We start from the raw sequence: 69,851 nt of genomic DNA, 5'->3' as shown, positions 1-69,851 counted from the left end.
TTTTAGTCAGTTACATAGGTGTCACGCATGAAGTTTATAGTTATTTTAAATAATTATGATAGAGTTACAGGTTTAGGTTAGTGGGGTGCCTGTAAGCGGTGAAAACTTTGAGCGTCGGAGACGACGTTGTTACTCAAACAGCCCATATCTTTTAACAAAAACTATTGTATTGCGCGTTACTAAGACAAAATCTGCAACAGCGTTCATTAATATGTTGAAATGAAAATAAACATACAAACTTTATAATGACCGTGAGTTCAATATAGCCTAACACCGCATAGACAAATGTTTGTGCTAACGCTTTCGCCCAAAAATTGCGAGATTTCTTGACTTCGCCGTGTTTAACGGACGCTAGAGCGAACTGTAAACCACACACTTTCTCATCGCATTACGCTAAGAAATTGCACATGGTTAAAGCTATTACACCATAAACTGTCTAAAGTTGTTAATGTACAAACACCGTAAACTATTTCTACAAAAATATCATCGCACTACTGTTTTTGCGTATAATACATCGTTCAACAATACTTTTGCACACTCATTCGACCGTATTTATTACCGCCGTTCTCACGTTCCTCCTGCTCATAATGTACATACGATCCCTCTACATTGCATTCATATTTCATGAATATTTCATTGCATTCTGTATATACTCTGATCAATATTGTATAAGGCTACTACACTGTACTATCTGTATATCATAGCTTTACTTTACTCCGCACTTTTATGTATATAAAACACTATATTCTTGCGCTTCTGGTTAGATGCTAACCGCATTTCATTAGCTCTGTACTTGTACTCTGCATAATGACAATAAAGTTGAATCTAAACAAGTACAATCTTCCAGGACTTTGCTCATTCTTTTTGTTTCAATTTGTTTAAACGACTTTCGCATTCTTATCTTATTTTCACCAACTAAGTGTAATTCCTAGGCCTCGCGGATTGTTTTCTAGTTTTGGCCCTCAACCCTTTGTTCATTTCATAAAATATCTTTTACGTTATATCATTTATACTATCCTAGTTTATATCAGATACAAGTTTGTTTCTTCATATTTCTCAAGGTCAAACCCTAACCAGGCCCCCTTCACACGCCTCCAACCATTTCTGTTTTTTTGTTCGAATGTACAGAAGATCCACCGATACTTCCTCGTGACTACGGCTAGTTTTATCCCCTGTGAGCGGCTGACCTCATAAACTCTGCGGTTATCGCAGGTTTTCTTATGATCTGCGAACGAGGGTTACAGCCCAGTCGACGGAGCTACTGCAAGCATCTTGACGATCAAAACATCATCTACCTGACTGACAGAATCGGCTTTTCTGAAACTGACGCACTCTTCTATTTTTTATCTAAACCATTTTTAAAAACACTGGAATCGTCGTGGATTTAACAAAACACAGTATCGTCGTGGATTTTGTAAAACGCTCGGTTTCGTCTGGAACAAATTCTGAAAAAGGATGTCTGCCACTACCGGCGCTGCTGCGGCATGATCGAGTGGAGTGCGGCTGTGCCGAAGGAAAGATGTGTCCTGTAAAAGCCAACATAGACTCTAGTTTAAACAGTGTTACAGAGAGCAAATGATTGATCTGATGCGTAAAATCATAGACGATGCGTCTGATCCGAATCATGATTGTACGACGGATTCCAAGCGAGTTGACAAATCTCAAGACAGAAATGGACGTTGTAAGAAGACTGAAAAATAATCCGTGGCCCGATTTGACGAGCTTGTATACGACCGGCAAGGCGCCGATTTGTGTAACGACCAGAAAAATTCTGTATGTGACGGCCGAATGTTTAGCGGCGAGATGTACATTAACGGACTCTCTGTCTGTTGTACATGCATAACGGATTTGTGTGTGATGTTAGTCGCTAAACATTATTGGTTTCGCGATACGTGAAATTATTGAAACCGTCGTCAATTTCATAATAGAACAAAACTTGAGGGCCTTGCCGAGATTTTCTTTTCTGGCTAGATAACCTGTGATGTCATGTCATCCCTAATTCATTGTATGCATGTAAATTCAACACTGTTTTGTTGAAATAAAAGTTTGAATCCTTTCACCGGATATTCTTTCTCAGAGTTCATTTTTAATGATTTACCACATTGCAAATGAGTATACAGTTCGTGGATACTCTAACGGCGGGTAGAATGGACGGAAGTAGATGTAAGAGAAATATGAAGAAAACAAACTTGTATCTGATATAAACTTAGGATAGTATAATGATATAACGTAAAAGATATTTTATGAAATGAACAAAGAGGTTGAGGGCCAAAACTAGAAAACAATCCGCGAGGCCTAGGAATTACACTTAGTTGGTTGAAAATAAGATAAGAATTGCGAAAGTCGTTTTAAACAAATTGAAACAAAAAGAATGAGCAAAGTCCTGGAAGATTGTACTTGTTTAGATTCAACTTTATTGTCATTATGCAGAGTACAAGTACAGAGCTAATGAAATGCGGTTAGCATCTAACCAGAAGCGCAAGAATATAGTGTTTTATATACATAAAAGTGCGGAGTAAGTAAAGCTATGATATACAGATAGTACAGTTGTAGTAGCCTTATACAATATTGATCAGAGTATTACAGAATGCAATGAAATATTCATGAAATATGAATGCAATGTAGGGATCGTATGTACATTATGAGCAGGAGGAACGTGAGAACTGGCGGTAATAAATACGGTCGAATGAGTGTGCAAAAGTATTGTTGAACGATGTATTATACGCAAAAACAGTAGTGCGATGATATTTTTTGTTAGAAATAGTTTACGGTGTTTGTACATTAACAACTTTAGACAGTTTATGGTGTAATAGCTTTAACCATGTGCAATTTCTTAGCGTAATGCGATGAGAAAGTGTGTGGTTTACAGTTCGCTCTAGCGTCCGTTAAACACGGCGAAGTCAAGAAAATCTCGCAATTTTTGGGCGAAAGCGTTAGCACAAACATTTGTCTATGCGGTGTTAGGCTATATTTGAACTCACGGTCATTATAAAGTTTTGTATGTTTATTTTCATTTCAACATATTAATGAACGCTGTTGCAGATTTTGTCTTAGTAACGCGCATACAATAGTTTTTGTTAAAAGATATGGGCTGTTTGAGTAACAACGTCGTCTCCGACGCTCAAAGTTTTCACCGCTTACAGGCACCCCCACTAACCTAAACCTGTAACTCTATCATAATTATTTAAAATAACTATAAACTTCATGCGTGACACCTATGTAACTGACTAAAACTAATATGTATGCTAAACAAAACATTTGCGGTGGTGAAAAAATGAAGTGAATTAATAGATGTCAGAAAACTGCTCGCCTCTTGTTTCTTAAAGAAGAACAGTCATTTAGACGTGACAGCGCAGTTACAGTTGTAGTGCAGTTTCCCGGATCAGACCTTAAGCACAATGAATGACTAAAACGGTCAAAATCATCCCGCCTCTCACTTAAATGACTAAAACAGTCAAAATCATTCCACCTCTCACTTAAATGAACGACTTATCAACAGCGGTTTATTTATTGAAGTACTGTTTAGAGATGCATACGATGAAAATATGACATCCATGACTTTTAATGTCTAACTTTAGTGTTAGTAGATGGGTTTGTATTAAGTGTACACTCATAACAGAGATGGTAAGGCTCATTTTAAAAGGTCCAAGGTAGTGGCTATTATTTGTCTTTGCGACACTGGTAGACCAGAAAAAGCTCTAAGTGGCTCGCAATCTCAGTTTAAACACTTTCTTGACACACATTTAATCATCTTGTACTCTATTTTGTTCATGTGTACTCTATTTTGTTCTAGATGTAGGGGGGATATTTTTATGCCGTAAAATTCCTATGAAACAGGCAGTGTATGTTTGACCGCAGTCAGAGGAAACTCTTCCAACAGAAAAGTGCAAACAACGTGTCAACAGATCGGTCGACTATCTCTGGTAAAAATAAATAGATAAATAAAATTATACATGTTTACGAGTCACACGTTGACAATTTTTGTCTTATGTGCTCATTACTGCTAAAATCACTGAATTATGAAATGCAAAAGTGTGTACGGCATTTTTCTATAACCGTTACAAAAGTGAGAACGTCGTAGTTCTCAAACGGTAGCCCATCTAACAAATCTGGAGAGGTGGAGAAGCAAGATGTTTAGCACGTTACACCAGAGATGTTGCTTTATTTGAATCAAAGAAGATGGCCGTAGGAACTGATAACATTCTTTAATGTCGTCGTATCGTGTTTTGTCAAAATAATAAAAAAGTTCGGGGGAAATGTTTAATAATTTTTCTTAAATGAATAGAATAACGCTCACCCCGCTCTCTTTCCCACGCGAGAGTTAGCATGAACTTACAGGAGTCTTAAAAGAAAATGTGAATTGTGTCATCGGCTATCCGAACACGATGACTAAATCTAACGGTGTAATAAAAATATCATTTACAAATCAACATTTAACAAAAAAAAATTATACTTTAACAATTGTATTCTGAATCCTATATGCGTTGTAAACGTTAGTTTTCTTGCTATAACCCTCTTTCTTAGTGATTTGGTCACTCAAATACACGAAAGCCCGTCCGAAATCTTGATACGGCTAAATCTCGAGGTGTAAGAAAAAATGTCATTTACAAAACATTGGGATTCTTAGATGTGAAACACTCTTGACATGATCTGCTGGCCTGCGCTAAAATAGTCATAAATGTTTTAGCACGGCTATTTACACAAATAGTATGAGAACTGTATATTGTGTCACTCGCATAGAAAATTAATTACCGGTTTATCCGGGTCAAAAGGAAATGATGATAATAGTTGAAACATCCTTAGCTCGTACATTTCTTTCATTTTGAAAATCACAGCTGCCGGTGATTACAGTTTTTTAGTAAACCATTAAACATTACACGATGCCTACAAAATAGTCAAAGCGTATGTTTTCTGTTCTAGGTAAGAACATTTACACCGAATCTTATAGGCCGGGTAAATAATTTGAAAATAGTATTTCTGTCGAATGAGAAAAGTTCAGTTGTGCATTAAAAAAAAATCTGATGTAGAAATTATGTTTCTGCCAAACACATCCAAAGAGACAGAGTTTTCTACTCGGGTGGATAAATTATATGAAGAGACGATGCCGGTCATCGGGTTATTTAAAAAAAATAAGACGATAGACGGTGTGCCTTGCTTTAGTGACACACAATGTGTTTAAACACTTTTCAAATTGTAGGTGTAATTATTTGACTGACTTTAAGCAAGATGTATATTTGTTATTTTACAGTACGCATGCAATCTACAGGATAGAAGGATGGGGATACAGTAAAATACAACTATAAACTTTAAGAAAAGTTAACTTTCATTACACTATTGTAAAGGGATCTTACAGTAGGCTAAATGAAAAGCACTACGTAAAAAGGCTGAAGGCCAAACAGCTGATGGAAAACACACGTTGGGGGGGATACTGTCGGTTAAATATATTGTTTTAAATAAATAATATAATATAAAATATATAAAATAGAGCTACAGCCGTTAGATATACAGGCGATCATTTTTAAATTTTATTTTTGCTTTTAAATGGAGGTATTTTGGGACGGCTAAACAGAGGGCCTGCAAATGTCTTTCCTGTTCTGTGTCTGAAAGTACCGTAGATATGTGAAAGGTTTACGACCGTAGCAAACCACATAATTTACATCTCTAGGATGCGTGGGTCCGCAAAACCCCTTCTTTCCTGAACCATCTTTAATGGCTGAATACGATCGAGGGTCTTTCTTCTAAAAGCTAAAACAACTTCATCTAAACTTCACAGTCTATGCTGTGACAAACAAACGAGCTCCTCAGCATACATTTAAAGCAAAATCAATATTTTAAGTTTTATTTTAAAAAAACATACAGAAAGACTTTGGTTTCATGTTTCATTGTGTGTGTGCGTGTGTGAGAGAGAGAGGGAGAGATAGAGGGAGAGGGAGAGAGTGTGTGTGTGTGTGTGTGTGTGTGTGTGTGAGAGAGAGAGGGAGAGATAGAGGGAGAGGGAGAGAGATGGTATTAAAAACTTTGAAGATGGTACTAAAAATAAGAACTTTAAAGAATCTAAAGTGATTAATGCATGACGCATCTAATACAATATAATCATATATATATATATATATATATATATATATATATATATATATATATATATATATGATATGATATAATATGATAGAAATAATTATTTATTATATAATATTATATAATATATTTTAGGTAATATATATCATCATTTTGTTGAATTAAGAAACATTTAAACAGATGTAGTGGGGGTAATGATTATTAAAAAACATTACATTAATGTTAGCTTTGAAATAATGTACACCATTGACTTAGATCATGCGGACTGGAACTCCACCCTCGCCGCGCGGGGTGTGTGTGAAGCAGCCCCTCAGGTCTCACATACATTTCACTACGAGGACCTGTGAGATTCTGTTTATGATTTAATCATTTTATATTATTTTTTTAAGTCGTATTATTTTATTTTGGGGATATTTCATTCATGTTTGGACATCTCTCACCGGTCTAAAAAATGTAAGGGATATATTTTTTATATGTATCATCAGAAATGTTTATTTTATATACTATGCTATATATAATCACATTTAAAATAAGTTATCTTTTTTTTTTAAGTTATACTTTTTTTATTTTTTATTAATTGCTTTAGTAGCCTGATGTCATTATATAATTATTTATTTCCATATTCTTTAACCCCTGGAATCTGAGTGGGTTTTGGGGGGCTGGAGATATTTTGGCAGCCCCCAGACGTTGGTGTTTTTCATTATCCTAAAACGTATTAATGGCTAAAAGTCTGAATATCCCATAATATGTGATCAGCATGATTGTACATGTCTGTAATTTTGAGAAGGCTGCGTTTATTAGTTTTTGTTTAAAATATGTTTAAAATGTGTTTGTATATGTTGTATAAGTATTAGTTGAATACATGATTAAAAAATGAATGATAAATGATTTGCTTTGGTTTTAGTAACATGTCTGTTACTGCGATGTGTTTTATAAGTTTGATAAACACGTTTAAAATGTATGTTCCGGTTTAGTAACATGCCGTCATATATAATTTTATATTTTATTTATTGTTTAAAATAGATCGCTTAAAAACTAAATTTAATTAAAAATGTACGTCCATGCAGCATTTTATTGTGTGGTGGTACTGTAGGTGTACGTTTAAAATAAATAATTAAACAGCTTTTTGAAAAATCAGTTATACTTCCGTTTACTGCGTTGGAAGGGTTTAGGGCTGATACAATAATCATTAATATGCCGTGCGTATGAATTCCACCGGAGGAAGCCGTTTCACTAAGACCGGTAGACCCGTGCATTCCTAACCGGGAGCGCATACACCCCCGCGATGTCGTGTTCGTAGATGATAAACGGATAACGCGATGGCAAAACGTCGATTTAACGGAGCGGAATTGTTTTTTTTTTTTTTCTGAAATCATATACATAGCATTGTAGCAGGGAAAGCTAAGCGCGTGTTAACAGGACGTCGTCATATTTTCAAAATAAAAGTATTTTCAACAGGATGTCAAACTCTATGAATATAGTGTTAAAATATCTCTATCAGCGAATAAAATAAAACAGCATAACATGAAGAAAATTACAGGAATTAAATGTAATATGGTTTTAAAGGCTTCATAGACTAAAAAAATTAGACCATATTCTTTGTTCTGTTCAATTATATATTTCTTCCCCCGATCCTGGTAAAATGTATATTTTTAGTGATGAACAAAACTATTGTAAATGTTTTGTTTTATATTGTTTGTGAATGTATAATGTGTTTATATTCATTAAAAGAAGAAAATAAGACTTGGAGACGAATGAATGACTGAGAGGGAGAGAGAGGGGGTACAAGAGGTGCTAGCCGCTCGCCCACCGTAATTCATAGATGCACCCGTCAGAAAACTGTCAAAAACATGGTACTCCCGCGTGAGATACGGTGGTTTTGATTTAAAATGGCTTTGAAGATATTATGATTGGTTAGTAACTTCCGACGAGTGTGCGTTGAGACGTGCGTGCTAACGCAGACGCTGGATCAAAGGCATGTGAAGAGCTTTTTCTGCTCTTTTCTGGATCTTGTTTTGTCTGAAACAGTCGGCTTCAGTATATTTTTTATACAGTTTAATTTATAACCTTTTTTTAAAAGAACAGAATATTTTTTCAACCTTAGTTAAATTGCTTTACATTATATAAATTGTAGAATGTTTTATATATAAATGTGAAATAACTAAAATGTGTTTTAGATTATATAAATTATATAATGTTTTATATAAATGTGAAATAACTGAATGTCACATATTTTATAACTAAAATGTTTTCAACTTTAGCATGATAATTATTATATTATATAAATGATATAAATTATATAACTGAAATGTTTTTCAACCTTTAATTGTTTTATATATATATATATATATATATATATATATATATATATATATATAATGTAGAACACACCGACCCCATTTATACACCGCTCATATATGTAATGGGAGGGGGGAGAAGCCGTATAACCACACACACACACACACACACACACACACACACACATAACCGTATAACTGTGACTTCAAACAAGCTATCTGACACAGAGTTCAAACAACCTAACTGACACAAAGTTCAAACGGTTTCTGTCAAAACCACATGATCGATGCGTGAGGAGTCTTTCATGTACCATTATAATTTAAAACTAATTAGGTCAATAGGGTAAAACTTTCTGTCAAAACCACATGATCGATGGTTGGGGAGTCTTTCATATACCGTTTTAATTTAGAACTAACAGGTCAATAGGGTAAAACTTTCTGTCAAAACCGCATGATCGATGTGTGGGGAGTCTTTCATGTACCGGTTAAACTAGCCGTCAAAACCATGATTTAAAACTAACTAGGTCAATAGGGTAAAACTTTCTGTCAAAACCGCATGATCGATGCTTGGAAAGGTCATAGGTTAACCCTTGATCTCATTTGTTCCGCCCATCCATCATAAGGTTACCGGAAGTTCAACCTGTCAAAAGGTCAAAGGTCAAAGTCATAAATCATCATGACAGAAGCTGCATTATATATACTACTCAAAGTTTTAAAACTTACAGGGTTTAAATCAAGGCAATCTGTTTACTCAAACGGTTTGAGTTAAGTTTACTGGTCGGGTTTTACAGTGTAGCATATTAAAACGTATTTAAATATTAAATGTATGTTTATTTGCAACGGTTATGCTAACAACAATAATATATATATATATATATATATATATATATATATATATATATATATATATATATATATATATATATATATATATAACACATTTATAACAGTAAAACAGCGACATCTGCTGACGGACACATGCTGCGCTGTCACAGGAACATCCCAGCTGAAGATAATGAGGAAATTATGTCGTTCCTTTAGCAAAGTGCATTCCTAACGACTACTTAATGGCACGCACATGCCCTACTCACTCCAAAGTCCCCGCTCCAAGGGGATAGGGATGATCACTTCCATTTGGAATTTGCCCAGGAACCGTTCGGTACCGGTACTAGTACCGGAACATCCCTAGTTTCTAGTGTTAGTTATATATCAGACACACTTTCACACTAATGACTGTCTCTGTTTATCATTACAGAACCAGGTCTGTCTCCAGCAGCTGTAGCTGGGATTGTTGTTGCAGGGATTGCTGTTGTTGTTCTCCTGGTGATTGTTTTGATTTACCATCGCCAAATGATTGCAGAAATACGTAAGTATTACAGCTGATAAAGCAACAGAAAAAAATAATAATAAACTTTATTTCCAGACCCAGAGGGATCCATAGTACAATACAAAAACACATACATAGTAGAAAAAACTAAACAAAAAACAAATAATAAATATACAAGAAGTAAAAATAGACCCTCCACAGTGTTCAGTGTCTAACATACAGACATGTACACCAATGGTTCCACAGTCTGGACGAAAATCTTACACAACTTCGTCTAGGGTTAGCCAACACAGCAATTAGGTCATTTTTTGACTCAGACACCCTACCCATAAATCTAAACATTAAGTTACGCAAGAGTGCAGCACAGGTAGGTACCCCAGCACTAACAAACATATGGCTTGCACTGGAGTCTCTTGGGACTCTTAGCAGCAGCCTCATGCTGTCATTATAAGCCACTGTAAGCTTTCTAATGCTATCTTGCTTATAACGGCACCAAAGATAGGCAGTATACAACGGTGTACAGTATGTTCTAAAGAGTGAAATCTTCACAGGGACAGAGCACATACTAAACTTACGACACAGCATGTTCGCTTGCACATACAGCTTACGACGCTGCCTATAAATATCCTTGTCATCAGACAGGTCATTTGCAATAATATGGCCAAGATATGTAATATCTGTGCATACATCAAGTACAGTACCAGATAGATAAAAATCAGGAAAATGTGAATGTTTATCATCTCTACTTCTTATAGTCATAATTTTACTCTTTTTGGATTATACTTTATATCAAAATCTACACCATATTGTGTGCATAGTCTCAAAAGCTGTTGTATACCAGCACTATATGGGCTAAAAATGACCAAGTCATCAGCGTACATAAGGTGATTAATTAGTGAGTCACCAACCCTACAACCTGTACCACAAGCATTTAAAATCATAGACAAATCATTCATATACACATTAAAAAGAAAAGGAGACAGAATTCCACCCTGTCGAACCCCATTGGTCACTTTAAAGGGAGCCGTTGTTACACTCCCCCATTTAACTCTCATTGTCTGATGAGAATACCAATAGACCAAGATTCTAATAAAAAAACCAGGGACCCCACTTTCAATCAATTTTAAAAACAATTTTTGATGATTAACACGGTCAAATGCTTTAGAGGCATCAATGAAGCACAAGAACATTGTGGAATTTTTTTTATTATATCTATCTAAAATTTCCTTTAGTGCAAAAATACATAAATCAGTACCATGCTTTCGTTTAAAACCAAATTGATTATCCGCAGACAGGACGTACCTCTCAAGTCTACACAGAACAACTGTCTCCAGCACTTTTGACATAACACTGGCCAAAGCTATTGGCCTATAGTTATCTGAGCTATTCAGCTTCCCCACTTTATCCTTGATAACAGGTACCAGCTCAACAGACAGCATAGAATCAGGTAACTCCCCATGAACAAAAAACCCTGTGTAGCACATAGCCACCAGAGGACACAGTTTCTTACTGGCAAGTTTAAGATGTTCAGCTGTAATATGGTCCAGACCACATGCCTTATTATCCCTTAGCTTCAATATTGCTTCATGGATTTCAGAAGAAGTAATAACAACATCATCATTATACTCCACATTATCCACCACAAACAGATTACTTTTTACACAGTTTAGTAGTTCACAATAATGTGTCCGCCATAACTGTGAGATTTCATCAGGACCACTCACACCATCTATATTAGACGGAAGAGATATTTTGCAATTATTAATAGTTTTAATTTCTTTCCAGAAATCATTAACATTATTATTTTGCAGCTTCCATGCCAGTGAATCAGACCTCATAATGTTTTCATTTCTTTTAATATAGCGAAGTGCACATTTAAATCTGGCATTAGTGCTTTTTTTTTTTTTAAATAGTTCTACTGTGTGAAAGAATGACATTTAAAAGCTGTAGCAAAGTGGAATATTTTAAGCAAATAACCACTTAAAATCCAAATAAAGCTGTTGAATAACAGAAGACTTATAGCGCACAAGTCATGTGGAAAACATTTATTCTGCATTTCTGGTGTCCTACACGTTTTTTTATCTTTGAGATGGTCATGACAATATGTCGTTGTATGGAACAGAGCTGCATGAAGATTTTAAGATAAAGACTGATTTATTTAGTAGTAGGTATGATATGTGTAATGGTTTTTAGACAGATTTTCTCCTTGCATACATTAATGTGTTTTTCTATGCCATGTCTAATGAAGGGCTTGGGCCCGAAACGTTACACGTGGTGAGCAATCATTAAAATTGCTAAGGAGCATTTTCTGGTGTGCGGACTCATTGTTTTCCTATGCTAACATTATTGTAAATTGCTATTAAAGAAAAGAGATGACAAACTGATTATTGGAAGCACATGTGAAGAATCACACAGCATCTTTTCAGTGTTTCTGTCATGTCACTCACTTATAATCTCCTCGTTGTTTCTATGTGCTGTTGTGTCATGAAGCGGAGACAGTGTCAGGAGTGGAGGGAGAAGATGTCGAATTAAAAACTGGTGTTACTAAAATACACACAAGTGATCTGATAGAGTGGAAGGGAAATAAAGACAATCTCATTGCTCAAATCAAAGAAGGGACTATCACTTCATATGAGGATGTTCTTTATGGGGTATTCAGAGACAGACTAAAGCTGGACATGAAGACTGGATCTCTGACCATCAAAAACCCCAGAATTGAACACACTGGACCCTATAAGTTTCTGATCAACGAGAAATGCAAGAAGAGATTTATTGTTTATATCAGAGGTGAGTATCTCCAGACTTTCTTCATTATGTTGGTCTGTTTCTGTGGTTAGTTCAGCTCGCAGGCCCTATAGGCCTATAAGTCTTCAGTGTGCTGTCTCTTGTTAGATTAAACTTTATTCTATAAAAAAGTAATAATAAAAAATAGAAATAGATTGTGACATATCATGTTTCCAGCATGTCAAAACACAAGAGATACAGGTTCAGTTCTTGTATATCGTGCTCCTTCTCTCTTCTATGATTTCTTTAAATATAGAATGTGACAGAATTGTTGTAACTTGACACATTGTTGTAGGATGTCTGATGTTAATTGTATCCAGCACTGCTATATGAACAAGAACTTCATCTCCAGAAGTGCAATAAGAGTTCACATCATGAGCATGAACTCTCATAGTATCATATACACCCTGAAACTCAAACGTCTTCACATCACAACAACCCCAAAATAAAGAAATTATAACAGAAAAATATTCATTATTATACAGTGGAATGTGCTTCTTAAAGTTATAATAATTAATTATATCTTTGTAAGCTAACCGTTTGTAAACGTAATAACTGAAAAAAATACTGATATACATTATCAATAACCATATTACATTAATCACATATTTAAAGTGCATGTGTAGTTCATTCTTACCAAGGCATAAATGCTCTCATATATGTAACACACACACACACACACACACACACACACCTTTAATGAAGCTTTATTCATTATCAGTGCTCCTCGTTTCTCCTCGTTTCTCTTCTTTCTGTGTGCTGCTGTGACATCTAGTGAGGACACTGACAGTGAAGGAGAATGATTCTGACACTCTAGAGACTAAAACTGAAATACAGACCGGTGATGAGATACGGTGGATGTTTGGAGATAAAGATGCTCTCATAGCTGAAATCAAAGGAGAGACCAGAGAGATGACTACATATGATGGTCCTGATGGGAGATTCAGAGACAGACTGGAGCTGGACATGGCGAATGGATCACTGACCATCAAAAACATCACAGCTGATCATGCTGGACTCTATAAACTACTGATCCTCAGCTCAGGAAGTACCTTGTGCAGTAAATTCTTCATTTATGTCAAAGGTGAGTATCTCAAGTCTTTGAATGTAACAACGATCACAGTTCTTCCTCATGCATTCTGTTGTTCCGTTTCTGCTGTTAATTCAGCACAAACTTATAATGTAAATAATATAAAGCGTAGAAATCAAGAAGAGAGTAGAGACAGCAGTGAGTCAATGAACTGGTGATGGTTGAGGAGAGACACTCTCATGAATGTAAAGCACTTTGGGTGTTTACATCAATACAAAATAAAAGCACTATATAACTGCATCGTTCATTCATTCATTCATTCATTCATTCAGTAAACAACCAGAGAGCAAAGGAAAATTTAAATGAAAACACTATAGAGCAGAGAAGAGAGGGACGTGTCTATTATATATTTCAATGCTTATTGTGGACTTTTCAGCAAATGTGCTATACTGAAAATATGTAATTGGAATTATTTCACACACTGTATTTCTAATGGTAGTTTGATAGTAAGTTGTTGGCATTAGACTGACCTCTAGATCTTGTTGCTTTTTTTCTCTTAATTCTTTATTGTCTCTGCATTTTCTTCCAGAATCCACAGAGAGTGAGTGAATAAATCAGCGAGTGTAGTGAAGCCACTGATGAATGGAGAGAATGTGGATGAAGTGAATGAGGAGGAGGGGAGGAGTTCACTTTAATAATATAAATATAAATAATTAATTTAATCAGGTCTGGATGTCAGATTGTATATGCAACCCAAATTTATAGTGCCTTTGTTTGCATGCTAATGTATGAATGTGTTGGTTTTATTGATTTCCACTAAAGCGTCTGATTATCTCCTGATAATTATCCCCATGAACTTCAAGACTGCTTCAGTGTTGTGTTTTAACACGAGTTTGGTTAAACACTGAGCAGTATTCATCAGGTTTTGTTCACATAAATGCTGAATCCTCAGAAAAATCTAAATTATTGTTGTATTACCTGTGGTTGTCTTGCTGAAAAGCTTTTCATTTGGTGATTCAAAAATCCCTTGACTGTTCCTGGAAAAGAGTCAAATCTTCGTAGAAAACAGCGCGACATCTGGTGGCTAGCAAAAAAATAAATACAAATAAAACAAAAATAACTTTTTCTGTCCCAAATGGCTTAAAAACATACTAAACTGTATTTTTTTTTTTTTTTTTGGAAATTCTGAAATTTGGTTTCTATGAGAATTATTAACTCAGTGTAAACCATTACGTCTATGAGAGTCCTCGTAAAGCACAGGATATCTGTTCCACCCTGTTATGCTCCTTTCCACCCTGTTAGACAAATCATTTTAAATAATAATTTCAAAGCAACATTAAATGTTGGCATACTTTTGTCTTATTTTGTGAGGTGAGGAGCAAAATTTTCTATTATTTACAACCTTATTGGTAAAAATTGGCACAAAAGTTACCTGTTCTCAATAATTAAGGCATATTCTATTTATCAATAATTGTTTTGTTATTGTTTTTAAAATAAAATAAAAAAATAATAAGATGGCATAATGGACATAAACTATCCAAGAAAAGCTCATTATCGTTTAACATTTACAGTATTAACATGTTGTGATAACTATCTATATGTCCCTAACAGGGTGGAATATTTTCATGGCCAGTGTCTGAACAATCTACCTATAATTATTATTTTTTTGAGTCCCGAGCTTGACCAATATCCATTCCTAATACTTAAACATGTCACTATTTTGGTAGAATGAAAAAAAAAAAAAAAAAAAAAATCATATAACTTTTTTTTCCTGCACTTATGAAGCCAAAATGTCACCGCATAGCAGGAATGACCCGGTTCGAAGATTCCGACACGCAAATGAAGCGAAACGCTCTTTGGACAGAAAGCGACTGTTCTCTTGACTCTGTGAAGCCAATACACGCCCAGTTACAGACTTCACTGGAGATTGTGCTGCGTGCCTCGAAACTTCTGTGTCATAAAAACACTTCTTCCATGGGTATTTAGAGCTTTTGGTAACAATCGTTGCTGTCTATCGATGGGGTGAGGTGTAGAAACTAACATTAATAACCATTGAAATTATGTTTTTCTGGAATCTATAGCAATATGAAGAGCACTTTCAATTTTTTTGAGGTTTTACTACTAATGTGCGGTAAGTGCATGATTTCTGTTTATTTAACTTTTTCTGTTTCACTTCGACCCTGGAAACAACTGCTCCTTGGATCATGTTCAATTCATTAATCTATACCTTATTAAAAGTGATCACATTCATCCATGGATTTGGATCACCACTTGTTTGTTAGAAGCTTATTTTAATCCTTATTTGAATGTGCAGGTAGGCTATATAAATTATATAAATGTATAAAAACTGAAACCAGGCAAAGCAGTTTATGCTTTTTGAAGGTGTTATTCTGAAGCAAAACTACAAATAAATATGAGATAATGGACTTCAGTTCCCCCAGGCAGGGTGGAAAATTAACACCCCACCAGCCTGGCACTGACTGATAATCTATCTGTCGGCTACCGGGCACTTTCACTCTAGAGGGTTTGACTGAGGTCAGACCCTACGAAACAAGAATATATGGGAATGTTTATGAAACACTGGGCCACACAGGGGCATAAATTATTCTAATGAAGTTAACAATATTGTAATTATTCTTATTGCTGACCCTGTAAGTAAACAGAGTGGACGAGTCAATTCCATCAACTTCTACAGCAAGAGTAGGGAATAAGAGTCAATGCTAAAACGATGCCCTATGACCACATTTTTTTCCACTCAGTGTTTTCTCGGTCTGCTGTCAATCCCTCGATTCACTGTGCAGATGTAAAGCTCAACTCAATGCTCCGCGCCAGTGGACCAACAGAGAATGTTGTTTCTCTGCTTTCTTTATTGACACCTTAATAAGTCAATTTTTTTTTTTTTTAACAGCAGACTAAATTCAGTTGAATTTGTTAATTTTCATTACCAGCAGTGTAACATGAGTTTAATCTCTGTGAAACTGTTTCTGTTTGTTCTTCAGGTGTGTTTGGTGCTGATGAAGATGAAGTGAAGTCAGTGTCAGTGATGGAGGGAGATTCTGTCACTCTGAACCCTGATTTCACTAAAATACAGGAAACTATTCTGATACTATGGAGGTTTGGTGATCCAGTCATTGCTCAAATCGATGGAAAAGTGACCTCCTATCCCAGTTACACTGATATATTCAGTGGCAGACTGCAGCTGGATCAGACTGGATTTCTCACAATCAACAACATGAGAATTAAACACTCAGGACTTTATACAATAGAGGTCATCCAAAGAGCTGGAACTTTAAATATGAAATTCACAGTTACTGTTTATGGTGAGGATATATTTATTTTGGAATATCTTTCAGTTTTTGAAAATAATTTGAAGTTTATTTTTGCAAGTCAAGTTGAGCTTTATTGTCATTCCACTACATGTGTGGACATACAGTGAAATAATAATAATAATAATAATAATAATAATAATAATAATAATAATTCCTTACATGTATATAGCGCTTTTCTAGGCACTCTTAAGCGCTTTACATTGTGAGGGAGGTATCTCCTCATCCACCACCAGTGGATAAAATGTCAAGCCTCACAGGACTACGGTGCTATATCAATACAGACATACAACAATGAAGTAAAACACTATAAACCTATACACAACTGACCTACTGACAGATTTTGACTATAAATATACTATATATAAATGTTTACCTATACATAAACTACAAAACACAAACTGTGCGTGTCATGATCCAGTCACTGAACTTCCGTTATTTCACCACCAGGGGTCATCATCCACAATAGAGTCTCTCACACGGCACAGTACACCCTGGACTACATTTCCCATGCTTCATTGCACCAAACACATTCACCTGAAAACAATCACACACAGCTACCACCAATTACACACACACACAGAACAATCATCAGACATGCTTTATAAGCACTAGACTTTCTTTCACACACTGCAGAGTATTGTTCTGCACATATCCCTACCCTAGCAATTACTGCGATACCAAGCCATTCCATGTTTGTTTTCATAGTCTTGTCTTAGTTTCTAGTTTTAATAGTCTTGTTTAAGTTTATAGTTTTCATCACCCTGTTCCAGTTTATAGTTTTCATAGTTTGCTAGTTGGGATTTTGGATTACCTTTCTTGCTTAGCCCTCTGGATATTGTTCGTTCATCATAGACCCACGCGTGCCCCATTCTTATAAAGATTCTTTGTCTTGCCCTATATACACCTCTTTGCCAGTGTTTGACCTATGCCTGTTATGACCACAACAAAGAGATTGCTGTGGAACCTCCATACGTGGCAGCAAATGCTGCAGAACTTTCAGAGGTGTCAGTATTATCCACTCATAACTCCTCGTCCTGTCACGGCTATGAAGGCCTTCTGTGAATCCTCATTCTGTCCTGTCACGGCTATGGAGGCCGTTAATGAACTCTCGTTCTGTCCTGCCACTGCTATGGAGGACATTTATGAACTCTCGTTTTGTCCTGTCATGCCTATGGAGGCCATCTATGAACTCTCATCCTGACCTGTCACAGCTATGAAAGACGTCTGCGAATCTTGTTCTGTCCTGTCACGGCTATGGAGGCCGTTTATGAACTTTTCGTTCTGTCCTGTCACGACTGTGAAGGAAGTCTGCGAATCCTCGTTCTGTACTGTCTCGGTAATGGAGGCTGTTTATGAACTCTCATTCTGTCCAGTCATAATCCAGTCACTGAACTTCCCTTAATTCCACCAGAGGTCATCATCCACAAATCAGACTCTCACACTACCCAGTACACCCTGGACTACATTCCCCATGCTCCATTGCACCAATCACATTCACCTGAAAACAATCACACATAGCTGCAACCAATTACACACACACCAATTATCAGACACACTTTATAAGCATTGGACTTCTTTTCACAAACTGTCGAGTATTGTTCTGCACATATCCCTCCCCTAGCAATAGCTGTGATACCAAGCTATTCCGTGTTTCTTTTCATAGTCTTGTTTCAGTTTATAGTTTTCATAGTTTAGTCTTTCTTGCTTTGCCCTGTTACTTATGTTTTGACCCTTAGCTCTGGATTCTGGATTACTCCTCTTGCTTAGCCCTTTGGATATTGTTTGTTCATCGTAGACCCACACGTGTCCTAGGAGCATTTTTTGTCTTTCCCTATATAAACCTGTTTGCCAGTGTTTGACCCATGCCTGTTATGACCACTTCTTTGTGTAATAAAAGCTTGCACATGGATCCACATATACTTATCCACAGTGACTTATTTCTTATTAGTTTTCTGATAACCTCTCTTTGTTGGTGAAATGATGGGATTGTATGACATTGTTCTTGAGAGATGTGTAAAGGTCAGTCTTTAGTAAAGTGCAAAGAGCTTCTGGCCCGATGGTGAGAAAGTGGCTACCCAGACAGCAAGCAGTTTTGGCCCAGATCCGGCCCACATCTGGCCCGCATGGATTTCACGCGGGCCAGATGTGGGCCGGATCTGGGCCAAAACTATGTTGCTGTCTGGTAATGATGTGCACCCCCAGGAATTAAGTGCTGCTGACTCTTTGCACAAATCGAGCTGTCGATGGTCAGTGGGGGGTGGTCAGAGAAATAACAACCTCCTTTGTCTTCCCCACATTGAGGGACAGGTTGTTAGTGCCACACCAGTCAGCCAGCTGTGCCACTTCATCTCTGTAGTGTGTTTCATCGCTGTAGCTGATGAGACCTACCACATAGTGTCATCAGTGAACTTGATGGTGTTGTTGGAGCTGAACTGGGCAGTGCAGTTGTGGGTCAGCAGTGTGAAGAGCAGAGGACTGAGCACACAGCCTTGTGGGTCGCCAGTCCAGGATCCAGTCACTGAGGGAACTGTTTAGGCCCAGCAGGTTTAGTTTATTAATGAGCTGTTGTGGGATTATTGTGTTGAATGCTGGCCTGAAGTCAATGGACAGCATTCTAACATAGGATTCTTTATTCTCTAGGTGGGTAATAGTCAGTTGGAGAGTGGAAGAAATTGTATTGTCAGTAAAGTGTGGTGGGGAGGCTGGTTTTGATGTTGTGCATGACTAACCTCTCAAAGCACTTCATCATGGTTTGAGTCAGTGCTATGGGATGGTAGTCGTTTAGTCATGACACAGGTGATTTCTTTGGTACCGGTATGCTTGTTGTGGATTTGAGACATGTAGGGATGACTGCCTGGCTCTCCAAGGTGATTATCTCCTAGGACATATCTCAGAAGTGCAGCACAGTCTCTCAGTACACGGCCAGGTATGTTGCCAGAGCCTTGCATGGGTTAATCCTAAATAGGGTCTTCCTTATGTCAGCTGGAAACAGATGCCTGTTCATTGTGAGGTGGGGGAAGTTTTTGTGCAGGTGTACAATTGACAAATGTGATTCTCCAGATCCAATGTGCTACTTATATTTTTAACACATTTCACTCTGCATTACACACCAACAGCTTCACAAATTGAATCAAATTTCTGTCATTTAATATTTTTGAGCTCCTGCAGGATTTGAATATGTAACATAGGGTTTGTTTTTCTCCTTTGACCTTTTGTGTTTTACGGGACTCTGAAGTTATGCAGTTGATTTACATGTTTCACCACAGAACAATGATATGCAAACCCATGGTTAATTTGTGGCTGCCATGGTTTAACTGTAACTGTTTTTATTCATTAATTTATTTATTTATTATGTGGTGAAACCATGGTTTATTTTCATATAAAGTAGTTTTGATCTCATAAACACAATTACGTAATTCTTTACATCCTGAAAATGCTTCCTTCAGTCATGTATTTTGGGGTTCAAAAAAGTTTGTAGATAATACGCACATAATATAATTTTATATAAAATATCAGGATAAAAACACCATCAGAAACTAGACTCAACATCTGGACATCAGTGAAGTCAGCCATGTGCAGGTACATTGGTTAACTCTTTGTGACATTTCTTTTTGTCCCACATGATCTACATGGTGTGTTTAGTATACAGTAGGATATGTACTTTAATGAATAATATACATAAATGCCACACCAGCTTTGATGGGCACTTCATCTTTATGATCATCAGATGCAGTAAAGTGAGCATTAATTGCTTTAAAACACAACATATTAAAACCTTAATTAGAGCTCAGTTCATTCCTAATAACAACTACACAGCTTCCTAATTTTCCATGCTTTGACAAAACACACATAAGTAAATTAGTCAAGTGCAAGGAATTATGGGTATTCTGCTTTTTTAAATGATTTTACTTATAATGAGTTTGACCATCCTCACAATTTAAGAAAGGGTGAAGTAGAGAGCATGAGAGTTCAGTTCTTCTCAAGACTTATTTAGACTAATTATACAATGTTTTATTTAAACCAGCGTGCTTGGCATAAAGGCTACATATTTCAAAATGGCATCGCACAATAACATTGCAGATGTGAGAAGTCACGAGGAGGCGCTCCAGGAGCGTCATCTGCTTCAAAAGACTAAAACAGGATCCAGTGTCTTGTTCTGTTCAAACTAGAATTTTAGACTGTAAAACGCAGGCCCAACTTTAAAAACTTATGAAACTCTTTGAGGACTTGGGACTTGACTCAAGACTCGTTTGTGACTTGGAAGGAATGACTTGGTTCCTCCTCTGATGAAATCGTCTGATGAGTTCATGGGTGGAACAAAAATATGGCAGGACTTTTACTCTTTGGCCCCTGGACTTCCCACCTCTGTTTATTTGGCAAGTTTTTGCACAAGCATTTTTCAAGTAAATTTCACACATTTGGAAATTATAAATCTACGTAACTAAGTTAAGTAAAAAAAAAAAAACAAAACAAAAAAAAAAACTAACAATAAGTACATGTAACTTGACCTGTTACATTTTATTGAGTAAATTTAAATTAAATTAGACAAAAGAAATTGCACTGTAAAACCTGACAAGTAACTTAGAGTAAACAGATTGCCTCGTTTTAAACAATGTAAGTTTTAAAACTTTGCATTTAAGTAATTAAGTGATTAACTAAGTGCTGATTGAGAATTAGTGATGAACAGCTGCTGTTAACAAACAGAATCACTGAAGAAAAGAGAAACACAAGAACTACTACAACTGACTTCAGACACAGACTTAGATGAAATCAACTGAAATAAAATACATGAAATCTCTCAAGATCTGATTAAACAACCCCACAAACAACATCACCAGCTCCACTTATTAATAACCAGACTGACTTTATTTCTGTCAGATGTCTACAGAAGATCTTATTGAGAATGAACTAAGGTTTAGATGTTGATTTATTGTTTCATTTGAAGTAACCATGTTAGAGATCAGTGTTTGCTTTAGTTGGGCTCTTGATCCTTGATTTCTGTCTTAGTCTTTTCTCTGGCTGTTATAACCGTGTGTTTCTAAAACACATTTGTTGTAACTCAAAAGCCCAGATGGCATGAATTGGTCAAACACAGACATAAATAATCAGAATACGAACCTCTACAATGGTGATGAAAAAACACACACTGCAGTGCATGCTGGGTACTATTGTAGTACAAAACTCAACCATGGCTCCCAGCATGCTCTGCAGCATTTTTTTTTTTTTTTTTTTTTTTACGGTCACCATTGTTGAGGTTCATATGCTGATTATTTATGTCTGTGTGTGACTTCTTAAAACATAGAAGACCAAACTGTTTGGAAAGTCCTTTATAATGACTGTTTATCACAGAACTACTGGCTCTGAAACATTTCTACTATAATCAATCTAAATAAATAACACCTGTTTCATCAGAGATTAGACACCGTACACCGCAATAACTGATGATTATCATCACCAATATAAAGTATAACAATCTACACCTAGGTACAGGTTAACACCTGATGGCATGTCTTCTGGGCTTTTGAGTTACAACAAATGTGTTTTAGAAACACACGGTTATAACAGTCAGAGAAAAGACTAAGACAGAAATCAAGGGTCAAGAGCCCAACTAAAGCAAAAACTGATCTCTAACATGGTTACTTCAAATTAAATTTATTTATCACGTGCATCCAGTCCTTCGTGCTGTCTTTGCTGTAAACTGGTTTAAAGGGACAGAAGTGAGAGACTTATTTACCCTCATTTGATAAAACTGTTTTGAAAAAATATTTTTACATTTAGAAATTTCTAGAATCTCTGTTTCAGGTTTTTTATTAGTGTAAAAACCTTTCCAAATTCCCTTGGCCAAGGAGTTTTTGGGGGGTTAGTTAACAGGTTTTATTTGTAACTGCAGTCTGTTAGTCATGTTTTGATCATGAGATTAAGAAGCTGTCATAACTGCTAATGTTGGAGTTGTAATGTGTTTATGCCATTGAACATGGATGTTTACTATTGCTTAAAACAACAACATTTATTAATTAAGAATTTCACAGCCCTGAATTAATATATGTGTAAAGGACTATACAGACATCTAGTGCATGGTATTGGTATTACAGATTATTTTGTTTTATTTTGAAGAAAATATAATAAGAAAGAATTTTAAGGAAATGTTTCTTCAACAGGAAAATAGAGAATACAAATTCATTTTTTTTTTCAATGAAAATATTATAAGAACAATTTTTAGACAATGGAAAATGTTTCTTCAAAAGGAAAATAGAGAATACAAATATATATATATTTTTTATCTTTACAAATATAAAACTAATTTTTAAAAGTGCAAATGCTTCTTTAGGTTGGATGTCGAATCCTTCGATGAAGAAAGTGTTTTCTTTGCTGGAAGGCACAAGTTGCACTGTACAACGTTGTTTGCAATTTCTTCTTTTTAAACAAAATAGCAGCGGTATTTCCATGAAATGAACGCGTTTTGGCCGCAGTGATTCAATCTGCGTCTGAGGAGATTGCAGACAGCTGTTATTTGCGCATGCACCAGCGGGTGGCACACGTGACTCGCGTGAGTCATTAATCAAGCTGCGCTTAATATAGTGTTATTATGCCAAAATACTGATTTATTTAGTTTTAAATGAAACCATTGTAATCCTGAAAGTATTCCACCTTTTTTCAAAATGTAACTATAATCTGATTACTACGCTTTTTGACGTAACTGTAACTGATTACAGTTACTGGATTTTTGTATCCTGATTACGTAACGCCGTTACATGTATTCCGTTACTCCCCAACCCTGCATATTCGTGGTTGCGGACGAAATAGCTCAAATCGAGAGCCAACGCAAACGCAATGACATGTGAAATAAAACGTCATCCGGTATTAAAGAAGTGTGGCCTGATTAAGCTGTTTAAACTATTTTAAAGTGATCTTAAGCATCATAGCTTTCTGTGTGCTGGCTATTTCTTTCATTATTTGTTCCTAATAAAAGAATCTTAACTACACATTGTATTATTGTGACATTATAACAGTAAAATTAAATTAAATTAAAATTAATTACCAGCAATGCATAAAACAAGTAAAATGTATTTACAAGAACAACTGATTTTGCTTAATTATATCAGATTTTTTAAGTGAAAATTTCTCTTATTTTTGTCACAAAATCTTGAAGTGTTCCTGTAGCTCAAGTGGCATTGCTTTAACAAGCGCAAGGTTGGGGGTTTGATTCCCCGGGAACACATGATAGATGAAAATTGTTAGCCTGAATGCACTGTAAGACGTTTTGGATAAAAGTGTCTGCTAAATGCATCAATTTAATTTATATTTACTCAATAACAGTGGAACAGTGGAGATGACAGTGGACTTTAGGAGAAACCCACCTGCACTTTCCCCACTCACCATCATGAACAGCACTGTGACTGCAGTGGAGTCATTCAGATTCCTGGGAACCACCATCTCTCAGGACCTGAAGTGGGACAATCACATTGACTCCATCGTAAAAAAGGCCCAGCAGAGGTTGTACTTCCTTCGCCAGCTGAGGAAGTTTAACTTGCCACAGGAGCTGCTGAAACAGTTCTATTCAGCCGTCATTGAGTCTGTCCTCTGTACTTCAATAACTGTCTGGTTTGGTTCAGCAACAAAATCAGACATCAGAAGACTACAGAGAACTGTTCGGACTGCCGAAAGGATTATTGGTGCTCCCCTGCCCACCCTTCAAGAACTTTATACATCCAGAGTGAGGAAAAGGGCTCAGAAAATCACTCTGGATCCCTCACATCCAAGTCACCCCATCTTTGAACTTTTGCCATCTGGCCGGCGCCTCAGAGCCGCAAACACCAGAACAGCAAGGCACAAGAACAGTTTCTTCCCCCAGGCAATCTACCTCATGAACAGTTAAATGTTCCCTACTTATGCTTATAAACGTGCAATATCCTTATATTTCCTTATATTTATTTGTTAACCCTCCATACTAGAACATTCCTGCATCTCACTCAATCCTATTCCTTTTTCATTTATAGCACAATTGTTTATACATTTATTTATTTGCCAAATTGTAAATCTCTCTCTTTTTTGTCTGTGTGTTGTTGTCTCTGTGTACTGGAAGCTTATGTCACTAAAACAAATTCCTTGTATGCGTAAGCATACTTGGCAATAAAGCTCTTTCTGATTCTGATTCTGATTCTGATAAAATTTAACAGGTCAAGTTACTTTTTCGTTTTTATTTTTTATTTTTACTTAACTTAGTTACGTAGATTTATAATTTCCAAATGTGTTAAATTTACATGAAAAATGCTTGTGCAAAAACTTGCCGAATAAAAGTTAAGTAAATTTACTTATTGTTTTTTTTTTTTTTTTTAGTTTAGATTGTGTGTATATTAAAGAATGTCACAAAATCTATAATTGCGATCATAGTAATATACAAGGTAATAATATGGGTCCGGGCTATATGGCTCAGGTGTGGCTCAGATTCGGGGATTCTGGTTTACTTAAGGGCCAGCTAGCGTGATTTCACCAAGTACAACATGTTCCTGGATCAACATCATTGTTGATCCTGGAACAACATTCCAATCAACCAATCAGAATTGAGATATAACTTTTCAGGATATATCTGTTTTAGGCTTACAATCAGAGTTAGGTGCTTCTACACCCTTGTTAATCAGCTATCATGTCCCACTGATTTTAGGAATAAATTATGGGTAAGGTTAGGTTTAGGGGTAGGGATTGGGTTAAGTCTATATTTTTGGACATTCATGTTGATCCAGGATCATCAAAAGATGTTGATCCAGGAACATGTCTTACTTGGCAAAATCATGGCGACCGTGGCACATCACATGCTGTATTATAGAGTGACTAATAAATTACACAAAGTGTTTAATTAGCAAACACTGCCTGTGTAACATCAGTTGAACAGCACAAGTCAACATGCTTTTCAAAATGAAAACAAAAAATAAAGCTAAATTTGTTGGTCTATGATGAGTCTAATTTCTATAAAAAAGCAAAGTGACATTGGGGGTGGTACTGTGGTGGCCAAATAATCAAATCATTGTGCAGCTGAACAAAAGTCTTTGTTGGTGGTCTCACAGGCCCCGCCCATAGCTTCTCTGGGGCCCCTTCTCGTCTAGTGCTTTAGGCATTTGCTCGGTACGCCTGTGCTTCAGTCTGTCCCTTTATGCAGTTGTAACTCAGACATTTCATCCCTCGTGTTCCTTGACCTAGTTTCTGTTTTCCCTTAATTGTGTCATTATATTCAGATGTGTCTTGTCATTATCCTCATTTACTCTCTCTTATAAGGTGTAGTCAGTTCAGTGTTTCTTTGTCCGGTCTCATTAATTTGTACTTTTGTATTAAGCCTTCCTGTTGTGAATTACCTTGTGTGGATATATTAAAGACTTTTACTTTTATCTTCATGCGAGTTCATTCTACACGGAACCATGACTGTCAGAGACTAACTAACACTGGTTTGAACTGGAAAAGTCTCATCTCTCTCTCTCTCTCTCTCTCAGACACACACACACACTCACACACAGTACATATCTCTACACTATTTAGCCACGCCTTCCCACTTCCTGTTAACTTTAGATAGTTCAGATAAAAAAAAAAAAGTTTCAGTAAGATTGCTAATTAGTTTAATGCCACTTCCATTTTATTTCAAACTTGAAAATGTAAAAAGAAAATTATAATTTCTAGTAATTTAGAGAGCTGCTCAAATGAAAATGATTTACCCAGTACTTTTATATTTGATGTGCTTATGGCATCCGGTTGGCAAGTAGAAATGTTCTATATTTCTATGTTTTCCATAGTTATATTTCTAAATATATTCCATTGTAAGCTATGTTTTTTTTAATACTTTTTAAATGTTTTTTTTTGTTTTTTTTTTGCCATCTGCAAATGAGTCTATAGTGTGTCTGTAGTAAGATGTATTTTATTTCAGTAAGTTACTGAACATCTAGTTCTTGTTTATTATCAGTTTCTTAAGCAATTTTTACACTAAAGCTTTTAATTTACCAAAATAAATGCTGCTTTACTGTACTTTATTTGTTCCTGTAATCCAAAGAGATCACATTTCTAATGTTTAATACAGTATTGTGTCAAATTAGTGGACAGCTGTAAAAATAAAAAAGCTACAGAAAGATAAACCACAGTTTACCTATAGATTAACAAGAGGAAATGACTTATGTGAGCCATGAGTGTTCATCTGTGTTGAGTGACTGTTCCTCTTGATTCTCTTTAGGTGTCTTTGGTGATAGAGGTGAAGTGAAGTCAGTGTCAGTGATGGAGGGAGAATCTGTCACTCTACACACTGATATTACTGAAATACAGAGAGATGATGAAATCGAGTGGAGGTTTAACAGCATTCGCATAGCTACAGCAAACATTCCTGAATATAATGATGAGAGATTCAGAGACAGACTGAAGCTGGATCAGACCGGATCTCTGACCATCACAAACACCAGAACCACAGACTCTGGAGAATATAAACTAAGCATCATTGCTGGGAATAAGGACATAACCAAGAGATTCAATGTTATTGTTCATGGTGAGTAGAGAATTAAAGTTACATTTTTCCTGTCTTCCTTTTATTCACAATGTAAACAATACTTATTTTTCATAACTCTTTCAGGATGCTATATTTGAAATCACACTTGGATCTATTTCAAATTCTTTATTTTTTATTTATTCTAACATTTCATTCTAATCATCAAAAAAAAAAAAAAAAAACTCTCTGCCCATGATGTCCACCTCATATAAAAAGGATCACAGAATTTATAGAACCAAAAGAAATATTATTAAAATATTGCTTCTAAAACATCTCAAATTTATTACAGCAATAATACAGCATTTCACAATGACTAAAAAACTAGACAAACCTGGGAGAGCATGATATATTAATTCGTAGAGATTCAGGGTCCAAATATTTATCTTTTCCATTTATTTTTTTACGATATCAGAGAAAAATAACTAACAAAAACATTCAAAATGCACTGAAAATATGTGCTGTTTTCTGAAAAACCTACAGCAGCAGGGCAGGATGAGCATTTTAATTAAATAGCCTACACTCGGCCTAACAGAGACCAGAGGAAGCTATTCTAATACACCAAGACCTCTTTAATAAACCTGAAAAATTACAGATTGTCTGTCAGGAAGACAGATTTATAATATGGATAATCCTAGTGAAAAAATATTATACTTGTGCAGAATTTATTCGTATGTACTTTAGTGTAACTAAATATAATTTGTGGCACACTACAAATTAGTATACTTAAAGTCTGCTAAATTGGAACAATTAATTTCGTACTAAATGCATTTTAGTTGTGCAAAAGCAGCGCTGAAGTTCAACTAAAGTTGTATTAAATAGCCCTTTGTCTCTGCACGCTTCAACTCTCGATGCACTGCACAAATATTAATGTAAAATGCAATGGAATGTTTTGGTGGTTTGACGGTCTCACAGTACGCTGCGGAATTACATGCAACGTATGAATTGAAATTATTTTAATCCATTTTGTGACTTTTCATGTAGGCCTAGTTAACGCCTATTCATTTATTTGGCATTTTAACTTTGTGTAGTTTTGAGGGCTGGTCAGGATACTTTTAATAATTTGTTGAATAATTTATATTTTGACAGCCCAAAGAGCTGCAGTCCACATTATCAAGTGCAACATTGCCATTGTCCGTACAGGACATTAAAGAACCATTAATGTAAAAATAGAGTATGTGTACAGGCGCATTGGGAAGATACTAAAGTAATAAACCTTCTGATCAAGTTTGTGAATTTCTTTTACCATTTCAAATCCAAGACTATGTTGTTTACATATCTGTACTTTTGTAACTACTTTCTATATGTGACCCTGGACCACAAAACCAGTCATAAGGGTCAATTTTTTGAAATTGAGATTTATACAAGCTTTCCATTGATGTATGGTTTGTTAGGATAGGACACTATTTGAAAATCTGGAATCTGAGGGTGCAAAAAAATTTAAATACTGAGAAAATCACCTTTAAAGTTGTCCAAATGAAGTTCTTAGCAATGCATATTACTAATCAAAATTAAGTTTTTATATATTCACAGTAGAAAATTTACAAAATATCTTCATGGAACATGATCTTTATTCAATATCCTAATGATTTTTGGCATGAAAGGAAATTCAATAATTTTGGCCCGTAAAATTTATTCTTGGCTATTGCAAATATACCCGTGCTACGGAAGACTTTTTTTGGTCCAGGGTCACATATGTATGTAAAGCTGCTTTGCAACCATACAGTATTGTGAAAAGCACTATTTGAAGTGTGGATAAATTATTGAAAAGGTAAAGTTCATAACTATACAACGTACTGCATCATGATTTATTATTATAATTATTTGCAACTCAAAACAATTATTTTTATTTTATATTTTATATTTTGTTTTATTTTACATTTAATCATAACAGGTCAACAGAGGATTCAGCTAAAATAAATTAAAGTATTACTTAAGTATTTAACAAATTAAATCGTTTTATTTGTAAATTGCTTCATTTGTGGTGTAGGCAAAAGTTGTGTTTGGAAACTCTGCCCTTACAGCACCTGTTAGCAGAAACATCGACACTAGTTGTTGTGCTGAGTGAGTATGGACATGTCATTGGGGTTATGAAGTGGCATCCACTTTCAAAGGTTTTGTCCAGTTAATTTATTTGGCTATGTATGTGTAGAAATCACTTTTAACAAGTTTCAGACATGTTGTAGATGGAATTAAGAACCTAGCCAGTGTACTTTCTAAAAGATGAATATATTTATATAAGTACAAACTTAGTGCACTACAAATTCATTTTTAAAATACTATATTTTTTACAAATGCATATATATATATATATATATATATATATATATATATATATATATATATATTCATCCTTCCCCAAATGCATTTGTAAAAAATATAGTATTTTAAAAATGAATTTGTAGTGCACTAAGTTTGTACTTGATGAAAGCATAAAATAACTACATTTAGAAAGTGTTTTCAGTTTGTATAGACATGCCAATCTATTGTTAGTAGACTTATCACAAATAAATATATTTTAAATACAAGTAACTATATTATTTTTCACTAGGAATAAGATATGATAATCTTTAAGGAGAGAAGCTAGGTGGTGCTTAAGTTCAAACTACATTAGATTTTGTATCTTTTATTTTGTAGCTGGACATATATTTTTTATTTTAATTCATTAGGAGTGAAAATCAGGACTGTCAGTATCAGCACTGATGTGACTGAATGACATCACAATAAACTCACATTAAATGACAAACTCTCATCCAACACTTAAGACTGAAAAAATAGAGCAGCCCTCTTACATTCTGTTGATTTATTCACATCTCTGTGGTTCTCTTATATTTTCCAGTTCGTCCGTCCACTCCTACCATCACTCCACAAAATCCTTCATCATCTGACAGTGCTGCAGGTAATGACACAAATGTTCAGATTAACAGCACAATTGTGTGGGTGATATTGCTTTTACAACACAATTAAACACACAAACAAGATATTGACAGAGTAATGTGTTGTTACATAATAAGGCCTGTTATTTTGCCTGTTTTTCTCTGCTAATACACATGTTAAAGAGGCCCATGCTGGTCAGACTGGTCTCAGAAGGTCATTGAACTGAATGCAGGCATCTGAGACTAAAATCAGACCGACAGATTGTCTCTCTTTAGCTGTTACAGCATCAGGCCCACAAACTCCTTCTCATTCTCCAGACTCTGTACCTCTGACTGTGCTGATCTCTGCTGCTGCTGCTGGATTTCTGTTGATTGTTGTGGCAGTTGTGATCTTCTGGATCTGCTGGAAAAAAAGACCAGAACAAGAGGGCAAGTGTTATTAAATATCTTACAGTTATATATATATATATATATATATATATATATATATATATAAAACAGTTTTTGCTCTTTTAACATTTGTTCAAATCATGTCTCAAAACTTATCTATTCTCGGTTGCTTTTAGCTTATAAGAGTGTTTTATCATGAATTGTTTTGCTACTATTTGTGTACTTTATAAGTGTTCTGTTTTAAACTATCTTGCTGACTTTGGAGTACTTAATCTTTTATTTTTCCTAACTTGTACAGCACTTGGTCAGCCTGTGGCTTGAACTTGAACTGTCATTATTATTTTTTTTTAAAAACAGACCAGACCCATGGAGAAGAGATAAAGGTTCAAGGTTCAAGGTTCAAGGTAAACTTTATTATCCACAAGTAGGAAATTCATGTGGTCACCATTACACGCTCCATTGTTAAATCGCCTGCTACATAACAATAAAAACATAAATACAAAACATTAAATACAAAAGCATTAAAAAACATTTAAACATTAAAACCTAAGAAAAACAAAGACATGAAAGACAAAACAATAAACATTGAAAAGAAAACATGACAAGCATGTATGGATAAATAAACTAGCTGAGTGCTAGCTGCTTGTTGTACAGTCTAATTGCTGTAGGCAAAAAAGAATTGCTGTACCTTGTGGTCCTAATTTTCCTTTGCAGTAGTCTGCCACTTGACCTGTTGCTTCTTAAGAAATTCTGATGAAGAGGGTGGGTAGAATCATTTTGAATCTTTTTAAGACTAAGGTCATTGTACAATTGGGCTACAGTTAGCTGATCAACTCCAATGATCTTACTGGCTGTTTTGATTATTCAAATGTCCCGGTCCCTGGAGAAGAGATAAAATACACTGATCCAACATTTTACAAAATAAATGCACAAAAAGCGGTAAGACAATACATGTTAAAGGGACTGTGAGTAGGAATTACTCCCATCTAGTGGTGAAATCGTATATATTGCATTCAAACTAATTTTGCTCTCCAGCGCCTCGCTTTTTCAAATGCGCGTTGCATCTACGGTAGGCGATATGTACCAAAAAGCTTTGACAGGATGTCTTCTAATAGCACTTCGTCGAGTTTTCCTTCAGGTGAACAGGTGTGTTATTTCAAACAAACTGCAACATGACAACTAACAAACGAATGTTACAGTATGAATTACGGACTGTGGAAAACATAAAATATTGTAATTAGTAGTTATGTCTTCTTTATTCGTTATATTTTCTGAATTATGTGCATTGTTAGATATCATCATCAAACACTGACTTACCTGTCGAGACGAAAACAGGCCACTTCAGCATCTCTTTTGAAATCTTTATCCAGCATTAGCTCTTTCCACCTAGAAAAAGCTTCCCCGACATTAACTCTTGTTTTCTGTAATCTACGGTCACGTTTCCTTTTACGTTCTATTTTTGACTGTTTTGGCGACGATGTTTTCTTCTCCTGTGGCGCGGCATATGAATGGTCCATAATAAGAATGCAATCCAGACTTTTAAACTTGCCGGTGCAGTTTCAAGCGCCTCTCACTGATCTGCACCTGCGTTTCTGGCTCTGACCGAAAACTCGTTGTGGAAACGCGTTGGCTTAGTACTTTTTGTCCCTCTCTGCTATTATAGTTTTGCAAGATGGCGGAACTACATGGAGGCCTCCGTCGACCTACCCGTCCCATGTATATAAAGATAATAAATTCTTCATTTATGAGGATTAGTTTAAACATTGGCATAGGTATTTGCACACCATTGAGGGCATATTTATGAATAAAAATATTGATTTTAGATAATAAAATACCTAAAAAGTTACTTATTGTCCCTTTAAAGTTGACTGTACAAATTACATTGTATCACTGAGAAGAAGGTTATATTTTAGTTTTATAATCATTTGTTATGTAAAGTTGCAACTTAATGTAAAAAAGGGGGATGTGTAAATTAAAAGTAAAAAAAAAAGTGAGATCAGTTCCAAACCGTAGAGAGGTGCTTCACTGTCTACATAGACAACTGCCTTATAAGGCAACATCCTCAATCTTCATAGGCAGCAACACAGTTAACATTCACTCACACTGCTACACAAATAGTCCCTGTCACATGAAGTGCTCATGGTATGTGTGGTTGCTTTATCAGCAGATATATGTGATGCTGCCTTAACATTTGGCCAAAACAAGGTATCTAATAAAGGCTTTCTACTGTACAGAACAGCATTTATGCCAGCCCACAGCCTTTAAAATGGACAGTAAGACATCTGACCACTGAACTTAAAAAGAAATAAAATAACTAAATATTCTGTTCATTTTATGGCAGCAAAAAAAACAAACATCAGTGGTTGATAGAAATGTAAAAAGTATGGTAACAATGTTTCAGGTATATTATGGGATGGCATACTAGGACCTATACTATATACTATACTGCATAAATGTGTATTTCATTACATGTAACAAAATTAATAGACCCATCTACTTCGATTAATACATAAAATGCAATGTCAAACCATTTAAAATTTTTCACTGTATATTGCACAGTGATTTCAAATAAACAAGTAAACCAGTTTTACAGTAAAGACACAACACAATATAAATATTTAAATGAGAAAAAGTTCAGATTAGATCTTGACACCTCACAATAACTGTAAAAACCGTTCATGTGGCCTCCGGGTGATTCTGCAGAAATAAAACTGCTGAACGCAGTTGTTTCAATATTTTATTTTGTTGTTGCAGAAGTAGAGGCTTTACACTATTTAAAGTTTGGAACATGAGGTTTTCATTTCTGTCATGCTGTGTTTAAGCATTTGTAAAAAAAAGGATAAAAAAAAGGATAAAAAAAATAGCTATTATTATGATATGGGGTAAGCTTATGCGAAAAGAAAATTTATGCATTTTATAAATGTGTTAATTTACTGAATATTGTGTGAAAACAACATGAATTGTGTTAAAGGTATGGTCACAACAGAATGACGTTGTGCTAATTGCATATAGGAGCTAATTGCATATGTGGGGAAGTCGTGGCCTAATAGGTTGTGGGTTTGAGTCCCGGGCCGGCAACACCATGACTGAGGTGCCCTTGAGCAAGGCACCGAACCCCCAACTGCTCCCCGGGTGCCGCAGCATAAATGGCTGCCCACTGCTCCGGGTGTGTGTTCACAGTGTGTGTGTGTGTGTGCACTTTGGATGGGTTAAATGCAGAGCACAAATTCTGATTATGGGTCACCATACTTGGCTGTATGTCACGTCACTTTAAGTTATAGTCTGAGCTCCAAACATTATCAGGAAGGCCATTTCAAAGTAAAATACCATAAAAAAATCAAGCATTCAGAATGTCACATTTTGAACAATTATTTTTACTGTTTAAATATGGGGGGAGGTGGCTGAGTTCAAGAGGATAAAGAATTTGCAGCAAATTTATATATTTTTTTAAACATTTATTAAACTCCTGAATGTTTTTTCATCTGAAAAATCTGGTTTGTTTTTCTCCTTTGACTTTTTGTATTTGTGTTGTCTTACAGGAATCTGAAATGACAGAAGTGAATTACACATATTTCTCCACAGAACAATGATCAAACTCTCTTTCAATCTATTTTCTCACAAAGAATGGATCCACCACAATAAATGCATCTGGATTTTACACTGTTTTACTGTTAGTAATGTGTTTTTATTTTTTATTTATTAATTTTTCTGTGGCATTTATAAAGTAATTTTTAAAATTTTATTGTACATTATCTCTCACACACACACAGAGAGAGAGAGAGAGAGAGAGAGAGCAGTATTTTTTAGTCTGAGCTGACAAAATATGTAGGGAAAGAAAATAACAAGTTATTTTAGGTTTCCACCAGACTGTTAGTGTTGTCTCGATTGTTGTTTTTTGTAACCTGGCCTCACAGAAATACGTACCTCTCTGTACTTTTTGTGCAACACCTTTGTTACCTTTGTTTCAATGCAGTTTCAAAAAGAAATGTCCACTTAGTGGAACTAAAACACGGGTTCAATACTTGATGACGATTATAGGGTCCCATGGCTGAGCCCCCCATTCCCCCCTGGTGATCTCAACCGACTGGCTGAGGCCAGCCTAAAAAGATGCTCAGGACAGTTGATGGGTCATTGCAACGCATTGCCACGAAAGCTTATCATTTGCACGTGTTTTTAAGCCTTGCCAATTAAAACATTCAAAAGAGTTTAAAGCATTCAAACATGAGATGCGGAAAAACTCAACTGAGTACTAGCGAGAGAGCATCTCACAGACAGCAACACCCAACCGAGCTCTCTCGATCTCGTCTTCCTACACCTAAACGAACAAATACAAATCGCAGTTTAAACATGCAAACAGAAAAAGATGTGAAAGAGCCCAATTCAGCAGCAGCAGCACGTGTGGTGTTCTGTGTGCACAGGACGCACGCAGAGAGATGGTGAACAAGTGAATGCGCCTAATTTACTATCTGCTGTTGGTGTCTTTAATGTTAATCCAAGAAAATGAAAGAAAGAAAATCACTCACTGCTCTTGACTGAATTACTCTGAATCATTTATACCACAAATTAATCAGGGCACTATAGTTTATTTATGTAAGTTCGCATAGCAAAATGAAGCGAACTGTGACATATTATATCCAACAATTCTTCATACAGTGGACTACCAGTAATCAGACACTTTGACCTGACCATGTTTTTTTCCATGCTAATGCGATTTTCCACCACAGACTGATCAAAATTAAGTATTGCTTGGTAATTGTTCAACAAAGTATAGTTGTATAAATATTTTCATGAATTTTTGGTTGATTGTAGTCCATTATAGACCTTTCTATGAAAGTTCTCTGACATTATCAAGATGCATTTGTTAACTCTTCTTGTCATATTTTGTTACAGTTACCTAAAGTATAGCAAACAAACTGTGATAATGTGAGAAATGTTGAAGGTGTCTGAATACATTTTGTTTTGACTGTATATTTAATTTTTACATTGAAGACTATGCAGTGCTATTTTACATATGATTATTTGGTTTCTGTACCTGGACACCTACAAACTTGAAAAAACTTAAAAATTGTGTAAATAGAATAAATAAATAAATAAATAAATAGAAAGAACATACACATTAAACTAGGGCTGTAGTACTCGAGTCCGGTCTTCTGTCATCTCGGACTTGTTGATTTTGCACTCGGACTTGTCTCGGACTTGGCCATTGGACTCGCCAAGTCTTCTAGTTGGTCTCGACCGAGTCCAGCAAAAAAAAAAAAAATGAAATAAAAAATTTCTCCTTCAAAACAAAACCACATTTGCATGATGTCGCGACTGAAAACATGTGGAAAACGCTAGGCGCGCCGCTCTCCTTATTTCCAAAGTACTCTGTAGCCTGCGCTTGCGCTCCAGTGGCGTCTACTGTTGCTGGGCAACCATGACCCACTCTCCATGATGACGCAGAAGTTTCAGCAAAGAATAAATGGAATTCCAGCACTTAAAATCACTTGCAGTAGCTCTGCTAATAGATTCATTTAAAAATGGCTTTCCTTGTACAGCTATGATCATCTGTTTCTCCATCTTAGCTTTCAGTATTGTTCCGGGAAAGGATGTGCATGACCAGCCGTGCACTTACTGCGACCTGAAAAGTTTAGATGTTTCTAATTTAATTTTCTACCTGTTAGATTGTGTTTTATTTACGTCTACACCTAGATAGCCTTAAACGTATCCTTTACAATAACGAAAAACTAATTATTGTTGTACAGTATAGGGGTTGCAAGACTACTGATTTCTACTAGTCGATTTTTTTAATAAAAAATGCTTGAGTTACTGGACTACTCGTGGTTCATGCTATTGTAAATGAAAACACATTAAATAGTTTTTTTTTTTATCAATAAACGCGTATTAATGTATAGCCTTATGCAACAATTACATATGTAAATTTTAAAAACTTTATAATTATAACATTACATAATTTACATTTTCATGTAACAGCCACTATTTGTATCTGTAACAATCACAAAATGTTTCCTATCTGCATTCGGATACAACATCGTACAGTTACTTGATAAGACCGTTATGACTTTTTATATATTTCTTCGTAGTTATCACTGAACAAGTACACTGAAAAAAGTAATAAGTAAATTTACTTAATTTTTATTTGGCAAGTTTTTGCACAAGCATTTTTCAAGTAAATTTAACACATTTGGAAATTAAGTAAATCTACTTAACTAAGTTAAGTAAAAAAAAAAAAAAAAAAAAAAAAACCCGAATAAGTATATTTTATTGAGTAAATTTTAATTAAATAATATTAAATTAATGTATTTAGCAGACACTTTTATCCAAAGCAACTTATTCAGGCTAACAATTTTCACCTATCATGTGTTCCCGGGGAATCGAACCCCCAACCTTGCACTTGCTAATGCAATGTTTTACCACTGAGCTACAGGAACACTTCAAGATCTTGTGAAAAATAATTGAAAATTTCACTTAGTTACTTTTTTATTTTGTAAAAGTTTTTACACTAATAAAAAATCCGAAACAGATATTCTAGAAATTTCTAAATGTAAAATATTTTTTTCAAAACAGTTTTATCAAATGAGGGTAAATAAGTCTCTCACTTCTGTCCCTTTAAACCAGTTTACAGCAAAGACAGCACGAAGGACTGGATGCACATGATAAATATTCTGCAATTAAGAAAACAGACAAAAGAAATAGCACTGTAAAACCCGATAAGTAAACTTTACTCAAACCGTTTGAGTAAACAGATTGTCTTGATTTAAACCATGTAAGTTTTAAAACTTTGCATTTAAGTAATTAATTGATTAACTAAGTGCTGATTGTGAATTAGTGATGAACAGCTGCTGTTAACAAACAGAATAACTGAAGAAAAGAGAAACACAAGAACTACTACAACTGACTTCAGACACAGCCTTAGATGAAATCAACTGAAATAAAATACATGAAATCTCTCAAGATCTGATTAAACAACCCCACAAACAGCATCACCAGCTCCACTTATTAATAACCAGACTGACTTTATTTCTGTCAGACGTCTACAGAAGATCTTATTGAGAATGAACTAAGGTTTAGATCAGTGGTTCCCAACCACGTTCCTGGAGGCCCCCCAACACTGCATGTTTTCCATGTCTCCTTAATCAAACACACCTGATTCAGTTCGTCAGCTCATTAGTACAGACTCCAAGACTGGAAATGATTGTGTTAGACAAAGGAGAGATGCAAAATGTGCAGTGTTGGGCGGCCTCCAGGAATGTGGTTGGGAACCACTGGTTTAGATGTTGATTTATTGTTTCATTTGAAGTAACCATGTTAGAGATCAGTGTTTGCTTTAGTTGGGCTCTTGACCCTTGACTTCTGTCTTAGTTTTCTCTGGCTGTTATAACCGTGTGTTTCTGAAACACATTTGTTGTAACTCAAAAGCCCAGAAGAAATGCCATCAATTGTTAACCTGTACCTAGATGTAGATTGTTATGCTTTATATCGGTGATGATAGTCATCAATTATTGAACTGTACAGAGTCTAACCTCTGATGAAACAGGTGTTGTGTAATTTGATTGATTATAGTAAAAGTGATTCTAAGAGCCAGTGCTTCTGTGATAATCAGTTAATATGAATGACTTTTCAAACAGTGTGGTCTTCTACGGTGTCAAACAGTCACACAAAGACATCAATAATCAGATTATGAACCTCAACAATGGTGACCATAAAAAAAAAATGCTGCAGAGCATGCTGGGAGCCATGGATGAGTTTTGTACTACAACACTACCCAGAATGCATTGCAGCATGTTTTTTTCGTCACCATTGTAGAGGTTAATATTCTGATTATTGATGTCTGTGTTTGACCAACTAATGGCATAGAAGAAAAATTTATGTGTACAAAACTGTTTAGAAAGTAATTTTTATATTAACTGATTATCACACAACCACTGGCTCTTAATGTCACTTTTACTAGAATCACTTCTACTAATTACACAACATTTACTTCTTTGGACTCCATACAGATCAATAATTGATGATTGTCATCACCAATATAAAGTATAACAACCTACACCTAGGTACAGGTTAACACCTGATGGCTTCTCTTCTGGGTGTTTGCGTTACAACAAATGTGTTTTAGAAACACACGGTTATAACAGCCAGAGAAAAGACTAAGACAGAAATCAAGGATCAAGAGCCCAACTAAAGCAAACACTGATCTCTAACATGGTTACTTCAAATGAAACAATAAATCAACATCTAAACCTTAGTTCATTCTCAATAAGATCTTCTGTAGACGTCTGACAGAAATAAAGTCAGTCTGGTTATTAATAAGTGGAGCTGGTGATGCTGTTTGTGGGGTTGTTTAATCAGATCTTGAGAGATTTCATGTATTTTATTTCAGTTGATTTCATCTAAGTCTGTGTCTGAAGTCAGTTGTAGTAGTTCTTGTGTTTCTCTTTTCTTCAGTGATTCTGTTTGTTAACAGCAGTTGTTCATCACTAATTCTCAATCAGCACTTAGTTAATCACTTAATTACTTAAATGCAAAGTTTTAAAACTTACATGGTTTAAATCAAGGCAATCTGTTTACTCAAACGGTTTGAGTAAAGTTTAGTTATCGGGTTTTACAGTGCTATTTCTTTTGTCTGTTTTCTTAACTGCAGAATATTTATCATGTGAATCCAGTTCTTCGTGCTGTCTTTGGTGTAAACTGGTTTAAAGGGACAGAAGTGAGAGACTTATTTACCCTCATTTGATAAAACTGTTTTGAAAAAAATTATTTTACATTTAGAAATTTCTAGAATATCTGTTTCGGTTTTTTGTTAGAGTAAAAACTTTTCCAAAATAAAAAAGTAAGTAAGTGAAATTTTCAATTATTTTTCACAAAATTTTGAAGTGTTCCTGTAGCTCAGTGGTAGAACATTGCATTAGCAAGTGCAAGGTTGGGGGTTTGATTCCCCGGGAACACATGATAGGTGAAAATTGTTAGCCTGAATGCACTGTAAGTTGCTTTGGATAAAAGTGTCTGCTAAAAGCATTAATTTAATATTATTTAATTAAATTTTACTCAATAAAATGTACTTATTATTATTTTTTTTTACTTAACTTAGTTAAGTAGATTTACTTAATTTCCAAATGTGTTAAATTTACTTGAAAAATGCTTGTGCAAAAACTTGCCAAATAAAAATTAAGTAAATTTACTTATTACTTTTTTCAGTGTATATCGTGTTAAACTGAAATAATTATTAATTTCTAAAATAATATTTATCATGCAAGCAGAGAGATGTCATGACAAACGTTTAGTGATCATTTGATCACGACTGAATCCATTCAATGCGCACATTTTCATTACGCAGAACACTTTGAGCGAGTCTTAATGTTAATGAACTTCACTAAACAGATGTGTGTGTGCCGCGCAAACCAGCAAAAGGTAAAGATTCAAACATGTAGGACAAGTAGACAATGTATCCGTATCTAAGCTGATTATTAGCCTACTATTGAGAGAGAACTGATTTGGTTTTTGAGAGACTGAGACGCGCAACGCTGCTGTTTGATTGGCGAGCGCGCTGTGCTTATTCCATTCATTCGTTTCATATCGTAGCCTAAGCTAATATTTGCCTTTTAAATATATACAAATAATATAACGTGTAGCTATGATGTATTATTATAGGTAAAATTACTCTTGCAACGCTCTGATTTCTGAGAGATGCGCAGAGAGGCGACAACAATGCGGTGTTTGATTTGCGCTCTTTTCACTCATAAAGTTTACATTCATTCACTTCTGGCGCTGATGCCCTGGCTCACCTGTTATCTAGCAAACACCAGACTGTGTCAGCTTCAGCCGAGTATTCAGGCAGAATTATTCCTTGTGCGTTATTCGTTTTTTAAGCCATTATCCTTGCCATTCCGAATAAGGTATTCGGCTTCAGGCACAACCCTAATTTTTACATTACATATTTTATTTTTTACATGCAACATAGATAAGGTTATATAGTAACAGCTCCACGCAATATTGTAATTCTAAAATTCACGTCGTACTTGCAAACACTTTGTATGCATTATGGTTAATGCATGCTGGAGTAGTTGATTGTTTCTGACAGCGCTCGAATAGTCTATGCAAGCACTAGTACAGTATGACAAAAAAAAAAAAAATCGCTGTATTTATGTGCGCATGTTCAGTAGAGCCAAACGTATCCATTCTAGCCTTACTGCGCACATCCCGAGAGTCTGTGCACTGTGCCAAGGCATAGTCATATAAATTTTTGACCACAGATATAATGTCAACAAAAAATAAAGTACATAAAAATTATTTGACCTTACAGTTCCAAACTTTGTTTGTTTATCCAAGTTTAGCTGCCAGGGACGGACTGGGGGTAAAACCAGTACTCATTACCAGGGCCCCAAAGGAAGAGAGGGCCCTTGAAAAGTATGAATCTGAAATATATATTTTTTACCTGGATATTTTCATGGGTGGGGGGCATGGGGGCCCATCAGGACTGCCTATGAATAGGGCCCGGGATCTTGTGTAACGCCCCTGTTAGCTTTAACCCTAATTATACACACTTGAACCTAATCAAGCTCTTACTAGACACACTAATCTTCCAGGTGTGTTAAGGCCAGTTGGAGCTAAACTTTTCAGGACATTGGCCATCCAGGATGTAGTTTGGAGACCCCTGTCCTACAGAGTTGTTACTTTGCACATGCTTTTTGATCATTACAAATAATAATGTAAAATGATTTTCTTAGAATAGGAGATATGCTTTCTCTCGCATCACAAACATTATCAGTAGTTAAGTATGTGGTCTTGAAGAGGACCCTTTTTTCTTTCATTTGGACTCGGTCTTGGACTTGGACTCGAAACATTTGGACTTGGACTTGACTTGGACTCGAACCTCTTTGGACTCGGTCTTGACTCGGTCTCGACTAGTCCTGGACTTGGACTTGACTTGGACTCGACAAAGCCGGACTTGACTACAGCTCTAGTGTAGCCACATGACTCTGCTCTCCAGTCAGTGGCATAAAAGCAAAACACGGAGGTGAACGCCAGTTCAACACATAGTGATGGCGCGTGAGCGGTGAGCCTTGCGTCTTCACTAAACTTTGTCAGTTGTATTTGTTTTATGGTTTGGACATTCAAGCGATTAGATGATCAGATGTGTATTATTATATCGATCTCCCATGTTCGCACAGCTGCATTGTGGCACGAGCACTCATATAAACAGCTGTGAAGATCGCGCACACAGAGGAACGCAAAAACTAGTTGTCAGCGATGTCCTGTGATTCATTACTAAAGTAGCTTAGAATCTCAAAACTTATTATCTCAACCGTCTGGCTGAGGCCAGTCTAAAAAAATGCTCAGGACAGTTGACAGAACGCTGCTGCGTGTCATGAAAGCGTATCATTTTCACGTGTTAAGCCTTTCCACTTGCCAATGTAACCATTCAAAAGACTTTAAAGCATTCAAACACAAGACGCGGAAAAGCTGAACTGAGCAGCTGGTTACTCGCGCTGTGCTCGGTGCGCATGCAGAGAGAAAGTAACAGAGAGACAGTAACACTGAACTGAGCTCTCCTTTTCGGAATTGCTAAGGCAACCTTTTCACACTGAACACAATTAATCATTGCTTGGTAATTGGCCAACAAAGTATTAACTGTTGTATGAAGTTTTGTTTGATAGAAAGATATGTAATGGATTACAATCAAAGTTATCTGAAATTATCAAGATGAATTTGTTCTGACAGTTTAACTCTTGAGTTCTTGTCATATTTTATTACCATTTTCTAAACTATAGCAAATTAACTGATAATGTGAGAAATGTTGAAGGTGTCTGAATAAATTTTGGTTTGTATGTTTAATTTTTACAGTGCTATTTTACATTTAATTATTCGGTTACTATACATGGACACTTACAAACTTGAAAAAGCTTAAACACTGTGTAAATAGCACAAACAAATAATCAGAACGAACATACAAATTAAACACTTTCAAACAGGGCCCACTGTACAACCTTCACCGGGGCCCCGCAAACCCCAGCTATGGCCCTGCTTACAGTACAAACCTTGTCAATGAACTATGAGGGCAAAAAAACAAAACAGAAACAAAATAATCGTTCATTAATCGTAATCGAGGTAAAATGTTCAATTAATCGAGGTTTTGAATTTAGCCATAATCGTCCAGCCCTAGTACAGACTGACACTTAATCTGTCAGAAGTTGTTTGTGGGAATATGCAGTTCAGATTAATTCATGAGAGGACCGTGTCCACCAACAATACAATTATTTCAAGTTTATTGTGGCACATACAGAGAGACACACAGGTTATGGGTTATTGTTATTCATACAGCAATATATGGCCTCTAGATAACTTCCATTTATAGAGTACAATGTTTACTTCTGAATGTAGGCGAGTATCTGAAACCTCATGTAAATGTTTCAGTAAATTAAAATGTCAGTCAGGCGGTCAATCAACATGTAATGTCATCTTTAAGGTCAGAACAGCAGGAGCAGCTACACTCATGTCTCTTTTATCTATTACAGGGCTTTCAGTTACAGGAATTGTGTTGATCGTGGTTGGGATTGTGGGCCTGATCATTATTGGTTTCCTGGTCATGAAGAAGATCAAGAAGAGTAAGCAATATATCAGAGTATATCAGTTTTTAAAATTCTTTTAAAAATACACTAAATGTTTTATTCAGTGTTATTATTTTAATTATTTTTTATTATAAATTATTATTTGGTCACTCTTTAGTTTCGGGACCAATTTTCACTATTAACTATGACTTTTGCCTCAATAATAAACTCCTAATTTGCTGCTTATTAATAGCCAGTAAGGTAGTTGTTAAGTTTAGATTTGGGGTGGATTAAGGGATCTAAAATATGGTCATACATAGCAAGGAATTACTATGTGCATTATAAGTAAAATAAACAGTCAATGTGATAATAATATGCATGCTAATAAGCAACTAGTTAATAGTGAGAATTGGTCCTTAAAATAAATGGTAACAGATTATTTTATTATTGTAAAAATACTTCAGACTATAGAAGGGCCTTTGGGTGTGGAAGATCCTGCTATTTGCTGTAACATTATTACATCTGCATATGAAATCTGATCTCTAAGAACAGACAGAAAATATGAATATTAGTGTTCAGTTCCAGAATAATTGTGTTTGTCTGTCTGTTTGTGTATGATGTGACTTCATTCAGACATTAAACACCATTCTAAAGAAACATCATTATATATATATATATATATATATATTACCAGTTAAAACTGGAGTGGAGTAGATAATATATTTCCACATTTTAAATGTATTATTTATTATTTGTGATTTTATTATTATTAAAAACCAAAGCCATTGAATGTGACATCATATCCTTTTTATTGCAGTATCTAAAGAAATTGTGTAGGAATAGTGTGACTGCAGCTGTTTTTTTATGTTTCAGGGGGAGCCATACCAAATCCTTCTTCTACAGAGTTGCTAGAGAGTGTGAGTCATCAATTTCTTCTGGATCCATCTTCCTGGAATATAAAGACTGTACATTTCAAATGCTTCTAAAGTGAATTTTGTTAACATATGGCTATATTACATACATATTTAAACATTTATAGGCTCTTTAAAACTGCAGATTTAGTGTGAAGTTGTCTGTTGATTCTTGTGAATTCAAGAGTGTCATGACTTTAACACTGTTCAACACATCACACTGAGAATGACACATAAATTCTGAATTCAGAATTACTCATATTAAGACCTAGAAAAACATTATGTGAAAACAACAACATGTTGTGAGTATGAGAGCATGACATGAAATGTTCTATGCTAGTAACATCTAGTAACACAAAACCAGAACAGAATTTTTTTGCTTTTCTTCATGTGTTTGTGGTATATTTTATATGTATTATTTTTAGACTTCTCATCTGTTTATTTATATACAAACATAAAAACAAAACAAAAAACTGATTGATTGCTTTACTTGTCACTCAGAAGACTCTGCCTAAGTTTTTTTTTTTTCTTACAGTTTGTGATAATGAAATATTTACAATACTTAAAATCTGTGTTTGCTTCCAGCTTGATAATAATAAGTCATCTGATCAGGATGGAAAACAAAGTATTTGCATTAGTTTACATGAATTCATTCATCTTGTTCATTCAGGCATCAATACAACATTAAAACAGTTACAGAAACACCAATATAAAGACAGAGCTTACCTTCACTTGATCTCTGATATTTTATTTAATCTCTCTTTCATTTAGGAGTGACAAATACATTTCAAATTGTTTTATTAATGTGTGTCTTCTTATTGATTTCTTAATTTAGTTTTAATTGGCATTCCTAGTTACAACACAGTTAATGTTCATGAATTGGTTAATTAATTGGGTACATTAGCAAAGAACCAAAAGCTTCATTGTTTAAACAAAATGTTTAATTATTACAGCAGAACCCTGGCTCTGTCAGTGTGGATATCTAACTCATCATTTATGTTTATGCTATATGGCTTCGTTAATTTATTAAACCATTGTTTCTTTTTGTGTTTTCTCACATGAGCTGATGGAGGGACTGATTGATCTAAAACAACCTTTAAAGTAGAAGACTTTAAACAGCAGTAGAGTCACTCAGACATTATAAACATTACCGGAGATTGAAGTGAGTCCATGTGTGCTTTTCAGAAGTTATACTCTTGAGCAAAACTTTTCATTTGATTCGGCATAAATAAACATGCTTTCGCTGATGTATCAGTTTGCACTGAAGCTGATGATAATGTTTCCATGTTTTAAGAGACAGTTTGACTGATTTAGTGTACACTGATAAAAATTGTTTTGTGGTGAAGTACACTGTAAAAAAGAATTTGAGTCACCTAAAAATACTTTGTTACCCCGCTGCCTATTTTTTTTTTTTTTATCTTGACAACATATTTCTTGTTGAAATAACTTCCAATTAGAGTGGAATTAGTCCAGGTAACAAATTTGTTTAAGTTGACTTGACTATTATTTTCTTGTCCAGTCAACCTAAATCATGTTGTCAACTAGGATTTTTTTTTTGTTTTACTTGGATCAATAATCATAAACCAATGTTACCCCACTGCCTTGAATTTTTAAATAAAGATGGCAAAAAAAAAAAAAAACATTTCCATTTAAAGAGCCACACAGATGGGAAATCAAAAATGACCTGTATTACAGTGTATGATGTAGCTGTCCATCAGTGTAAACAATGTGCAAAGTAATTTAACCAAAAAGTACACAATTTATAAAGTTATTGGCTTCTAAAGTAAGGAGTTGACTCTGAATCGCTGAAACGAGTAGTTATAGATTTCAAATCTTTTGCCCATCTCTATGTACGTCACTAGGAACACTTTGCATAATAATCTCCGCCTACCGTCTTGGGAGAAACGGAACTCTGACCTGCCCCACCCCCCCCCCCCCCCCACACAGACGCTCTGTTTGGTGTGAGAGCATCATGTCGAGGAGACCGTTTGTTTTATTTTCACTGCCAAAGAATGAAGATCAGAAGAACCAATGGCTAAAATTCATTTTACCACAATACCAGAGCAGTACAACAAATCCTTGTTGTGTTCACAACATTTTACTGATGACTGCTTTTCTAATCTCGGTGAGTACAGCGGGATTTTCAAAGCATTTGCCCATAAAAGAGGGTTCATTACCAACTTTATTTAGAACAACGAGCATCTCTGAATCACAACGCGAAGTATGATTATGAAGTTATGTGTTTGTTTTCTCCCGAGCGTCTTATCAGTATGTGTGCTGTCTGCAGCCTTTGTCTGTGCTGATCTTCATTTACAAACACGTCATTAAAATGAAGTGTAACTCCATGAATACTCAACGAAGAGACATGAGAGAGATATCTATAGAAAGCTTGACATGTCTACTTTAAAACTAAACAAGTGCTGCTAACTAGAGTTGTTCCGATTCCGATACTAGTATCGGAAATATCTCCGATACCACAACAAATTCTGGCATCGGCATCGGCGAGTACATGAAATCATATACCGATCCGATACCATTTTCTTAAACAAGACCTAGTTATGACCGCTAGCTTTGCCTAACCACTGCACGGTTCTTCTTCGCTGCTCAGAATGCATTGCAAACACAGGAAGTTGTGCTGTGTTGCAACAAGCAACCCGTGTTTAGAGCAACGAAAAGAAATGACAACGCGTTAGCAGCACTGATCTATATGTGACTGGATCGCTCATCCCGTTCTAAACTGCCAACAAACAGTGAAGCCGCTTCTATATTATAGATCAGTGGTTAGCAGCATGTATCTGTAGTACCGGTAGTTATCAACTCCCGAGTATATTCGGTACCCGCAGCTGCGTTCAGTCGCATCCGTGTTAGTCAAAGCACGGGGCTCCAGACAGTAGCCGAATATATGTTAGTGTCTGTGAATATTAAACTGCTAAATATTATTTAAATATTACTCCTGCAAATTCTACATCTCTGTGGGTAACGGGCGCAGATGCGCGGGAGCTAGCTTTTTTGTAGTCTCTGCTGTGTGTCACTATATGAGGACACGAACGCATAAACTGTCACTTCATGAGAATTTACCGTTTCATTTGAGAAAACTGTCATATCATAAACACAGACACTCAAAGATCTTCATGGCAGCCCATTAAAATAAATGTTTGGTTTAACATGAGTAAATTGACAATATATTAAGCTACTGTTGTAGCCTACAGTAGATTTAGCTATGTTCATATAGTAATAATATTACGTCTCTATTAATAATAATAATTATGCCTAGACGGTTGCTTGTTTCTTACTAGTTTTGTTGTAAAGAGATTATCTGATTAATATATTTTTTTTATATTCCTAGACTTATTTGTTGCAGTTTTTTATACAGTTATATTGTAAAACTAAAATACCTTTATTAGTTTGGGGTGTTTTTGTGCATTTTGGTGCATTTGGTGCATTTTCGCTTAAGAAAATAAATAATACTGTCAAATTCATGTCAGATAATAAAAATACTGTATTGAATACAGTAGTTCAGCATGTATTTGTTCATTTTTTATTAAGGGATCAGTCTGAAGCACACCATAAAATAATTCTAGCAATTTACACAGGGCTAGTAGTATATACAGCTGTATATACAGATACACACACAGGTATCGGATCAGTACTCGGTATCTGCCGATACCCTGAGCTCAGGTATCGGAATCGGTATCGGGAAGAGAAAAAGGGTATCGGAACATCTCTACTGCTAACAGATATTCTGTGATAAAGTAATCCATATGAAAACAACGCAATGTTCGTTTTTCACGTCTCCCTTCATTATATCTAATGTGACCACGCCCCCGCGCTGAACGCGCTATTCAGATTCAAACTGAAGCGTGCGGCTTGAATACACCCACACAGAAGAAAAAGCAGCGAGAATGTTCAAGTTTTTTATTTTACTGTTTGCTTCGCGGTGAGAGGAATAAGACATAATTCACCCCAAAAAGATGCTAACGCATAGTTTACCGTGGAGGTGTGTGCGGAACAACCAATCAAAACTGACTATGTTAGTTGACCAATCAGAACACAGTATGCTACCGAAAGGTGGGGTTTAAGGAAACTGAATCTTTTGAACAGCTTCGCGCGAACCGTTTGGGGATCTCTGAGAATTGAGGTAATTTTAAAATGATATTTTGACAAAATGACAATGTTTTTTAACCATGGATGGATTTAAACCTATTGTACAGGACTTATAAACAGTGATAGGAAGCTTAGAATTTTCATCTTACTGGCTCTTTAATGATAGAGGCAACAATTTCATTCACATTTAAACTGAACAAGCAATTTGCTGTCAACACATCAACTGACGATTAAAAAAAATAAATGCAAAATTTAAACACATACGCATCTAAAGATCTGAACCGACGCTTGAAAGTGTGATGTATAATAAATAACATTGGCATGGGATTGAGAAACAAATAGTTGCATTACACTTCCTCAGATCAAAACCAGTGATTTTTTTTATTTTTTATTTCATACCTCAATATAAAAATCAGAAGGTAAACCACTGCATATTAACCCTGCACAAGTTTACATGCACTCCTCCCACCATAATGCAAGTTATTGGTCGAAATGAGAAACAAAGATATTATATGTATATATAAGGAAAAGCGATCACATTTAGTTACAAAGAATGACTGTACTTCTGTATAATAAAATATGAATGGAAGGCACATTGAAGCACAAAGGTCTGAACCGTCAAATTCTAAATTTCATAGCGCAACATGACCAGACATAAGTGTTAACATCAGAAGGATCTTGAAAGTTTCCAAACTCTCCCCCATCATAATGTTATTTAGTGGTCATAAAACAAGAAACAGAAAAAGGAAAGCAAAAGCACTTGTCAATTTGAAGGAAAATGTGTACATACGGTATAAGAAAATGAGACGTGAAACATTTGTTGTCATGTGAACATGCATATTCCAAGTCATGACATGATCAACTTTAATGTGCTTTCTAAAAAGTAGTGAAAGGCACAAAAAAACCTAAAGTTCCTCCCTTTTTATGAAAGAGCTTGCCAATGAACACATCATGAACACTGAAAGGTGAAAGTGACATACAGCCAAGTATGGTGACCCATACCCGGAATTCGTGCTCTGCATTTAACCCATCCAAAGTGCACACAACACACACACACACCCCGTGATCACACAACTGGAGCAGTGGGCATCATTTATGCTGCGGCGCCCGGGCAGCAGTTGGGGTTCGGTGCCTTGCTCAAGGGCACCTCAGTTAACAGACCGATTGAGAGTCCAAATGCCTTGGGGACATGGGAGATGTCAGTGATGACAAGATGTCCAAATGAGAACAATGTTGGTTATTCCTTGGGAAGCACATCACATTGCTGCTCCTCAGTTACAATCAGAATGCCCTCGTCAATTTCTTTCACAACATCCTTAATTTCACCAGATGGCCGGGAAAGCAGAAAATATTACATTACTTATTAAATTCATAACAACTGAACACACATATGTACATACACTATTAAAGTTGTGTGTTTTGTTAAGAGCACAGCTACCAATAAATGAAAATTGTCGTTCACTGTCAAGTGGAAGATATTTTGAAAAAATTTTGTAACCAAACATGAAAGCCAAAAAGTAAATGGTGCTCCTCAAGTGTTTTGGTTATAAACATTAAAAATAACTTCCTGTATTAAACTGTCAAAAGCCTGTACAAATTTCTTTGTTCAGCAGAACAAATAAAGTGCATCCATCCATATTAAAAAGTGTCTCACTCGGCTCCGGGGGCTGAATAAAGGCCTCCTGTAGCGAATCCATGTGTTTTTGTAGGAAAAATATCCATATTTAAAACTTTATAAACACTTTTCTCTTACTTCCATGAGAGCCATTCCGGATGGACGAGTCATGCATGCACCGGTGATTAGTGACAAACACGGAAGAGCGGAGGAGAGACAACAATACACCGATCACAAATTAGAAACACAAAATTAGGCTTGCACGTATGATAGTCAGTAGAAGTGAGAAACAAGTGTTTATAATGTTTTAATTATGGTTATTCTTACAAAAACGCATCGATTTGCTACAGGAGGCCTTTATTCAACCCCCAGAACTGTGTGAGGCATGTTTTATGAATGGATGGATGCACTTAATTTGACTATTTTTGGACTGTTAAAAAAAAAAAAAAAAAAACACACCTGCCTACTGCCATTAAATAACTTGGAAGAGCCAGGGCAATTTTTATATAAACTGAGATTGGATTCGTCTGAAAGAAGAACATCACATACACATAGGATGCCTTGAGGATGAGTAAAACATGGGTTAATTTTAATTTTTGGCTGACTAACCCTTTAAGTAAAGTTGCTAATGGCCAATATGCCAGCACCGAACATTTCTCAGGATTCACAACAGCATTCAGCAAAATAATCAAAAACTGTCCATAAACAGGGTTTCTGCTGGTTTTATAAAGATAAATTCAAGACTTTATAAAGACCTTTTAAATGCCAATTAAAGAATTTTCAAGAAATACAACTGAAGGGAAAATGATGTCAAATTTTGTTCTCTAAATTTTGAAGCTGTTTTCCAATGCAAATATCTAAATTTTCGTAAAGGGTTCACGCAGAAAAGAAAAAAATAAAGAAAATTGTAATTTACTAAACCTGAAGTTGTTCTAAACCTGAATGAGTTTCTTTCTGTGACAAGTCCCAGATAGTCTAACACAGTACAAAACCCACAATGTGGTGACTCCGGGTGGGCCTGCCGCCACAGCAGCAAGCAGGCTCCTGATTAGTTAACGCGGCGAAAATTGACACCAAAGTTCAAAATTTTCAACTCGGGCGTCAGACGCAAATTCGCGTCAAATGCATAAGGGCCCTTACATAGTCAACGCATCGGTATGCATACGCGTCCGCAAGGCTACATATCGCTACACTTCGGCCGTCATTATGTGTAATTACATACTGTATTTTTTTTTTACAGTGTACTTCAAATAAAACAAATGTAATTTTTACATTCAATTATTTAGTTCAGGCAAGAATAAAAAAATTCGATATAATTTCTATATTTAATCTTGTACAATTTAAAGTTTGTACTTAAGTATATTTTACTTGGAATTGCTTGTTATTTTTACAAAGATTGTTTAAGTAAAAATCAAAGTCATGATCCTGTTGTTCCCGTCATGCACTTGGGCCATGAATAGTTATTGAGGTAAAATATTTTGCTGTTTTCAATGTATTTATACTATTTTATGGTTGCTTTTGTTGTTAGGTTAAGTAACTTGATGTTTTGTGACATCTGGAGGTTTTTGTTTTTACTCACCTATTCACTGATTGTTACCATCATTGAGTATTGTGTGCCAAGTATTCAGGTCTCTGTATTCATTCAATTAATAAATATATTCAACCATTATCTTAAAAAAAGAATAATGAGTTGTCTGCTTACTTACATATATGCTTGTAAGTGAATCATGCTTTATTGGATTATTATTTTATTATTTTATTGCTATGTTATTTGAGTAAAGTTTAGAGTGACAGTTCAGTATTGTGGGGTGAACTCAAAATAATTAAGTAGAAATTACTCCTCAAACTCTAACTGGCCATGTTCTATTGTTCTAAAGGTATGATCAAATCTGTGTGTACGCACGCTTTATAAATGAGGCCCCAGGTGTGACCATTTGGATGCGAGAATAGCTTCTACAAAGGTTTCTCATCCCCAACACACAGATGTAATCTGTTTGGGGCAGATAAAACAAATGTTTAAGGCCCTTTTGTTCTGTTAGTATTTAAGGGAAAGTTGTAAATCAGTCATTGGGATTTTGTAGTCAGAAAACCCCACACCGCACATATGAGACTCTAAACTTTATTTGATCATTTCACTTGTTAACAAGACTTCAGTTCAAAGAAACAGACAGCATATTCCACGTTTACACGATTTTCTCCTGTTGTAATGAACAGACCAACTATTATTTTGTGAACATAATATAAATGTCAGTGTGAAGGAAACCCAAAAGCAGGATTTAATTGAAAACATTTTTTTATATATTTTTTTGTGACATAGCAAATGTAAAAGCCATTTTTGGGCAAACAAGATGTCTGATAGTAAAACCACATGATAAACTCTGTTTGTATGTTTGACCTTTAGTGTAACTGAATCACAATTTAACATTCAGGCTCAAAATAAACTCAAAGATTACTTATAGGGGTCATAGGATGCTACATGCACTTTTACAAGTTGTCTGAAATGAAATGTGTGTTGGCAGTGTGTGTCAGAGTATGTGAGCGGAGTGGAGCGGCAACAATTTCCCCTCTGCGCTCCAAGCATTCAGTAATCACTCCTCGCTCCAGTGATCAGAAATACTGCTCCGCAGCTAAATTATTTCACTATGCTTCAAAAATCAAAGTCCTGTTCAGAAATTATATTGAACGAAGAATAAATGTATAATACTAGAAAATAGTTTTAACTTGATTTATTGGAACACTACAATTAGCCCAAGTCCATAATAAATGACTGCTTAACTCGCTTCGCTTTCTTGTCTGTGCAACATCTCTCTCTACTATGGCGAAGCTGAGGGTAGTTACTTCAGAAACAGAAAGAATATGCTGACTTTTCAGTTTTTCTTCATTCCTGAATGTAATTCTCAATTCTCAGACTTTCAAAAAAAGCTAGCTCCAGGTGAAATCACCCCGCTCCACTCCTTGCTCTGCTCCCACTCCGTTCCGCTCACATACCCTAAAATTATTTTATTTTTTTAATTAATCTGCTCATATCTTTACTCCTTTCTCAAACTGAGCCGATCTCAGATGCCTGTCTGTGTGACATCACAATAACAGGCCCCTCCCACGATAGTTTGATTGACAGTGGTGTTTCAGCACAGACTGGACTGGCGTCTTACTTTAGACCTGTCCTCAGTGAGCGGTCATCAGTCCAGCATTGTTTCACCGCCGGAGCAGATGTAGACAAGAATGAATCCTAAGCGATTGAGGTGTTCTGTTGTTGGATGTAATAATGAACATAGCAGTCGTCATTTACTCCTGACATCTGAACCACTGAAGACGCAGTGGATTATGTTTGTTTTTGAAGAGAATGCACCTGCAATCTACATAAATGCATCTATGTTTGCGTGAATCATTCTGATCCAGCTTCTCCTACAGAAGAAGTGAGTATAAGGTTTTTTTAATGAATCCCTGCATATTGCCTTTCCTAATAATGTGCTAATTAGCAAGTTTGACGATGAATGCGGCTAAAGTAAACAGTACCTCAGAGAGCAGCTAGAAGAGAGGGGTGGGGTCAGCAGAGCTCATTAACATTTAAAGGAAAGTGGTACTAGACTGTGTTCTCTGAAAATAGCTGTTTTTGACAGAGTAAAAAGCGTGTTGTTTTACACTACCATTGAGAAATTTTAACCAAACTATGTTTAATTAAGACCCTAAAGAATCATATCAACTTGTGAAAAATGGGCATTCCATGAACCCTTTAATGGAAATATAAATTATAAAAAGTAACAATAAATCATATTAGAAAAAGTAATACAGTGTAAAAGTTACTAGTCAATCCACCATTGATTAGTGAGGAAATTAGTTTGTTCATTGTTCTATGCTCAAACATGTACATCACCTCCGTCATTCCAGATTCCTATAAGACGAACACTAAAGTTCAAAGGAGGAAAAACAATGTAAAAACCAACAGGAGTTCAAAATGAATTAATGACAGAAATTTGCTGCAAATACACTATCAGTAATTTACTGTTGCTGTCAGGAACTATAAAAAAAAAAAAAAAACATATCAACACATATTTTTTTTTTTTTTTTTTTTTACTTTTATTGCGTGGTAACCAGGGCCGGATTAAGGTGGGTGCTATTGATGCTGCAGCATTAGGCCCATTCCTGAAATAGGCCCAGATGAAAACAGACAAGAATTTTCCAGAAGCTGAACAGTTTTCATTTGCTATATTATAACCTCAAAATAATTCTTAGAATGAAATTTGGAATCTGACTTTCGGACGCATATATAGCGATACTTATTATACAGTTACTAATATTCTATATTCTTTGCACTGTGATGTTACTGACCTAACTAGGGATGTTCATTTCGGTTATTTTTCCTAACCGACGCAACCGATTATTAACCGTTAACCGACAAGATAATTTTAAATTAGAATTTAGTTAAATTACAAAGGATAAGTGTCTGTGACCCATTACAAATACTAACAAAAAAACATAATAAAGCTAGGCTATATAAATATAACTAATAAATAGGCCTACACCAGAAATATATGTTTACTTAAAACATAAATTAAGAAAATAAAAGAAAACGAGTAGCTGAGTTTCGGTTCATTTTTGTGCTGCGTGAAATGAACCCAGACGGCAGAAAGTGGCATCCTATTTTTCTTTAGGCTTATTTTACAAAAGCACAGAGATTTGTTTTTATTGTGAATGTACACAAATAAAGACAAACTTTTATCTATATATATTATCTTATATTATATATTATATATTATATATTATCTTTATGACTAAAAGAAGTCATTAAAAAAAAATCAAGTGATTGCAGCAGTGCGGCATGCGCATACACAGTTGACAAAGCAGCCTGTTTATCATAATAAAATGCAGTCAGTCTAACATGAAGAGAGAAAAACACACACACACACACACACACTGCTCAGTTTAAATATTAAAATCTGTTCCATTAAGTGTTATCACCTTACCGCCGTGATGTTATGCAAAACATTTAGGCTAGTCTTACGTGGAAATTGGAGCGTGAGTGAAGTAATAGATAATAATTTGGCATTCAAATACATCGCGAATATGGAAACATTTGATTTTGTGTCGAATGAGAGACCCAACGTTGGTTTCAGTTTCGTTTTAGCCTAAATTAATTAGTTTTGGCTTGTCGTTAATATTGCTATAGCTTCTTAATATTGCTATAGCTTCTTATATGTCGTTAATATTGCTTTATCTTCTTATAATTCGTGTTATTTTCTAAATACTGTTAATTAAAAGGATTTGTTGTGGAGTGAGGGGAACTAAAATATCCTAGCTATGTTTACAGTGTTTATTATAATGTTTGTAAACATTTTGTGTCCGCATTAGGTCTATTTCTGAATGAAATAATCTTTTTTTCTCTAAAAAACTTTTTTTATATATACGTGTAGCGTACTTTAACCATGCAGCAAACCTTTTAAAATATTTTGATAATTTACTGAAAATAAATAAATAAATGACTTTTTAAACGTTTATTTGATTATTAATCGGTCAAAATTGGCTAATACAGTTTGCTGCATTTATGCGCACTCAGAAACCGGTGACTGTGAACAAATCAGCAGAGCTTGTCCAAGCTTTTGTCATCGCTAAATCTTTCTCAGACATTTCCAAACGTCGAAATTGGGTTGCGCATCTATCTGTGAATGATGGTGTCCAATGCCTCCAGCGAGCGGAGCTTCTCAAAGTTTGGGAATAGTCAAAGGAGAGCTGCGGTCCTCAATGGGGCAGGAAAGGCTAAGCATGCTGGAGCTTATGAGCATTGAGCATGAGCTGCTGCTGCGCAGCCTTTACTTCACTGACACGATCGAAGAATTTGCGCTTGCTAAATCTCGAAAAACAGCAATATAAGTAAGCAGCACTAGCGCAGTAGTAAGAGTGACAATATGCCCAGGTTAAGTTGATCTGGTTTAAATTTAGTTTCATTTTTCACACTCTAAAAAAAACTGGGTTAAAAACAACCCAATTTGGTTATTATCCCAAGGGCTGGGTAAATATAGGACAGAACCCATCTTGGGTTAATTTTACCCAGCAAATTAGGTTATTTAACCCAGCATAAGGGGTTGATTTAACCCAGATAAAGTGTATAAATTTTTACTATATTAGGCTACTAGCTTATTTTTTACTTCATACATTAAATAATGTTTACAGATTAACTTAAATCCTCTAAACTTTTCTAAAATAATCCACACAACCACTCGTTTGCATGTTACCTTCCTTTATTTTCCTTTAATTATCATTTACAGCATTATTTATATTGTTTTTATTAGGCTATACATATTGCCCATATTTAAACTCGTTTAACAAACAATAAAACTAAAAATGAAACGTTAAACAGAAGTAATTTACATGTTATTAACCAGTCTCTGTTGTTCTATATCCACCGTAACTGCGCTGCGCCGCGCTGGTTCTCGTGCCCGAGCTGGAGTCGTGTTCGGCGGGGAACTGCTCACGCTTGAGGCCGCCCCCCTGCGTTTCACTCATAGCCGAAATATACTGCTATCGCCTTTATAACCTGCCCAAAACCAAACCTGCCCAAAAACAAACAGTAAACAGCTCTGAGGGAATATTTGTATCCTGTATCTTTATGAATAAAATCGTTTATTTTATGCAAAGCATCAGGCTTTTCCTCGACACTCGTTAAAGGTGATTCATACCGCGCGCCTGTATGTTGCTCTGCCTAAAATTTAACGATATTCAGCACAGTAATGATTTTATAGATAAAATAAAATGTATTGAGAGTGAGGAGTCACGTGCCGATTTGGGTTGATTTTGGAGGGGTCTGAGCCGGTCGGCCATGATGGCAGGATACGCTATCGGTTGCCAGGGGCAATGCCTTCCGAACTTCACAGAGGCGCGACTAAACATTTCAGAGATCTTTAATTTTTGCGCATTTATTTTGTCGGCGGAACAGATCGAGACGGATCTACGAATACGAGAAAGAAAAGGAAGAAAGTAAAGCAATGCAAAAACATAAGGCGAAAGAAAGCGGTGTTTGGAGAAGCTCTCGGGCATCCAAAATATCGACCCATACGAGCAGCGGCACAGAGACCTGAACCATTTACCTCCATGCACACATATGGACATTGTGAATTATATTGTTTACGATGTAAGTCACCATGCATTCACGCTGTTAATGGCTTTAATCTAACCAGGACATTTACATCTCGCAATCACACATTTAACTACCCTAGCTAACCCAAAACTGGTTTGTCCACTTTGCAGCCCCCAACACAAAAACCTGGTACAGTATGTGTCATTGGGCTAAAATCAAATTATAACTAAACATACACAGCTTTAGCCTACATCAAAACATGTTGGAAACGTTTGTATACATTGAACATCTTGTTACAATCTAGTGTTTACGAAACAGTCACAGTTAATTACTTTGTCATTTTGGTCAAGAAGTGCATTCTAAATGCAATGTAATTACAATACACTAAAACGCATGTGAATAAACTTACTTTGGCCAGTACAACGCTGTTTTCATCACCTGCTGTAGATGGACCCAGCCACAGCAGAAAGCCTTGTAACTTTCCAAAGACTTGTGGCTTTTTAAACTCCTGCATTGTGTAGTAACTTAAACCAAAAACAATATAATTCCCAATGTCCATATGTGTGCGTGGATGTAAATGGTCCAGGTCTCTGTGCTGCTGCAGGGAGCTCGTATGGGTCGATATTTTGTATGCTTGAGAGCATCTCCAAATACCGCTGTTTTGCGCTTGGTGTAACCTAAAAAAAACTGTATTCCATTATTCCTATGTTTTCCATATGTATCGTGAGAGGTACTGGAGCAGTTTTTAACGCAGCAGTAACATCCAGGCATGGTAAAACAGTGCAGAATTGCGAGAACCTCCTCTACTACCGAGTTAACAACACATGTAAACAATCCTGTTTCGCCGCCTGTGTCCTGCCAACATGGCGGAGACTGTGATATCGAGGGAGGGGCTCTGTGCTATGACGACAACTCCTCATTCTCAATACAAACCTGTATTTTACCGACGAATGCAGCAATTCGATGGCGCTAAGAACTGCTCTCTCCAGAAGAGAAGCAAATCCCTGCGACAAATAACTCAACCGCTGGGTTAAGTCTGACCCAGGATCGGAGTAATACAAAAACTACCCAAACATTGGGTTGTTACATTTGACCCAGGAGCTTTTTGCACTGCAGCATCAGGCCCAATTTGGTCTTAATCTGGCCCTGGTGGTAGTAACCATTTTATAAAAGCAATAAGATATTCAAGGCTCGGGTGTTTGCACTGTAAGAATGTACAGGGATACTTCAGATTTAGACTTGTTAGATGATGTTTTCTCGTTGAATTTGCACTTTTTCCTTTTAATTCAAAGGAATGTATGGGAATAGTGGGGATTAGCAATATGGTGGAGCGTCGCTTCACTTTCATGACGTCATGAGCAATCCAGTTCTTTGTTGCAGATCAGTGGTTAAACCTGAGATTCATAAACATCTTTATGAATATTATTTATGAGTATTATGGGTTACAAGTTTGTGTAATGGAGGGTTCCTTCTCTATTATGCCTTTAGGACTTTAAGAGTGGGTTGCACCAATAAGGATTATGAGTAAATCTAAATTAAATCAAGGTTTATCTAATAATTCTGTTGCACCAAACTTTAAACCTTGTTTAAAACTAAGTAGGTTTACATTTAAACCATCATTTTAATCCTGGATTAATTTTATATTTAATCCTGTTGCTCCATAACTTTAAACTCATATTTAAATCTCAATTAGGGATTAAGAGTGGAGCAGAAAGAATCAGTAGCACTGTTAGCATCAGTTTAGGGGAAAGGAAGCAAAAATGAAACCATAGCAGATAGCCGGGAGAGTGAGAGTGAGTGTCGGTTATGTTGAAAGATGTCATATGGAGGGGTATGTGTTGTGTCAGTACCATGTTGAGGTTAAGAGTGAGGAGGAAGTGATCTGAGGTGTGCAGTGGAGTAACCAGAACATGATCAGTGGAGCAGTGTCGTGTGTAAATAAGCTCCAGTTGGTTGCCCGATATACATATACATCTGAATGTATATTTTGCTTAATATACTCTTTGATGATCCTATAGAATGGATATAGGCCAATATACGAAAAGAACTAAATTGTTTCACAAATACTTATTTACTATTTTGTTAAAGGGCTGATTTATCAGTAATGGACTGATGTTTTTCCTCACTATTTTGTAGCCACTCCCACGAAAACAAAGAATCAGAAAACCATTTCATGTGGCCTGAAAACACCCCAATATTGTAACAGAACTATACAAAATCTTTTAAAATAGGTTTCAGTAGTTGCATTAGACCAAAATACTAGTTTGAACACATCAGGGTCAGAATGTCTCGTTTTTTGACTTCAGAATCAGACCTCAGATTGTTCGCTGGTGTTCTAAAGAAAATGGAGCTCCCCCTGGTCACAAAACATGAAAACACATCTTATTGTTTTAATATGTTAATATTATGCGTGTCAGTGTTATAGATATTTTTGAGTGGATCAAACAGCTTTTTAATACATTAGTCATTTGTAAATATTATTTGCATATTTGTAACATATCTCTCATGTATCTATATCTGAAGCAATCTGTGAAGCTGTTTGTGTGTAATGTAGCGTGAAATGTGTTAAAAAGTAAAGTAGCACATTGGATCTGGAGACTCCATTTGTGCATAGTTTTCAAGTTCGAAAACTATAATAATTACAATTGACAAATGAACATCAATAATAATTATTCTTTTTTTTTTTTTTATCAGTATACTGTGAAGATAAAGTTAATTTATGGGATGATATAATGTTATGTTACTTTTTGTCACTGTAGCCAGAATTAGAATTCTAAATTAGAATTTGAAAGGCAAATTTTTAATGACCGTTCCCTTTTCTCACAGTCAACTTAACAGAACTATCTTCAGCTTTTAGTCAAACAGCAAACTTTAGCATTAACTAAAGGAAGAAAGGGAGTGAACTGTCTATTTCGCAGAAACACCCTGAGCTCACATGAACTGTTTTTACAGTTATTTGCAGCCTGAGTGAAGTGTGAAGTTCTAACCTGATCTTTCTCTCCGGTCATTTTAGTACATTAGTACACAACTGGTACATTGATATTAGCATACTTACTACAGGGTTATGTAAAAGATACTTGAATTTCACTTCTTAATAAAATGATCTTGAAGTATATTTGAAAGTTTACTTTAAGGGTACATCAGAACTCTCAGATTGTCGTCTGTAGTGGATATAGACCAATATACAAAAACAACTAAAATATTTCACTAATGTATTTTCTAATGTGTCTTCATAGCTCCCTAGTGTCCTGATGTGAGATTAATGAGTAAGGGACTGATGTTGACCTCACAGCCACGCTCACCAGAGCAGAGACAACCAGTTTCCTGTGGTCTAAGGGCAAAACACCCCAATACTTTAATTAAACTGTCCAAATCTTTTCAAATAGGGTTCAATAGTTCTATAGGGCCTATGTTTTTGACTTCAGTTTTCTAAAGCAGATGACGAGACAGGAGCGTCCCCTAGTGACGTAACATGAAAACATGTTTTGTTTTATACATCTATGCATGTTTTAATGTCTCGTAAATTCAAATGCAACGTTATTTTACATGAATTAGTAAATATTACGTGACAGGAGACAATGTTTCTCACACTGAACGATGGTCTTGTGTTTGTGTAAGCTTAATTAAGGAATTACTGAACTGTTGCAATAAACTGTTTTGACAGTTAACGTTTAATCTCTCAGTTTTAAGAACGGGTCATGCAGTCTATCCAAGAATTACAGAAGAGTTATTATATATCACATATAGTTTGATGATGATTGACTGAGAACTGAAATATAGCCTTCAGTTACATGAATGCAGTTCTGGAGAATAATTGTGCTGTTGATCTGAATATCAGTGTCATTAACTGCATCACTTTCAGATGATGAAGGATTTTCTGAAGTGATGGCAGAAGCGGGAGGATAAGCTGAAAATGTATTAGATATAGAATATTAGATATAACATAGAACCACAGAATGTGAATAACAGTAAGCAAGATGGCTGCAGTTTCTCAAGTCAATTCCTGTAACCTTCACCCAAAATATTTCACCCATTAAATTTTCTCTGAAGGAACAGAGGGCAAGAATAAGGTTACCCTGAGAGTTGTTTAAAGCATTTCAAATCACCCGAAAACATTAAACAATTTCTGCCACAAGTTGTTCTTGTAGTTTTACTGTTAAATCCATGGGGAATGGTGGTTTGTGTTTATTGAACAATGGTTTCCACATTAGTGGCGTTTGTTCTGAATTCTGCGCTGAATTTCACAGAGATGTTGATTCTGTGGTGAATTCGACTGCTTTCTTCACTGTATCTCCCAGCTCTGTGTATAACGTGTGGCATTATCGAGATCCGCAGGCAGCTCTGGCTCGAGCAGATAAACGGTTTGTGCTGTGTAGCCCAAACGGATACGTTTCGCTTTCGGTTCGTTTGTCCATGTAGCTCTTGTAAATCAGTCACGATGAGATCGCAAGGCTGTTCATTCCATTTTTGGAACTGAGAACCTTTCTTTGACTAAATTCGCGTTACAAAGACGTCACGGGACGCATAGGCACAGAATCTGCGGGAAATCTGCGGCAATTACGAAAATTTACAAGCTTTTGCGAAAATTGCGGAGCTTGCTTGATTTCGCGATAAATTCAGCGATCACACAATAGCAAAATCCTGGAGGGACTGTATTGTAATAATTATTTATTTGTAGGCAGTTAAGACTAGCAAACTGAATTGAGATGTTTTGTCAAATATATTTCATCAATATGTGTTCAATAACTTACTGTGCTTTCAAATCATATTTTAGGGTGGCTGAAGCCAATATGCAAAAAGAGCTCATTTATTTTACTAAGTTTTATTTGCTTTACACAAATCATCTGAGGCAATTGTTAAAGCGCATCATCATCGCCTCCTAGTGTTCTGACGTCAGAATGTCTGATTCTTCAGTAAAGGACTGATGTTGACCTCGCAACACTGTAGCCACGCCCACCAGAGTACAGACGACCAATCAGAACACCGTTCCTTGTGGTCTGAGGGAAAAACACCCTAACAGAACTGTTCAAACTCTTTCATAAGTTTTTAAAGTTGGGCCTGCGTTTTACAGTCTAAAATTCTAGTTTGAACAGAACAAGACACTGGATCCTGTTTTAGTCTTTTGAAGCAGATGACGCTCCTGGAGCGCCTCCTCGTGACTTCTCACATCTGCAATGTTATTGTGCGATGCCAATTTGAAATATGTAGCCTTTATGCCAAGCACGCTGGTTTAAATAAAACATTGTATAATTATTAGTCTAAATAAGTCTTGAGAAGAACTGAACTCTCAGGCTCTCTACTTCACCCTTTCTTAAATTGTGAGGATGGTCCAACTCATTATAAGTAAAATCATTTAAAAAAGCAGAATACCCATAATTCCTTGCACTTGACTAATTTACTTATGTGTGTTTTGTCAAAGCATGGAAAATTAGGAAGCTGTGTAGTTGTTATTAGGAATGAACTGAGATCTAATTAAGGTTTTAATATGTTGTGTTTTAAAGCAATTAATGCTCACTTTACTGCATCTGATGATCATAAAGATGAAGTGCCCATCATAGCTGTTGTGTCATTTATGTATATTATTCATTAAAGTACATATCCTACTGTATACTAAACACACCATGTAGATCATGTGGGACAAAAAAGAAATGTGACAAAGAGTTAACCAATGTACCTGCACATGGCTGACAGACTTCACTGATGTCCAGATGTTGAGTCTGGTTTCTGATGGTGTTTTTATCCTGATATTTTATATAAAATTATATTATGTGCGTATTATCTACAAACTTTTTTGAACCCCAAAATACATGACTGAAGGAAGCATTTTCAGGATGTAAAGAATTACGTAATTGTGTTTATGAGATCAAAACTACTTTATATGAAAATAAACCATGGTTTCACCACATAATAAATAAATAAATAAATGAATAAAAACAGTTACAGTTAAACCACGGCAGCCATAAATTAACCATGGGTTTGCATATCATTGTTCTGTGGTGAAACATGTAAATCAACTGCATAACTTCAGAGTCCCGTAAAACACAAAAGGTCAAAGGAGAAAAACAAACCTGATGTTACATATTCAAATCCTGCAGGAGCTCAAAAATATTAAATGACAGAAATTTGATGCAATTTGTGAAGCTGTTGGTGTGTAATGCAGAGTGAAATATGTTAAAAATATAAGTAGCACATTGGATCTGGAGAATCTATTTAGATTTCAAGTTAGAAAGCTATAATAATTACAATTGACAAATGAAAACGAATAATTAAAAACATGTTAAAATCAGTATACTGTAAAACTAAAGTTAATTTATGGCATGATACAATGTTATGTTACATTTTGTCATTGTAGCCAAAATTATTTAGAATTTGAAATAAAAATGTTTCAATGACCGGAGTGTTTCTACAATCTTTGTTCCCTTTTTCTCACAGTCAAATTAACAGAACTATCTTCAGCTGTTAGTCTCACAGGAAACTCAAGCGCTCTGCAGGAAGTTCAACGGTTTATTTTGGCAGAAACACCCTGAGCTCACATGAACTGTTTTTACAGTTATTTGCAGCCTGAGTGAAGTGTGAAGTTCTAACCTGATCTTTCTCTCCGGTCATTTTAGTACATTAGTACACAACTGGTACATTGATATTAGCATACTTACTACAAGGTTATGTAAAAGATACTTGAATTTCACTTCTTAATAAAATGATCTTGAAGTATATTTGAAAGTTTACTTTAAGGGTACATCAGAACTCTCAGATTGTCGTCTGTAGTGGATATAGACCAATATACAAAAACAACAAAAATATTTCACTAATGTATTTTCTAATGTGTCTTCATAGCTCCCTAGTGTCCTGATGTGAGATTAATGAGTAAGGGACTGATGTTGACCTCACAGCCACGCTCACCAGAGCAGAGACAACCAGTTTCCTGTGGTCTAAGGGCAAAACACCCCAATACTTTAATTAAACTGTCCAAATCTTTTCAAATAGGGTTCAATAGTTCTATAGGGCCTATGTTTTTGACTTCAGTTTTCTAAAGCAGATGACGATACAGGAGCGTCCCCTAGTGACGTAACATGAAAACATGTTTTGTTTTATACATCTATGCATGTTTTAATGTCTCGTAAATTCAAATGTAACGTTATTTTACATGAATTAGTAAATATTACGTGACAGGAGACAATGTTTCTCACACTGAACGATGGTCTTGTGTTTGTGTAAGCTTAATTAAGGAATTACTGAACTGTTGCAATAAACTGTTTTGACAGTTAACGTTTAATCTCTCAGTTTTAAGAACGGGTCATGCAGTCTATCCAAGAATTACAGAAGAGTTATTATATATCACATATAGTTTGATGATGATTGACTGAGAACTGAAATATAGCCTTCAGTTACATGAATGCAGTTCTGGAGAATAATTGTGCTGTTGATCTGAATATCAGTGTCATTAACTGCATCACTTTCAGATGATGAAGGATTTTCTGAAGTGACGGCAGAAGCGGGAGGATAAGCTGAAAATGTATTAGATATAGAATATTAGATATAACATAGAACCACAGAATGTGAATAACAGTAAGCAAGATGGCTGCAGTTTCTCAAGTCAATTCCTGTAACCTTCACCCAAAATATTTCACTAAATTATTTCACCCATTAACCTTTCTCTGAAGGAACAGAGGGCAAGAATAAGGTTACCCTGAGAGTTGTTTAAAGCATTTCAAATCACCCGAAAACATTAAACAATTTCTGCCACAAGTTGTTCTTGTAGTTTTACTGTTAAATCCATGGGGAATGGTGGTTTGTGTTTATTGAACAATGGTTTCCACATTAGTGGCGTTTGTTCTGAATTCTGCACTGAATTTCACAGAGATGTTGATTCTGTGGTGAATTCGACTGCTTTCTTCACTGTATCTCCCAGCTCTGTGTATAACGTGTGGCATTATCGAGATCCGCAGGCAGCTCTGGCTCGAGCAGATAAACGGTTTGTGCTGTGTAGCCCAAACGGATACGTTTCGCTTTCGGTTCGTTTGTCCATGTAGCTCTTGTAAATCAGTCACGATGAGATCGCAAGGCTGTTCATTCCATTTTTGGAACTGAGAACCTTTCTTTGACTAAATTCGCGTTACAAAGACGTCACGGGACGCATAGGCACAGAATCTGCGGGAAATCTGCGGCAATTACGAAAATTTACAAGCTTTTGCGAAAATTGCGGAGCTTGCTTGATTTCGCGATAAATTCAGCGATCGCACAATAGCAAAATCCTGGAGGGACTGTATTATAATAATTATTTATTTGTAGGCAGTTAAGACTAGCAAACTGAATTGAGATGTTTTGTCAAATATATTTCATCAATATGTGTTCAATAACTTACTGTGCTTTCAAATCATATTTTAGGGTGGCTGAAGCCAATATGCAAAAAGAGCTCATTTATTTTACTAAGTTTTATTTGCTTTACACAAATCATCTGAGGCTTGTTAAAGCGCATCATCATCGCCTCCTAGTGTTCTGACGTCAGAATGTCTGATTCTTCAGTAAAGGACTGATGTTGACCTCGCAACACTGTAGCCACGCCCACCAGAGTACAGACGACCAATCAGAACACCGTTCCTTGTGGTCTGAGGGAAAAACACCCTAACAGAACTATTCAAACTCTTTCATAAGTTTTTAAAGTTGGGCCTGCGTTTTACAGTCTAAAATTCTAGTTTGAACAGAACAAGACACTGGATCCTGTTTTAGTCTTTTGAAGCAGATGACGCTCCTGGAGCGCCTCCTCGTGACTTCTCACATCTGCAATGTTATTGTGCGATGCCAATTTGAAATATGTAGCCTTTATGCCAAGCACGCTGGTTTAAATAAAACATTGTATAATTATTAGTCTAAATAAGTCTTGAGAAGAACTGAACTCTCAGGCTCTCTACTTCACCCTTTCTTAAATTGTGAGGATGGTCCAACTCATTATAAGTAAAATCATTTAAAAAAGCAGAATACCCATAATTCCTTGCACTTGACTAATTTACTTATGTGTGTTTTGTCAAAGCATGGAAAATTAGGAAGCTGTGTAGTTGTTATTAGGAATGAACTGAGCTCTAATTAAGGTTTTAATATGTTGTGTTTTAAAGCAATTATGCTCACTTTACTGCATCTGATGATCATAAAGATGAAGTGCCCATCATAGCTGTTGTGTCATTTATGTATATTATTCATTAAAGTACATATCCTACTGTATACTAAACACACCATGTAGATCATGTGGGACAAAAAAGAAATGTGACAAAGAGTTAACCAATGTACCTGCACATGGCTGACAGACTTCACTGATGTCCAGATGTTGAGTCTGGTTTCTGATGGTGTTTTTATCCTGATATTTTATATAAAATTATATTATGTGCGTATTATCTACAAACTTTTTTGAACCCCAAAATACATGACTGAAGGAAGCATTTTCAGGATGTAAAGAATTACGTAATTGTGTTTATGAGATCAAAACTACTTTATATGAAAATAAACCATGGTTTCACCACATAATAAATAAATAAATAAATGAATAAAAACAGTTACAGTTAAACCATGGCAGCCACAAATTAACCATGGGTTTGCATATCATTGTTCTGTGGTGAAACATGTAAATCAACTGCATAACTTCAGAGTCCCGTAAAACACAAAAGGTCAAAGGAGAAAAACAAACCTGATGTTACGTATTCAAATCCTGCAGGAGCTCAAAAATATTAAATGACAGAAATTTGATGCAATTTGTGAAGCTGTTGGTGTGTAATGCAGAGTGAAATATGTTAAAAATATAAGTAGCACATTGGATCTGGAGAATCTATTTAGATTTCAAGTTAGAAAGCTATAATAATTACAATTGACAAATGAAAACGAATAATTAAAAACATGTTAAAATCAGTATACTGTAAAACTAAAGTTAATTTATGGCATGATACAATGTTATGTTACATTTTGTCATTGTAGACAAAATTATTTAGAATTTGAAATAAAAATGTTTCAATGACCGGAGTGTTTCTACAATCTTTGTTCCCTTTTTCTCATGGTCAAATTAACAGAACTATCTTCAGCTGTTAGTCTCACAGGAAACTCAAGCGCTCTGCAGGAAGTTCAACGGTTTATTTTGGCAGAAACACCCTGAGCTCACATGAACTGTTTTTACAGTTATTTGCAGCCTGAGTGAAGTGTGAAGTTCTAACCTGATCTTTCTCTCCGGTCATTTTAGTACATTAGTACACAACTGGTACATTGATATTAGCATACTTACTACAGGGTAATGTAAAAGATACTTGAACTTTACTTCTTAATAAAATGATCTTGAAGTATATTTGAAAGTTTAGTTTAAGGGTACATCAGAAGGTGCTCTCAGATTGTCGTCTGTAGTGGATATAGACCAATATACAAAAACAACAAAAATATTTCACTAATGTATTTTCTAATGTGTCTTCATAGCTCCCTAGTGTCCTGATGTGAGATTAATGAGTAAGGGACTGATGTTGACCTCACAGCCACGCTCACCAGAGCAGAGACAACCAGTTTCCTGTGGTCTAAGGGCAAAACACCCCAATACTTTAATTAAACTGTCCAAATCTTTTCAAATAGGGTTCAATAGTTCTATAGGGCCTATGTTTTTGACTTCAGTTTTCTAAAGCAGATGACGATACAGGAGCGTCCCCTAGTGACGTAACATGAAAACATGTTTTGTTTTATACATCTATGCATGTTTTAATGTCTCGTAAATTCAAATGTAACGTTATTTTACATGAATTAGTAAATATTACGTGACAGGAGACAATGTTTCTCACACTGAACGATGGTCTTGTGTTTGTGTAAGCTTAATTAAGGAATTACTGAACTGTTGCAATAAACTGTTTTGACAGTTAACGTTTAATCTCTCAGTTTTAAGAACGGGTCATGCAGTCTATCCAAGAATTACAGAAGAGTTATTATATATCACATATAGTTTGATGATGATTGACTGAGAACTGAAATATAGCCTTCAGTTACATGAATGCAGTTCTGGAGAATAATTGTGCTGTTGATCTGAATATCAGTGTCATTAACTGCATCACTTTCAGATGATGAAGGATTTTCTGAAGTGACGGCAGAAGCGGGAGGATAAGCTGAAAATGTATTAGATATAGAATATTAGATATAACATAGAACCACAGAATGTGAATAACAGTAAGCAAGATGGCTGCAGTTTCTCAAGTCAATTCCTGTAACCTTCACCCAAAATATTTCACTAAATTATTTCACCCATTAACCTTTCTCTGAAGGAACAGAGGGCAAGAATAAGGTTACCCTGAGAGTTGTTTAAAGCATTTCAAATCACCCGAAAACATTAAACAATTTCTGCCACAAGTTGTTCTTGTAGTTTTACTGTTAAATCCATTGGGAATGGTGGTTTGTGTTTATTGAACAATGGTTTCCACATTAGTGGCGTTTGTTCTGAATTCTGCACTGAATTTCACAGAGATGTTGATTCTGTGGTGAATTCGACTGCTTTCTTCACTGTATCTCCCAGCTCTGTGTATAACGTGTCGCATTATCGAGATCCGCAGGCAGCTCTGGCTCGAGCAGATAAACGGTTTGTGCTGTGTAGCCCAAACGAGTAGCGTGGGTACGTTTCGCTTTCGGTTCGTTTATCCGTGTAGCTCTTGTAAATCAGTCACGATGAGATCGCAAGGCTGTTCATTCCATTTTTGGAACTGAAAACCTTTCTTTGACTAAATTCGCGTTACAAAGACGTCATGGGATGCATAAGCACAGAATCTGCTGGAAATCTGGCAATTACGAAAATTTGCAAGCTTTTACGAAAATTGCGGAGTTTGCTTGATTTCGCGATAAATTCAGCGATCACACAATAGCAAAATCCTGCAGGGACTATATTATAATAATTATTTATTTGTAGGCAGTTAAGACTAGCAAACTGAATTGAGATGTTTTGTCAAATATATTTCATCAATATGTGTTCAATACTGTGCTTTCAAATCATATTTTAGGGTGGCTGAAGCCAATATGCAAAAAGAGCTCATTTATTTTATTTTTTAAGTTTTATTTGCTTTACACAAATCATCTGAAGCTTGTTAAAGCGCATCATCATCGTCTCCTAGTGTCCTGACGTCAGAATGTCTGATTCTTCAGTAAAGGACTGATGTTGACATCGCAACACTGTAGCCACGCCCACCAGAGTACAGACGACCAATCAGAACACCGTTTCCTGTGGTCTGAGGGAAAAACACCCTAATAATTTAACAGAGATTTTCAAACTCTTTCATACGTTTTCAAACGTTGGGCCTGCGTTTAACAGACTAAAATTCTAGTTTGAACAGAACAAGACACTCGATCCTGTTTTAGTCTTTTGAAGCAGATGACGCTCCTGGAGCGCCTCCTCGTGACTAAACATGAAACTTCTCTCATCTACACTGTTATTGTGCGATGTTATTGTTATTAGGAATGGACTGAGCTCTAATTAAGGTTTTAATATGTTGTGTTTAATAAAGCAGTTAGTGTTCACTTTACTGCCATCTGATGATCATAAAGATGAAGTGCTCCCATCAAAGCTGTGGTTTATTCATATATTATTGATTAGCCTGTATGTCTAACAAACCATGTAGATAATGTGGTCAAGAAGAAATGTGACAAATTCAATTCAGGTTTCAATTCAAGTTTATTTGTATACTTACCACGGGATGTAAAACAGAGAAACAAATAGAGACATTAGTGTAGCTGTTGTTCCAACCAAGTACAATGAATTAGTTTAACCCAGCTAAAGAATAATAATGCGCATTTGATCAGATATACCTGCAGTCCAAGATTATGAGATGATTTATTCAAATGCTTCGCGAAATAGATATGTTTTTAATCTAGATTTAAACAGAGAGAGTGTGTCTGAACCCCGAACATTATCAGGAAGGCTATTCCAGAGTTTGGGAGCCAAATGTGAGAAAGCTCTACCTCCTTTAGTGGACTTTGCTATCCTAGGA

General features: G+C 35.7%; 2 protein-coding genes across 2 annotated transcripts; both read left to right on the top strand.

Annotated features, from left to right (window-relative positions):
- Positions 1–9,633: 9,633 nt before the first annotated feature.
- LOC113099801 (uncharacterized) lies at positions 9,634–14,210 on the top strand. Its single transcript, XM_026264753.1, has 4 exons — positions 9,634–9,738; positions 12,190–12,486; positions 13,259–13,567; positions 14,103–14,210. The coding sequence occupies exons 1-4, from the start codon at positions 9,723–9,725 to the stop codon at positions 14,120–14,122; spliced, it is 642 nt and encodes a 213-aa protein (XP_026120538.1). The 5' UTR covers positions 9,634–9,722; the 3' UTR covers positions 14,123–14,210.
- A 12,778-nt stretch (positions 14,211–26,988) lies between these two features.
- On the top strand, positions 26,989–55,664 carry LOC113099798 (uncharacterized). The gene is made up of 5 exons (XM_026264750.1): positions 26,989–27,358; positions 30,195–30,254; positions 30,508–30,660; positions 43,134–43,223; positions 55,483–55,664. Exons 1-5 carry the CDS (start codon positions 27,094–27,096, stop codon positions 55,662–55,664), a joined length of 750 nt encoding a protein of 249 aa, XP_026120535.1. The 5' UTR covers positions 26,989–27,093.
- Positions 55,665–69,851: the final 14,187 nt, after the last annotated feature.

The sequence above is a fragment of the Carassius auratus genome, unplaced genomic scaffold (assembly GCF_003368295.1).
Source record: "Carassius auratus strain Wakin unplaced genomic scaffold, ASM336829v1 scaf_tig00217034, whole genome shotgun sequence".
Taxonomy (NCBI): domain Eukaryota; kingdom Metazoa; phylum Chordata; class Actinopteri; order Cypriniformes; family Cyprinidae; genus Carassius; species Carassius auratus.
This window is presented reverse-complemented; position numbering and strand designations above follow the sequence as displayed.

Bases quoted from the DNA above. Each gene is read 5' to 3' on its own strand.
- LOC113099801 (XM_026264753.1), top strand. The intron at 12,487-13,258 runs GTGAGTATCTCC...TGTGACATCTAG, and splicing joins ATTTATTGTTTATATCAGAG to TGAGGACACTGACAGTGAAG. The intron at 13,568-14,102 runs GTGAGTATCTCA...ATTTTCTTCCAG, and splicing joins ATTCTTCATTTATGTCAAAG to AATCCACAGAGAGTGAGTGA.
- LOC113099798 (XM_026264750.1), top strand. From the start codon at position 27,094: ATGGAGGGAGAATCTGTCACTCTACACACTGATATTACTGAAATACAG. The intron at 30,661-43,133 runs GCAAGTGTTATT...TATCTATTACAG, and splicing joins AAAAAGACCAGAACAAGAGG to GGCTTTCAGTTACAGGAATT. The intron at 43,224-55,482 runs GTAAGCAATATA...CAATGCCTCCAG, and splicing joins CATGAAGAAGATCAAGAAGA to CGAGCGGAGCTTCTCAAAGT.